Genomic DNA, 72,089 nt, shown 5'->3' on the forward strand with positions numbered 1-72,089 from the left:
ATGTGACCCTATGTAAAAAAAAGACAGGGTGCACATGTTCTACGCCATTTTAGAGTTGTTCGCAAAGGACCGAACAAGGGGCCCACTACCACATGCGTGGCCTCTTTAGTCACTGAGTTAGTTGTGCTCGAAGCACTGAGCGGGTGAAGAACCTGCGATGATGATGATGGGAGCACGAATATGTCGTTAGCCATAGATATATCAAGACTCTGCAGCATATATGAGACTTCTTTGTTGGAGATCGGAACTACCTCATGAAGAAGGTGTCTTTTCCACGAAAAGGTGAGCAGTGAGGCTTGAGTATGCATTGGAAGGAGTCAAAGGGTTGTAGCTGACTACATACAAAAATACGACTTAGTATTTTAGACGAACACACTGCTACATAATGTATTAATTTACACGTTTAATTTTTTTCCCCAATAGCAGTAACATTATTATAATCGCTGAAATATCCGGAATATATTCACTATACAAACAGTTCGTAGAAATCTGACAATCAAACGTCTATAAAAGCGCGATATTATCTAACTCCAAATTAATATAGCAAGAATTACCAATCATAACATCTTTATTTTAATATTTTTAGATGTACAGCTTCAGGATGGATTATGTAACACGGACAACAGCAATAGCACAAGGTGAGCAAACAAGGTTGTTTCTGAAACAACATCAAGCTATCTGTCAAAGGAGAGAATATGTAGTATGCAGCAAGCGCAAAAAAACCATTGGGCTAACGGAGCTTAAGCAAGGATGAGATAGCTTTCAAGGCCCACACACACTCACACCCGAGTACATGACAGGTCTTTTAAAGACATTTTGCTTGTTAATGAGGCTTTGGTAATCCCCCCCCGCTTACAGCCCCTGCAGCTCCACTCTTCTTTTTGCTTGAACTAAAGCCCCCACCCCAAATTTTTTCTAGTCCACCCATTCCCCTTATTTTTGACTAGTTGCGCCTCTTGCTTCACGTACCCCTCCGCTGTTGTTTTTGTCTCTCCCATGTTTTAATATCCTTTTTTTCCTTTCACTTTCTTACTCTCTGACATCATTTCTCTTTATTTTTTAAAGATTTGGACGCTGCTATCTACACTCTGCTGTATACAACCTTATCTGAATTGAAATGATTAACTCACTTGATTACAGTGAAGGCTTCTTCCACACGTAGAGCACCATGTTTCAATCACGCCAATGGCACTACTTGACAAACAATTTTGTTTCCGAAACAACAACAAATTATCTGTGAAAGGAGTAGGTGGGTAGTGTGCACCAGCTTCACTGTCTAAAAGGTTAAATTAGCTCCGAGCAGTGACAACACATAGGTTATAACAGTCTGACAAACAGATCTACAAGCTTATTACGCCACTTTTGTGCCACTTTTAACATAAGAAAAGTGACGCAAGGAGCTTGTAAATCTACGTCTGACTTTTCAAGAAAAAATCTCAACTCCAGACTCTGCGAGACAGTTTTAATGGTGTTTTCTCTCTCTTTCTTTCTCTCTCTCACTCTCTGTGACATCATTTCTCTTTCTCTTTTAAACTTATAGACACTGCTGTCTGCTTTGACGTCTAGAACAACAGTTGAACTCAAGTTGTGAACTCCGGTGGCCGCAGTGTTTATGCAACGGTAAGCGAATAGGCCTAGATATACAATGCCTTCATTATAATGCATTAGAAATAAATCGGCATGGGGGAGTCGCGCGAGCGCGTCGACAAGATGGCCGCCGCCACCGGAGCTCTGTAATTACTTCAGCCTAATGAGCTGATTATCGACGATTATTGCCACAAGGTTTGCTCAGTTTTTATAGCGCTTGCTTCCTCTGCCGGCCCCCTACCTTCGCTGTGATTTTTAAGCATTTTTAACGCACGAGGGTCCCTCAGTCTGCTTCCTGGCTCCTCTCCCCAGCCTCTGCTCAGGTTCTGCCGATTGCATCAACACAGGGGGCGGTGCACTTCTGAGGAAAGGGCCTGGCTTGGGCCTAGCCACTCCCACGGCTCAACTTAACCCTTCAGCTGCCTTTTCTTCTACAACTTTTTGAGCTTTTAATACCCTTTTCCCTCATATTTCTTAAAATTTTGAGGTGGATTTGTTTTTTACATTTTTCAGACACAAAAAGTTATTTTTTCTCCTCAAAATGGATAATAAAAATTTAGCTAACAACAAAAGGAAGCAGCAGGTGTCTCCTCCCCCAAACAAATCTAAGGTTGTGGAAACTTCTGAACCTTCACTTAACCTGATACTGGAAGAAATTAAAGCGCTGCGCATCAATACTGATACTATTGCAAACAAAGTGAAAAATGTTCGCAAAGATATGGCGTCTATGTCCATGAAAGTTTCTGATAATTCTATCAAAATTCAGGACAATAAAACCAAACTTGACGCTTTTACTCCTTTGATGGCTCAAATAGTGCCAATGCATAACCAGCTATTGGAATTGGAAAACCGTAATAGACAATATAATCTTCGCATTTTCAATTTGCCGGAGGAAGTTGAGGGCTCTGACTGTCGCCTGTACCTGGAGTCTTTGCTGCCTGGTCTTCTAAATATCAAATTTCCGGAAAAATTTGAGGTGGACAAAGCGCATAGAATTCCCTCACACAGGAATCCACGACATGCAAAACCCAGGCAAATGATTTTCAAGGTTTTGCGTCACCATCACTTGGTCCTCATAAGGAAAGCAGCTAGAGACATTCCTTCGCTTCTGGTAAATGGCTCCAAAATATTTATCCATCAAGACTTTGCAAAGGAAACGGTTGCTATTCGCAAGGAATTTTCATCTTTGCGTCCACAATTGAGAAGCCTTGGTTTTAAGTATGGTCTATTTGATCGGTCTACAATGCGAGTTTGGAAGGATACCTTCTCAAAATCTTTTCATCGTCCTGAAGACTTGAGTCTTTTTCTGGAACAACAAGCTTCGTCATCAATGGAGACACAAGCTCCTATTACCTGAACGCAATTAGTCTGAGCATTCCTGATGATTCTTCTTTCTTCATGGGCTCCAACGGTATCTGGCCATGCTTGTGAAACGGGTGTGCGTCTCTGTGTCCTTATTTATCTGTCCTGTTTGTAGCTTTTTCCTCCTTTTCTGTTTTCTCCTTTTGTGTCCTTCCTTGCCTTTTCTAGCCTTCTACGTAGAGTTACTTTTCCTCTATGACTGTTCACTCTCTTCTCTTCCTTTACCATCTCTTCTCGTTCTCTTTTTACTTCTTTATGGCTACTACACATGATATCAAAATTGTTTCTCTTAATGTAAAAGGTCTACGGCATCCAGTTAAAAGAACTAAAATTTTAGACTATTTGGGTGCATCTAAAGCTGACATATGTTTTATCCAAGAAACACATGTCGATGATACCATTTTGCACTATATGAAGAAAATGTGGGTGGACAATATTGTCTCATCGCCTGCCCTTGGTAAGAAAAATGGGGTTGCGATTTTCTTTGCTAAGAGATTACACTGTCAGATTATTAGTAAATTTACAGATACAAAAGGTAGATTTATTGTTGTTAAAGTTAAAATCCATGACTCGACCTTCTTTTTGCTTAATGTATATGGCCCCACGGCCGATGACCCATCGTTTTGGTCTAACTTATCTACTGAAGTTCTGAAGTTGGGACAAGTTCCTTTGATTGTTGGAGGGGATTTTAATGTGATCATTGATCCGCTACTTGATAGACTTTCTACTTCCAAGTTTAGGCCCCCTAAAGTTTTTCATGCTTTCAAAACTTTCCTTAGTACAACCAAATTGGCTGATGTATGGAGACTACACTTTCCCACTGAAAAATGGTTTTCTTTTTTCTCTAATCCTCATAATTCTCATTCAAGGATTGATTATTTTTTGATTTCACCATCCTTACTTCAGTCAGCTACAAATCCTGTTATAGGCACTATAGACATATCAGACCATGCTTTAATATCATTTGTCTTAAATATCTCCTCTACTTTTACTAAACAAAATAGGTGGCGTATGAACTCGAGTATTGTCCTTACTGATAAGCATAAACCTAAACTATTACAAGCTATACAAGACTATTTTTTGTTCAACCCTGAGGATTCCACGTCAATTGTCACCAGATGGGATGCATTTAAGGCTTACATCAGAGGTACCACTATTTCTATTATGGCTCATGAAAACAAACAATTTAACGCTAACATTAAACATTTGGAAAAGCAAATTGCTAAATTTGAGCGTTTGTTTATCTCTTCTAATGACCCCCAATACAAACTTACACTTCAAAAACTCCGCTATGAATATAATGCCATCCTTAGTCAAAGAGCAGGTGTTCAACTTTCAAAGTCCAATGCTAGATTTCGTTTTAACATCAATAGATCAGGAAAACTCCTTGCAAATTACTTACGAATTAAAAGAGATAAAACTCAGATTACCTCAATACGAGGTACACAAGGCAATGTAGCTATTTCTCATAATGATATTGTACAAGAATTTTTAAATTTTTATTCCACCCTTTATAGTAAACCTGACAACTGCTCTGAATCTTTAATTGATTCTTTTTTAAGTAACTGCAATTTACCCCATATTTCCTTATCAGATAGAACAGGTTTAGATTCCCCAATTACATCTGAAGAGATTTTGCTTGCCATTAAGTCACTTCCCAAGAATAAATCCCCAGGTCCGGATTTTACAAAGAATTCCAATCTCATCTCCTTCCTTATTTGAATGCCCTTTTCTCTCATTTTGGATCCTCTGGTACTATTTCAGGCTCTTTCACGGATGCCTTAATTATTGTTTTGCCCAAACCTGATAAAGATCCTACCTTAGTCTCTAATTATTGCCCCATCTCCCTAATTAACCAGGATTGTAAGCTTTATGCGAAAATTCTTGCCACTAGATTAGCTCCTGTACTACATTCCATTATTCATCCAGATCAATCTGGTTTCATGAAAAATAGATATTCTGCTAATAATACTAGAACTCTATTACACATTATTGAACAAAGTTCTCACCTGTCCTCTCCTGCGGGAGTGATGGCCTTAGATGCTGAGAAAGCATTTGATAAGATTCACTGGCAATTTTTATTTAAAACTTTATTGTCTTTTGATTTTGGTGCCCCTTTTATTCGCATGATTTCTGCTTTATATTTCGCCCCTACTGCTCGTCTGTTCATTAATGGTCAAATTTCTAGCCAGTTTCCTCTTTTTAGAGGAACTAGGCAAGGTTGTCCCCTTTCTCCACTGTTATTTCTTTTAGGCATTGAACCTTTTCTTAACTATATTCGTCTTTGTGATAACATTCAGGGTATTACGATCAATGATGTTACTGTTAAAACTTTAGCATATGCAGATGATGTTTTATTATTTATTAATAACCCTCTTTCTTCTGTTCCTTCCCTATTAGACATTATTGCTCAATACTCTGTGGTTTCAGGTTATAAATTAAATGTAAGCAAAACTGAATTTTTTCCTTTAAATGTGTTTTGTACCTCAGAGATGCTCCCAAACACAGATATTCTTTGGCAACCAACCAAACTTAAGTATTTGGGTATTCTATGTGCTTCATCGCTGCCAGCTACATTAAAACTTAATTCTGATTTCATAATTGACTACATTAAAAACAAAATGTCCAAATGGTCTGCCCTTCATCTCACTTGGTGGGGAAGAATGGAATCTATAAAAATGAATATAGCGCCTAAAGTTTTCTACTCTTTAGCAATGATCCCCACCCAATTTCCTCTTAGTTTTTATAAATCTATTGACACACTCTTATCTAAATTCCTGTGGTGTAACAAAGTCCCTCGTATTGCTTACAAAAAGTTAAAAATTCCTAAGGCTCAGGCTGGTTTTTCCCTGCTAGACTTTCATCTTTACCATAAAGCTTTTATTTTAAAGCAGAGTTCCCTTTGGTTTCACACTTCACATATGGTAAAGCCTCCAATTTGGTTGGATATTGAAGCCTCCATTGTACGACCCTTTTCTTTGCCTTCATTGATGTCAATGTCTTCCACAGCGAAGGTTGTTCATCTTTCCTCTATCATTAAGTCCTCCAGATTGATAATTAATGATTTAGATGCTAATTTTGAATTACCCCTACTTTCCACAATCCACTTGTCTTTATGGCACAGTGCACTACTTAAACTGAACAGAAACATTACCTTTTGGTCCTCTTGGATTTCAAAGGGAATTTTATATCTTAAGGATGTTTTTAATGGTAATGCTTTTATTCCCTTTGAGCAGATACAGTTAAAGTTTGGTCTTCCAGCTACTGACCTTTTAAAATATTAATTCTTATGTAACTCTATTTTGGATTCCTTTCCTAATGGTGTTCCCTCGGCCACCACAAATGACCTATTAATTTACCTTACAGCTGTAACATCGTCCCCTAAAGCTGTCTCTGTTTTTTATAAAAAAAATTCTACCTCACAGGGCTCCAATGTTCAGATTATTTCATCGTTCTGGAACAAGGAACTTTCTATCTCCCTGTCAGACGATTCATGGTCCTCTATATGGCTTGACAGTATCTCTGGCTGGCTCCCAGTGTCCCTTTATCAAACCAATGCCTATATATTATTTAACACTTTGTGGACTCCTTCATGTCTATTTCATGCTAAACTGTTACTTTCTGATGTTTGTTGGCACTGCAATGCTAGCCCAGGTTCACTTCGCCATATGTTATTTGACTGTCCAGTTATTATGAAATTTTGGTTGGAAGTTTGGAGTGTTATTTTAAAAATTTTACCTTTACAAGATGATATTTCCTTTAATTTATTAATATGCAAATCGATTGCCCTTACTTATCCCCTTTCTGAGTTAGAGGCAAAATTGTTTAATTTTCTGATAACAGCTGCCTTAAAATCCATCACCTTCTGTTGGAAAGATGCTTCTTCTCTTTCAGTCCATGCTTGGTGGTCGTGGATTACCTTTACGAGAAGAGGTGCACAGCTATCTCTTAAAGGCGTTACTCATAATTCACAATCATTTCAGTCGTTTTGGTCTCCTATTGATTCTTATGTTTTGCAATGATATTGTTAAATATTTTCTTATGTTCTATTTTTGCATTACAATTTAATTGTAACTCTGTAGTTTTTGACTTTATGACCCTATGACATGTGCTTTCCTTCCCCTCTCCCTCCCTTTCCTCCTTTCCCTTCCTCTTTAATTGCGATTCTATTTTACTATTATATATTTATATTGCGTATTTTGGTTTAATGCATTTCATATTGATTATTTGATTGCTTCCTCTTTTCTGTATTGTACTTGTTCTTTTCATTTTGTCTTAAAACTTAATAAAACCTTTCTGAACTCAAAAAAAGAAATAAATTGGCATATTTACAATACCGTTCTGCCACCTTTGGGTCAGTAACGCAGTAGGCACTTCCATATAGACACCACTTGATTGCGGCACTATAACAGAACTTAAATGTACTAGGCACACTACACACGAAAAACTGTAGTGTTACCTACATTTGTGAACGTAGACAGTGGGTAGTGTACAGCAGCTTCACTGTCTAAAATATATAATTACCTCTGAACAGTGACAACAGATAGGTTACAACAGTCTAACAAACAGATCTACAAGCTTATTACACCACTTTTGTGTCACTTTTAACATGGGAAAAGTGACGCAAGCAGCTTGTAAATCTATGTCTAACTTTTTTTAAAAATCTCAACTCCAGACTCTGCGAGACAGTTTTAATGTTGTTTTCTCTCTCTTTCTCTCTCTCACTCTCTGTGACATCATTTCTCTTTCTCTTTTATAGTTATAGAAAATGCTGTCTGCTTTCACATGTAAAAGCAAAGAAGTCTTCAAGTTTTGAATTCCACTGGCCAACAGTAGGCACAGAGGCCTAGATATACAATGCCTTCATTACAATGCATTAGAAATAAGTCGCCATATTTACAATCCTGTAGTGCCACTTTTGTGTCCGTGACGCAGTAGGCACTTCCATATAGACACCACTTGAACGCGGCACTATAACAGAATTAAAATGTACCAGGCAAACTGCACACGTAAAATCATACTGTTACCTTGACTTGTAATGCTTCATCTCATTTACTCACATCTATATATTTCTAAACTCTAATTTTCTTTTTTAATTTGCAGATTACCAATCCAACGTCCTTTGGAGTCCACTTCTCAATTTGTTTATAATATTTTTTTTTTAAGTTATTTTTCTAGTTCTTTATAATATAGTTATTATTAAGTTTCGTTTACAGTTATTCTTTTAATAAAAGTTAATAAAAAAACTACACACTTCTTTTTTTTGTGAGGGGGTTGACGATCCACAATAAAAATACTATTTATAATGTTCAAGTACTATAGTAAGATATTCAAGAGTAAGATTGAAAAGTACTAACTTATATTTTCTCTGGGTACACTACAACATGGTAAAGAAATCAAACTAATACGAAATAATGTGTACCACATTTACAAACCTCTTGCGACATTTTCCCATGCAAACCTAACCCCCTACAAAAATAAGTGTGGGCCTAAATGACGCCCCTCAAACCACGGAAACAATCAACCCACAAAAATTTCTATATTGTATGGGAGGGGCTGTGTGCCCTCCGCCTGGTGCCCTGGAGTCCACCACACCCAGACCCGGTTCTTACAGTGTTCTGGGGGGAAACAGCCATTACAACGTGGTCATAACCACGCGTGATCACAACAAAGCCATTAGCATGCATATTGCTTTACCACACATGCTTTTACAACTAGTATGCATTTACCACGCATGTTAAACGCATAATCTTAATAATATCTTTGTCTTGACGAACACGCGTTGTAATGGCTCAGGCTTACGTCCTTCAAATCAGTTTTTAGGTATACGTGTGGCCAAGTCATAAGATCAGAGGCCAAGGTGTCTGTGCCAGGAAATCTCATGGATCTTAGAGAAGATAAGCGGAGAGTAAAATAAAAGTAACAGGTATAATAAAAATTAACGCAAAAAAACTACTAAAATGGCGGTGGACGGAGTATGTAATCAACGTTTGGCGCCTCGACACTACATTTCAAATAAACATAGTTACAATATGTTTATTAATATATTACAAAAGTATAGCAGCGGATGACACACACGGCCGGGAAAAGAAAGCGGCAAATTTATTACCTGAAATGAGGAGAGGTTTGCTTGACGAACTTGAAAAAAAAGAAAAAAACGTGGGCTTGGAAACGAGGCTGCGCATGCGTAGATAATACAATTGGTGCACAAAAAACCCTGAAAGTTTTACATACTATCATAGAAATAGACCTCTTTTTTTGACCAGTAAAGTTAGGTCTTAAAAAAAACTTTAAAAAATGTTTTTAGCCCCTATGCCCCACGATCGCAGACGGGTTCCCGCGTCCTTCGTGAGCCTGCATTGCTTCATCAGAGACATCACCTTATATGCTGCTCTCTCTTTCGAAAAACAATCTGCTTTCTTGAAAGAGAGAACAGATTAACTTGCTCTCTTTTTCAAATAGGAAAGCGGTTTCCTGTGGAAAAGTAAAAGCAGCGACGGTACCGCCATACCATACCAAACAGCAGTGTCCCAGAAGTACGCACCCCGAGGCACTGCTATAACGGACCCTGGGAGATGGTGGACCCCAGGGCCACCTAGGGATCCAAAAGGGGAGTAGCGCTACACCCTCCCAACATTAAAAAACCCCGGGGAGTGCAGGTACCCGGCGTTGGAAGGTCATTTTACATATTACTGCCCCAGGAAGGTGGCGTCCTTCAAATCAGTTTTTAGGTATACGTGTGACTAAGTCATAAGATCGGAGGCCAAGGACAAATACTGTGGTGTCTGTGCTAGAAATTCTCAGCGGAGAGTAAAATGAAAGTAACAGGGATAATAAAAATAACGGAAAAAACTACTAAAATGGCGGTGGACGGAGAATGTAATCAAGGTTTGGCGCCTCAACACTACATTTCAAATAAACATAGATACAATATGTTTATTAATATATTAGTCAAGTCAAGTCAATAAATTTGTATAGCGCGCTACATACCCAAAGGGTCTCAAGGCGCTTGGGGAAGGGTGGGGAATTACTTGTCAAATATCCACGTTTTAAGTTGCTTTCTGAATGCTAGGTGGTTCTGAGTAAGGCGAAGATGAGTGGGAAGTGAGTTCCAGGTTTTAGCTGCCAGGTAGGAGAAGGATCTACCTCCCATGGTGGTTTTGTTGATGCGAGGTACAGTGGCAAGGGCTTGGTTGGAGGATCGTAGCTGGCGGGAGGGGGTGTAGAAGGACAGTCGTGTGTTGAGGCATTCGGGTCCGATTTCGTAAAGTGCTTTGTGTGCGTGGGTTAGGAGCCGGAAAGTAATCCTCTTATTGACGGGGAGCCAGTGGAGGTTTTTCAGGTGGCCAGAGATGTGTTCTTTACGCGGTATGTCTAATATGAGCCTGGCTGAAGCGTTCTGGATGCGTTGGAGTTTTTTCTGGATTTTTGCGGTGGTACCGGCGTAGAGGGTGTTTCCGTAGTCCAGTCGGCTCGTGACCAGAGCGTGAGTGACTGTTTTTCTAGTTTCGGTGGGGATCCAGCGAAATGTTTTTTTGAGCATGTGAAGAATGTTGAAGCAAGATGAAGAAACGGCGTTGACTTGTCTGTTCATCGAGAGTGAGGAATCCAGGATGACGCCCAAATTGCGTGCGTGGTCCGTCGGGATAGGTGCTTTTCCAAGGGCCTCTGGCCACCAAGAGTCATCCCAGGCGGAGGGGGAGGTGCCTAGGATGAGGACTTCTGTTTTGTCTGAGTTCAGTTTCAGACGGCTGTGCTTCATCCATTCGGCTACTTCTTTCATTCCTTCATGCAGGTTGGTTTTGGCCGTGTTCGGGTCTTTGGTGAGTGATAGGATCAGTTGAGTGTCGTCGGCGTAGGAGATGATGTTGAGGTTGTGTTGGTGTGCGATGGCCGCGAGGGGGCTCATGTATACGTTGAAGAGGGTGGGGCTGAGTGAGGACCCTTGGGGTACGCCGCAGATGACTTCAGTGGCCTCTGACTTGAATGGTGGGAGGCGGACTCTCTGGGTTCTTCCGGTGAGGAACGAGGTGATCCATTCCAGTGCTTTTCCATGGATTCCGACGTTTCTGAGGCGTTGTAAAAGGGTGCTATGACAGACCGTGTCGAAGGCTGCGGAGAGGTCGAGGAGGATGAGGGCGACTGTGTCTCCATTGTCCAGTAGAGTTCGAATGTCGTCTGTTGCTGCGATGAGGGCAGTTTCAGTGCTGTGCTTGGCTCGGAAGCCGGATTGTGAGGAGTCGAGGGATTTGTTGGTTTCGAGGAATGCGGCGAGCTGGTTGTTGACCACTTTCTCGATGACTTTGGCCGGGAATGGAAGGAGTGAGATAGGGCGGTAGTTTTTGAGTTCGGTGGGGTCAGCTGTGGGTTTCTTCAGGAGGGCGCTGAGTTTGGCATGTTTCCAGCTTTCCGGGAAGGTTGCGGAGTTGAGGGAGCAGTTGATGACGTTTCGGAGGTGCGGTGCTATAATGGAGTTTGCTTTGTTAAAGATGTGGTGAGGGCATGGGTCTGTGGGGGATCCTGAGTGGATAGAGTTCATCAGACGGATGGTGTCCTCGGTGGAGATTGGTTTCCAGTCATTGAGGATGCTCAGGGGGAGTGGGGGTCCTGCAGGGGGTTGGGTGGGTTGGTCTTCGGGTCGGTTGTCGAAGCTGTTGTACATGTCTGCAATTTTGTTGTGGAAGAATGAGGCTAGGGAGTCGCAGAGGGCTTGAGAGGGGGTGATGTCGTTGGAGTTGGCCGAGGGGTTGGTAAATTCCTTGACGATGTTGAATAATTCCTTGCTGTTGTGGGCGTTGTTATCTAGTCGGTCCTTGAAAGCGGCTTTCTTGGCATTCCGGATCAGTTGGTGGTGTATGCGGGTGGCGTTTTTGAAGGCGTCCTTGGTGCTGGTGGTTGGGTCTTTTTTCCAGGCCTTTTCAAGGGAGCGGCAGAGTTTCTTGGATTTCTTAAGATCGTTGTTGAACCAGGTGGCCTTCTTGCTGCGTAGTTTGATTTGTCGTTTTTTCAGTGGTGCTAAGATGTTGGCGCTGTTGTATAACCATTGGGTGAGGTTGGTGGCTGCTTGGTCTGGGTTTGAGGAGTGGGCTGGGGGGTTTTGAAGAAGCGATAAGGAGATCTGGTCGATGGTGATTTTGTTCCAGTTTCTTTGCAGAGTGGGTTGGGGGTGGTTGTTGGAAGTGGGCTTGTTGTAGGTGAAGTGAACGCAGCTGTGGTCAGTCCAAAGGAGAGCTGTGGTGTGGCTGAAGGAGACATGTTTGCTGGAGGTGAAGATAGGGTCGAGTGTGTGACCTGCGATGTGGGTGGAGGTGGTGACAAGTTGTTTAAGTCCGAGGTTGGCGAGGTTGTCCAAAAGGGTGGTGGTGTTGCGGTCGTTGTTCTTTTCAAGGTGAAAGTTGAGGTCTCCCAAAAGGATGTAATTCTTGGAGGGGAGCGCGTGTGGAGTGATGAAGTCCGTGATGACTTCACTAAACTGTGCGCGGGGTCCTGGTGGCCTGTAAAGGAGGGTGCCTCTTAGGGTGGTTTTGGGGTCGATGTGGATCTGGAAGTGAAGGTGTTCAGAGTTGGCAAGATTGACGTCTGAGCTGGTTGCGATACGGATGGATTTCTTATGGACGATAGCGATACCTCCTCCTGTGTGGCCGGTACGGTCCTTGCGTATGATCTTATAGTCTTCCGGGATGGCAATGGTGATGTCTGGGGCTGATGTGGCGTTCATCCATGTTTCTGTTAGGAAGGCGACGTCCGGAGAGATGGTGTCTAGTAGATTCCAGAGGTCAATGGCGTGCCTGTGGACCGATCGGGTGTTGAGCAGGATGCATTGTAGGTGGTTGGGGTCGGATATCTGTTGTGTGATCGTAGATGAGGAGTTGTTCTTGGTGCCGTCGAACTTGCAGGAGTTGCAGGAAAAGGGTCCATGGGTGTGTCCAGGGGCGGCTTGGACGCAGTTGAGGGAACGGCCGGAGTTGAGGGCTAGGAGGGTGGCGGCATCATAAGTAATGCGGGAGGGGTGGACATTACGAGGACCAGGGGCTCTGGTGCTGGGCGCGGGCCAGGCGCGGACGGGCGTAGACGTATAGCAGCAGATGACACACACGGCCCGGGAAAAGAAAGCGACAAATTTAATACCTGAAACGAGGAGAGGTTTGCTTGGCGAACTTGAAGAAAAAGAAAAAAACGTGGGCGTGGAAACGAGGCTGCGCATGCATAGAGAGTACAACTGGTGCACAAAAAAAACAGTGGATAGTTTTACATACTATAATAGAAATATAGCTCTGTTTTTGACCAGTAAAGTTAGTTCTTAAAAAGGACCCTTTTTTTTTTAGCCCCAATACCCCCACGATCGCAGACGGCTCCCCGCGTCCTTTGTGAGCCCGCATTGCTTTAGCAGAGACATCACATTATATGCTGCTCTCTCTTTCGAAAAACAATCTGCTTTCTTGAAAGAGAGAACAGATTAACTTGCTCTCTTTTTCAAATAGGAAAGCGGTTTCCTGTGGTAAAGTGAAAACGGCGACGGTACCGCCCTACCATACCAAACAGCAGTATCCCAGAAGTACGCACCCCGAGACACTGCAAGAACCGACCCTGGGAGATGGTGGACCCCTGGGCCACCAAGGGCTCCAGGAGAGGGGCAGCGCGACCCCCCTCCCAACATTAAAAAACCCCAGGGAGTGCAGGTACCCAGGGCTGGAAGTTCATTTTACATATTACAGCCCCAGGAAGGTGGCAGTCCCCGCGACATGTACGGGGAGAAAGAGTGGGTGAGCTGAAAACACACTTTTAAATTTTTTTTTTTTTTAAAAGCCTCGTCGGGGTGACGGTCCCCAAAACTGAGAGGAAGAGGATCGTACCCCCTCCACATACTTCGAAATAAAACCACAGAGGGGTGGCGTTCCCCGGTGCTCGGGGCACCTTACAAGCCTCCCACTATGAAAAACATTGCCCCCGAAATTTGCCCCCGGGACCTAATGAATAAAACTGACTTCTATTTTTTATTTCCCTTTTCCACCGCGTACGTATACCATACGCGTACCCCCGATCTTTTACTGTAAAAAAAATTGAAATTGAGCCTAAAGATCCATGTACGACTCCCTGAGCAAGCCTAGAGGGTCAGGATGTTTCTACCCTGCCCCCTTTACTTATTTCTCTACTTTGTTTTACTGTTTTCTTGTGAGTCGCTTCTAGCGATGAACAAGATGGCTTCCAACACTTCCTGGTTTGGAGTGTTCACGCACAGTCAATCAGCATGCAGCTCGTGTTCATAATTGTACGCATTTCCGTACGCATGCTGTACTCCGTCTATAGATATCGCTATGATTTTACTTGTAATTTTCTAAGGCACTACTGAACAGATTTACACCATTTAACAAAAAGCACAATCTGCTAACCGAACTCTACCTTTATACCAAATTTGGTGTAATTCCGTTCTGCCGTTCGGGCTGTAGCCCTGGCTAAAGGTCCCTATGGAAAATTGCATGGGGAAAACATGTTTTGGGACCCCCTTTTTTCTCGGCCTCCACTTGACGAATCACCCCCAATCTTTCAAGGAAGGAGCGGAACTGAGCAGGCCATTTTCTTGGAAAAATTTGTGAAGATTCGCCTACCAACGCCAAAGTTATTTCAAGTAGAATGTTGTGGATTTCCTATGGAAAGTAGGTCCTAACTATAACTACCTCCTGGCGACCACCAGTAGGTAATATTAATATATATATATATATATATATATATTTATGCTCCCAATTGCCCAATCGGCAGGTTCGCACATGAGCAGCAGCCACAGTTACAGCGGGTAAAGGACCTCCATGCGCACCGACAACTGTAGCTTCCCTATCATGGATAAAAGCCTGGCGAGTTTCTGAGCCATGTTGCTCGTCTTCAGAGGCTCGACCTGGGAAAGCGTTCTAGGGATACACCCACACTTTTATATACTTAATTAGAACATTGGAATGTTGCGAGCTCCATTGCAGACAATGAAGTGCTCCCTGCTTCTACGGGCCGGTAAAGGCTTGCAGAGCAACATTCCAATGTTCTACAAAGGCTTCTCGAAGCTCGAGGGGATTTATATCCCCTCGAGCTTCGAGAACCCTTTGTTTAATTTGTTAGAACATTCTGCCCTCTAGTGGCAGAATGTTCTAATAGCCTTATAGCCCTTCGTAGCAGGGCTAAACCGGCAATTAAAGTCCAGCTGTCTCGTTAAAGGCCCTCGCCTTCGGCTCGGGCCTTTAACGATTCAGCGGGCCTTTAATGGCCGGTATAGCCCGCTACAGCGGGCTATAAGGCTATATTAACTGCCCTCAGATGGGCGTACTCGAATGAGCATAAGGCTGATGACTTGTGGGTAATGTAGTTCGTATCCCTAATCCTTAGGGCACAGTTCCGTGTTTAAAGCCCACAGATGGGCCTCGGTGAACAGGAAGTCCATTAATCCCTTGCTTCTGCTTCACATAGTGGATTCTGTGTATCAAAACCCGTGACCCCCGTCTGACGGGTGATGCAAACCTCGCGGCTGGACTTCCGCGTGTAAATTTATGCTCCTAATTGCCCACTCGGCAGGTTCGCACACGAGTAGCAGCCACAGTTACAGCGGGTAAAGGACCTCCATGCGCACCGACAACTATCGCTTCCCTGTCATGGATAAAAGCCTGACGCGTTTCTGAGCCGTGTTTCTTGTCTTCAGACGCTCGACCTGGGAAAGCGTTCTAGGGATACACCTACACTTTTGTATACTTCATTAACTGCCCTCAGATGAGCGTACTCGATTGAGCATAACGCTGATGACTTGTGGGTAATGTAGTTTATACCCATAATCCTTAGGGCACAGTTCCGTGTTTAAAGTCCGCAGATGGGCCTCGGTGAACAGGAAGTCCATTAATCCCTTGCTCTGCTTCACATAGTGGATTCTGTATATCAAAGCCCGTGACCCCCGTCTGAGGGGTGGTGCAAACCTCACGGCTGGACTGCCCCGTGTAAATTTATGCTCCCAATTGCCCACTCTGCAGGTTCGCACACGAGCAGCAGCCACAGTTACAGCGGGTAAAGGACCTCCATGTGCACCGACAACTGTAGCTTCCCTGTCATGGATAAAAGCCTGACGCGTTTCTGAGCCGTGTTGCTCGTCTTCAGAGGCTCGACCTGGGAAAGCGTTCTAGGGATACACCCACACTTTTATATACTTAATTAACTGCCCTCAGATGGGCGTACTCGAATGATATCATATATATATATATATATATATATATATATATATATATATATATATATATATATACACGAGCAGCCCGTCCCAACGTTTTCCAGGTATGAATTGCTGCCGGCCAGTAGTATATTGTTTTGTAGGATTTCGTTTTGATAGCATTTCTTATCTGTGACAGGCCTGTGAAACGCTCCGATTCACAGTGCACTGCTGATGCACTTAAGAGTGCGCATTCAGAAGTGTGTGAACTCGAGTTTTCCTACTTTATTTTTCCTTGCAATATTATATAGCGTGAACTCGGCAACAAGGCATGAGCACAATTTACATTACAGAAGGACATATTCATTTGTGGTAGGCACGGGGAGCCAAAGCGATTTGCCTGGAATCACAGGATGTTGAGCTGATGCAGAGATTCGAATGTAGTTCCCCAGCTCTAAAGTTCGCAATTCTAGAACTTGTGGCGGGAGGTGTGTCTAAAAGTGTATGTCGGTGCTGGCCATCAATGAGAGAGACCTGTGCATTTTTCAAATCGGTGGTGAAAAAATATGAGTATGATGCTGGAGATGTGGCCCGCGGTGCCACCAATGTACTTACCGGGGAAGGGTAAACACCCATTATTCTGCATCTTTCTTTCCGCATACCATCACTCCGCATACTTTCATTACAAAAGTACCATGACTCCACAAAGCCATTATAACGCATGGCATTACATTTTATATGCTTTTACCACGCATGCATTTACAACGAAATTCGTTGTAAATGCATGAATGGTAAAAGCATGTGTTTTTTTTAAATGTTTGGATAAGATAAGTATGGGTATAGGTGTATATGTTTTGGGGTACTGAGGTATATGTTTTGGGGTGTTTGGGTATTTTAAGGGTTCAGATATAGTTTTGGGTTATGAGGACAGGGGTAGTTTTAGGGTTTAGGGATAGGTATGGGTTTGGGAGTACAGGGGTATTTTTAGGGTTCAGGGCTAGTTTGGGGTTTTGGGGTACAGGGGTATTTTAGGGTTAAGGGGTAGGTTTGGGTTTTGGGGTACAGGGTTATTTTTATGGTTTAGGGCTAGGTTTGGGTTTTGAGGTTCAGGGGTATTTTTAGGGTTCAGGGGTAGGTTTGGGTTTTAGGGTACAGGGGTATTTTAAGGGTTCAGGGCTAGGTTTGGGTTTTGGGGTACAGGGGTATTTAAGGGTTCAGGGGTAGGTTTGGGTTTGGGGTACAGGGCTATTTTTAGGGTTCAGGGCTAGGTTTGGGTGTTGGGGTACAGGGGTATTTTTAGGGGTTAGTGGTAGGTTTGGGTTTTGAGGTACAGGGGTATTTATAGGGTTCAGGGCTAGGTTTGGGGTACAGGGTACAGGGTATATTTATAGGATTAAGATGGGTTAGTGTTTAAGGGCATTGGGGTATTTTAGGGAGTAAGGGTGGGTTATGATTATGGGGTGAAGGGGTATTTAAAGGGAGCAGGGTGTACAGGGTGGAATGTACAGAACCAGGGAAGAAAAAACAATAAAATATTGGGCACAACGCTCGCTTGTTTTTTCCGCAATCCCGTGCCCCGCACCCGCCCACGCCCCAGAGCACGAGATGAGACATGGCATGAAGGGCGGAACATACCACTCGCCCCCAGCATTTGTCATGCCCCCAGCACAGGCCCACAGCACAACGCAGACACGCTCACAAGGGACTACTTTGCTGGCACGGTTCTTTTACATTTTAAATGTATATGGTGGGCGTCTGCATAGCCTATGTCCTTCTGCTGCAACTGCCCTTTCCAACGCTGTATTGGGTGTTGTGATTGGTGCTGTGGTTCCTGAGATTACCCGCCTCAAAGGTTTGGACTCTCCCTTTTTTATATTAGTATAGATATATATATATTCAATACCGCGTCTAACAGCAGATAATGACTGCCGTAAAGACACCTCGGACATGGACCATCCAGTTAATGCATTTTTTTTTTTAATTGTAGCAGATATATGCCGCATGACGTTTCGGCTCCGTGAAGCCTTGCTCACATGACAACGTCCATCGGTCAAACGCTCATTTTTAAAGTGACAGTGCCAGTTTGAACTTCACCACGTATGGTTACAACACCTACTGCATAGATTACTGTTTTCTTATCAATTTTGAGGGAGTTATAATAGCGGGAAGATAACTCTAGCGGTTAACACAGTTCTGGGAGAGTTCTGTATTTTCTCTAGCCAAAGCTTTGACTCATAAAGTAGCAAAGAGGGTTCATGTTCCAGCTGCAAACAACACTCTGTGACATGCAGATCACAGATTTGTATTTTATTTAGATAGGTAAATGGTCTATTGCTTTTGACACTGAGATCATTTTGTTAATTCCAGTTCATAAGTTGCAAGTGTACTAATGTAGTACAGATATCGATTTATGGCATCAAGGTGCTGCAGGCAAACTGTAAGTCATGGGTTTAGATCCTTTTTGTCTATTTTCTCATTTTGTTGTTATTCTAAGATTGCAAAGAAATCATCTTTTAGAAGAAAAAAATATTGTTAGTACAGACAACTACAATCAGTGGGTTATGTTTTATATCCTGACTTGGTGTTTCTTGCATCCATTCACTCTTAACATACATTGTCTACAAGTATGGACAGTATGGGATTCTTAGACATTATAACCCTCATTGTCTTATGTATTATTTCCTGTCCATTGATTTTTACACTTGCGTGATTTGTTGTGCTTCTGTGTGTTGTGAAGTGCTCTGAGACCCTATACTGGAATGAGTAGCACTAAAAAAAATTAAATAGATAAAATATAGGGCGCCATTTAAATCATTATTAGTGTAATTACTAAGCCACAGATAAATATCACGTTCTTACAGTGTAAGTACATCTCTTATAAAGGGAGTTGAACAAAGTTAAAAACATACCTCCAAATCATAGTTTCTCTTAAGTACTTGTGAAGTGATAACAAGTTGTACGCTTTTGTTTCCTTCCATAGCATTCGCATCTAGTGTTAGGTTCAAGATGGCTAAGCCATGATGAAACCTAAACGATGGCCCTTTAAATCAGGCCTTTGTTATGGCCCAGCCTAATGTTAAAATAAGAAAGCCCCCTCTCTGCCAACAGGTTTCTGCCCTAAACAAAATGCAGACAACCTGGGGGGGCTGCTGAATTATGTCTCAATGTCGTAAAATGACATCAGGAAAAATTCTGTATGTTTCAATGGAAAATTGCTGCAGAACCGGGATCCGGCACGTTCCCTTGCTTAGCGACAATGCATGCTCACACAGAAAATGTCCCACCAAGACACATTTTTTGCTCCAGCCAGTCTCCTGCTGGTAGCTTGCAAGAGTTTTTTAGTGCGTGCTCATGTAAAATAAGTTTTGTGTGATATCAAACCACATTTCACTGTAAATGTGTAATCACGCAAAATTTAGATGGGACTTTCTGAAATTTCACAGGAAAAATTCATGCAATTTCACTCATCATTACTTTTGTAGATTTCATGTCCAATGTTCTTCAGATGGTTCCTTACACAGCAACAAAGCTTCCCAAAAGTGTGTATGATATACAAGCCATAGGCATAAAGGAGCATATTTATCAATATGTCACGCAGCGCGGAAAGTCATCTTGCTGCACTGCGTGACAGTGAAAGGGCAGGAATGCAATGTATTTAACATAATACGGCACATTCCTGCCTTTTCCCAGCGCTGGTGCACGGTGTGCTGCCTAGCGCCAATGCTGGCAATCTTGCACCATAGTGAGTGTGCCTGAATTGTCAGGAGGATTGTTTTTGAGCAGCAAGAGGCACCTTCCTAATCAAAAAAGATTATCTGAGGCTTTTTCCTCTTTCTATGTGTGCTGCAAAATACAGCACACACTGAAAGAGTGAAAGAATTAGGAGCAATAAGGATACTTCTCATCGTTACACCTAACCTGGGGAGGCATAGCAGTTTAGATGCATTCACAGGTGCACCACTTATGGTAAATCTGGGAATGCATCAAATCCATGTTTTTTGTGTGGGAACACCGACGCACCACCCAAGGAACGCCTCCCTGGAGCAGAGCTATGCAAGGCGTTACTCTGGATGTATCAAGCCACTCAGGACCATACAAGATGGCCTTGCGTGGCTTGATAAATTTTATCTTAGGGGTTGTGTTTCTTTTGCACCCCGCTGTGGTACAAAAGCGACACAACCCTTTGATATATATGGCTGATAGTGCATATGGTATACAAGTTATAAGGTGTATAGGGTATAAGCCCAGAGAGATGCATTTTAGAGCAGTGCTTTAAATGGGCCGGTACTCACTGGTACTGAGTACCGGCACTTCTTCATTCTCTCCCCTTGAGTACCGGCACTTTTTTGTAGAAGAAAGAGAGTACCGGTACTCATGGGGATCTGACTTTAACCGAGGCAGCGTGCTAACTTTATCCCTCAAGTTATACTACGACAGCACCTTTCAAGCACTGCATGGAATCAATCAATGGAGCTCGTCACCAGGACCCAGCATGAGCTGCTTTGTAAATCAGAGCAGGGGTGTGTCTGCTGAGCCATTTGCTTATCCAAAGATCTTTCACAGTGGGCGCTAAGAGGGGGCTGTAAAATCTAATGGGTGGCGGTGGGAGGCACTATTCAGGACATAACAAAAGAACATATGGGAAGGCTTTTACAGTCGCCACGCATCTGAATTGCTTTCTTGCACACTTCCACTTCCACACTCGCTGATTCCTATTACATCGACATTGGACAGACCTTAAGACCAATCAAAATGTGGAGATTGGCACCTGGTTCCCCAGTACAGACGTTGTCAACTCTGGCCCTAACTCCGGTTCACAAATGTTCCAGCAGAGACTTGTTTATTTATTTTATGCGTTTTTATATAGCGCGGACTATACCCGAAGGTGTCAGAGCGCTTCACAATAGGAACAGTAATGATACATGAAGAGAAAATTACAAGTGAACAAATTACAAATGCAAGCGTTAAGTTACATGAGGCAAAAGTGACAATTGTGAGCAAACAAAATACAAGAGGTAGCAAACGATACATTACAGGAGGAAAAAAGTGACGTGTGCAGGTTACAAAAGCATACAAAGTACAAGTAGAGGTATAGTACTGCAATAAATGGCAGACACTCCAGCACAAGAACAAACGTTACATGAGGCAATGGTGGCACTTGCGCAAGTATCTAAAGCAAACAAAATGTAAGAGGTAGCAAACAGTGTGTTACAAGAGAAAAGTGAGGTGTGCATGTTGCAAAAGAGTACCAGTACTGGACAGATGGCTCAGTGGGCTGTAGGCCACCGGTTCGATTTAAGGCAGGCCCGAAGCAGCATGTAAGCGGTTGATAAAATGCATGCAGATTTCGTGCATACAACCTTGGCATGGTCAAAAAGCTAACCCCGCCCCTTGTTCTCCCAAGCCCCACCCTAAACTCCGCCCACTGCTTCTTTTGATGATTACCTGTACTTATTTTTTTCCATTTAAAGCACTGTTTTAGAGTGAGATTCATACAATAAATCTGAAAACCTCACCCCACTGGCAGTGTCTCACCTTTGAGGAGAATCCGTCATGGCGATGCAACTTCGCATCGAGGCTCGGGTCCCTTTCTTGGCGGCTGTCTCGCTTTCTTGGTCAAGACCCAGCAATGTGCGTCGACTTCGAGCGCTACAGCAGCAAAATTAATATCACTAGGAAAACAATGGCTGGAAGCCGGGCTTCGCCGCCGCGGGGGCCCACACGTCAGTTTTATCAGCCCCCGGACTTTCACACTTCAGTCATGGGGGCGAGAAAGAACACAGTCTGGTTCGACTCAGGAGACATGGCAGCGGGCCCTGGAACGGAGGAAACTGGCAGGCAGGTCGGGCAGATAGAAGGAACGAGCTTGGCATGCATGGGGACTTCTTCCATATTGCCAATCTAGCACTTGACAAATCACGAAGCCTCTTCCATAAACACAAGACTGGCATCTGAATAAATGATGTGACTGCACTAGCGCGAGCAATTTTACTAGATGATTTCACCTAAATTTCGAAACTAGAGGTCAATCGTTGATCGCTGTTCTTGCACCCAAGGATAAACTTTTGACTTCCGTGGACCACTACTGAGTTATTATTGGAAACTAGGGACCCCCCACTGAGCCATTACTGGAAGCCAGGTAACCAGGCCTAAGCATTTTCGATGATTTAACCTGCAAAACAATAAAAGAAAAATACAGAATCAAGCATTCGTCAAAAAAATACACACAGTTTCAAAGATTTTATTTCACAAATATAAAAAAATCTAAAGTTTAAAGACGGTGGAGCTTTTCGAAATTCGATTGAGGTCATTCATCACTAAAAGTACGTTCTGTTTATTGCACTTGCATTGCTCTCACAAATCAATCTGCGGGTACTAGCTTAATTTTTAGCCTCCAATTTCAAATCTCTTCACATTTACTGAAAGTTTTTGAAATTTCCAACTTTAAATTGTGCTTCTTTATTTATATACATTTTTATAAATCTATTAATTTAATTTTATAAGCAGTCATAGTAGGCTTCTCAGTCACAGATCACAGGTTAGGAACCACTGGTCTACTGTTTTCCCTGTGGGTCCAGTGGGTGTGGTAGTCGAAGAGCACAGAATAGTCACTAGGGTTGTGCAAAGTTTGCATAGTTTGCTTCCACTAATTAAGCAAAATTTCGCGAAAATCACACAAAAACAAGCATAATTATGCAAAATGTGAACACCATTTTGTGCTATATTTTAGTGCAAAATGTGGATGCAAAACAATGTACAGCAAACAACAATGCTTGTGTTTTGTGTGTTTGCATTTTTATGAGCTTCTGCACCATCATTTTGTCATGAATACGGCGTTACAAAGCAATGTGGTGCAATAGAGTAATTTCAAGAATTTTTCTTAACAAGTGTAATACAAAATTCCTGAAATTACGAAATTAGAGTAATTTAAGTTTTGGCCAGGCTCAGTGGTTACTTACACAGCCTTATTGCCACCATTTGGGTCGATGTATGGGAACGTTTCTCATATTAGCCAAGGGGCCATGTCCCAGACTGCAGCCATGCATGTTGGTTTTAGGGTGTCCGCAACACACAATGGCAGTCCATCCATCCAGCACATAACCTCCCTTACTCAATAGAGTTGAGCAGGTTATGTGACAAGAAGTCAGTTGGTGGGCCTTTAAAACAGTGGGCCTTATTACGATGGCGATCGAACAAGCATCCGACCACTATCGCAGAGCAAGTGGGATCGCCCGACAAGTAATCAGAGATCCCACCGCCCAGATCAGGATGTGACCATCATGTTGGCGATTGGAAACAGCCCGTATTCTACTGCGGCTTGTGCTGCGGCCCAGAACAGGGCTGCAACACAAGCCGCAATAGAAAAAGGGATGTTTTGAAACATCCATGGACCGTGTACCAGGCACCATATGGTGGCTGGCACCAATTCAAGGATGTTAGGGGGGTTCCACATGTTCACCCCCATGCCACATAGCGGAGGCCCACAGGAGACAGGGCCCTGCTTGGGGCCCTAAAGTCCCTTTTTGACAGCTTTCCCATAGCGGTGGGACCACCATGGAGCGGCTGTGGGAAATGGACATCATAATCCTACGGCAGCGCCTGCTGAGGCACCGCCTTCATTGAAGAGATTGCAGTCCGACCAATGCCCCTACGGGCTCCTTGAGCCTGTCGGAGGTGTCAGTCTGTCCCTCCGACTGCTGCGGTCTGACCGAACATATCGTAATGCGGCTGTCGGACCACTATCCTTGATGTCGGTTGGACCGCCACCGAAGGCCTGCCGGTGGCAGTCCCACTGAGATCATACTAAGGCCAAGTATCAGGAGGGCTATCGTAGTTCAGATGGCAGAGTCCTAGTGGTGAGTGGAGGGTGCTTACTTGTGCCTCAGGTGGTATGGGGACACTGATTGGCTCACGCTCCTCCATGTGATCCAAGAGGGACTGAGAATCCCATGAGGGATGATAACTACCTCTCTAATTTGGGCTTTCTTCTCTGGGGGTATGAAGGGAGTGGGCTGTGGGGGGTGCAGAAGTGGGCACTTCAAGTTTGAGAAAGCAGTCCATGGTCCTTTATTAGCTTCGCCTCCCAGGGTTCTGTGTCCTCAGCGCTGGCAATTGTTTTAATGAGGACACCTTTCTGTTTATGCTGTATGCTTGCCATTGAGCTTCCAAGGTGCCCTTTGCTTTAGCGACAACAGTCAACAGGTTTAAAAATGTGTACAAAACTTGCCCTCGTGATGACAGTGTGAGAATGGGACCAATAATCACTCAATGGCCAGACATACCTTGGCCACTTTCCCCTTGCTTATATGGTCATTCACCTGGCATCTTCAGGTTCGGCCTACTCAGGCTGAAGATCACCTCCTAGGTGGGTGAGTCTGAAATTACCAATTAAACAAGAGGACATGGCTACTTTAGTGGTCATAAGAGGAGTATCTTGGGTTCTTCTTTTACCACTTTGCACTTGCAAAACTTACCGGTTCCTTATTTTTCTTCGTTTTTCTTCTTTCTTCTTACTTTGGTGGTAGTAACTGAACTATTCTACTGCCTTTGTTTGCATTTGAATATTTGCTGTCACTCTTTTGTTGATTTGTATTTAGTAATTTAAAGGGGTACAAGAGTGGCTTTCTGACCCTTTCTCTCCTGTTGTTTATATGAATTTGGCAGTGTGCAGCTGCGAGAGTATAATTTCAATCTGTTGAAAAGTGTTCCGTTTACACCTTCATGATGGAAGATTCGGGCCTATCTTACTCTAGAGAGGAGGCAGACGCTATTTTTAATGATCCCTCCCTTATTGCCGACCTCTTAGTCGCCCAGGCAATATCACAAACTTCTGACTGGGATAAGTTGGGCGAGCAGAAGAGGAGTCGCATTAGAGCCATTTTACATGGCACGATGATGAAAGACTACCTAACCAACAAAATGGCCCCCAAGGGCCTATTAGTGACCAATGCACCACACATTTTTGTGGATGATAGTGTGTTTAGAAAGGAATGGGCTCAGATTGCCTGGCATTGCACACATGATTGGGCTATTCTGATTATAAAAACTGCCATTTGTTTGTCGGAAGTCTTACTTATAGAGATACATGCCACTGAAACTCATATAAAAACAACAATAACTGGTTTCAAAAAGAAACTTGATGAGTTTAATAAGTAGATAAACGAATATAAAGAAAATTTAGCCCAAACAAAGGTCGTTAAATTTCAGAAGGATTTAAAAAAGTGGTCATATGATAAAATCTACCCATATGTCAGCTCAGAATCTACTCCACCTGAACAGACCAATTACAACTCTGACACATCTGTTGACACTGATTCCAGTGGTTCCAGCACTGGAAGTAAAGGAAACAAACAGCGTGGTAGGGGTCGAGGTAGGAGAAATCAAAATGCCCCACAGTGGTTCCCATATCAACAACCAGGGAACGGGGGTTTCCATTCCAACCTTTATAACCAACCACCCTATCCACCTCATTTGGGTTAGAACCCCCTTTTTGCTCCACCACCACAACATTACCAACAAAATATGTACCCCCAACCTTTTTTAGGGTTTGGCCAGAGGGGCAGGGGCAGGAGGAGAGGAGCGAACCAAGTGCACTGGGGACCAACAGACTCCGTGGGCGACAACATACGGAGCAAAACCCAGGAACAGAGGGCGGGGCCCAGCAATGCCAAACCTTAATTACGAACCTATCTAAACACATCTTGAATCCTGATGAAACTGCTGTTCTAGAGAAAGGGCTCGGCTTTATACCCACGCCATGCCTTGACCGCTTTAAATTGCAATGCGAACTCAGTGAGTTCTTTAGAAAACTTAGGTTGAAAACCTTTTTTGAACACCAAAACCCAATGGAGAGTCAGGCTGTAACCAGTGACACAAACTTTAAGAAAAAGTCCTCCTTTACTCCACCGCCGCATTTAATACCTGCTGATATAATTGCCTTTGAGCAGGCGGTGTTCCATGAAGTGGAGTCACTGGTAGAACCGAATCCTTTTAAGAACTTGACAGCTGGTGAATATAAAGCTATTCAATCTCTTAAAAAAAACAGAGAAATCGTCATCAAGAGTGCCGATAAGGGGGGTGGCATTGTCATCCAGGATGCAACTGCCTATGACCAAGAATGCAGACGCCTCCTGGGTGACATTAAAAACTATTCGGTTCTTCCTCAGGATCCCTCCCCCTTCCTGAAAGATGAAATAATGGAATTGGTCATGACAGCAGAAAGAGACGGTTACATCAACAAACATGAAGTAGATTTTCTAACCAACTCAGTAGGCAAAATCCCGTATTTTTATACTCTCCCAAAAACTCATAAAAATCGCTCCCCTGCCCCAGGAAGACCGATAGTTTCGGGCATTGGTTCTTTATTAGAACCTCTTTCCAAGTACTGTGATGTTTTCTTCAAACCCTTGGTACAGTCTACTAGTACCTATATAAAAGACACCAAAAGCCTGCTATCTATGCTACTAACCGTCCAGATGCCTGATGAGCCTTGCTTTCTTGTCTCATTGGACATTGAAAGCTTGTATATCTGCATCCCGCAGGATGCAGCTATAAAAGTCCTGGCAGACGTCTTAGAACAGACCCCTTGGGATTATACCACCTCCCGGACTTTTGTAATTGAATGTGCTACACTAGCTCTCAAGCGCAACTTCTTCCAATATGAGAATACCATCTATTTACAGAAAACAGATACTTCGATGGGGAGTACTTTTGCTCCGAGCATTGCAGGATTGTATGTGTACAATTTTGAAAGGCAACATTTTAGCTACCACCAATCCTTACACTCTCAATGTTATCCTGTGCCAGAGGTACATTGATGATGTGCTTTTAATTTGGCAAGGCTCTGAAGAGAGCCTTTTGTCTTTTTTCGATTGGGTGAACACATGCGACCCTCACCTTAGATTCACCCATCAGCATGACCCAAGTTCCATTGTCTTTCTGGATGTTATAATAACAAGGGAAGGTAACCACCTAACCACTAAAACTTATCACAAACCGATCAGCAACTTGCTTCACTATTCGAGCTTCCACCCACCCCCCTTACGGGAAAACTTACCCTTTGGACAATATCTATGCATTCGTAGAAATTGAAGTAACCTGAGTGATTTTAACACACAAGCAGAAGATCTCACCAACAAGTTACTGAAAAGAGGTTACCCAGAAAAAATCCTCCAAAAAGGCTGTAAGAGTGCAAAAAACCAAAACAGGGAAGCCCTATTGGAAGACTACACGAAGGACAGCGAAGCCAAGCCGCCTTTGACTTGTGTGACGACCTACAGCAGTATATCAAATGCTGTGAGTCGCTGCATAAATAAACATTGGCAAATTTTAAATAGCACGGGGCTGAATTGGCAAATACCGCTGTTCTCCTACAAACGCGAAAGGAACCTACAAGATGCTCTGGTCCATACCCGTCCTAGAACTGATCACACTCAGGACAATAATGTACTCACTACATGGGGTTTATCCCCCGTGAATGGCCACTTCCCATGTGGAGGGTGCAGTGTTTGCCACCTCACTACAGTAACTAAGACACTTAATTTGGAAGAGGGCAAACTCTGGCATGTCAGAGGACACACGAATTGCAATTCAAGCAATGTTATTTATCTTGTTACCTGTCCCTACAACTTAAAATATGTGGGGATGACCACGAGAAAAATAAAAGTACGTATTGGAGAACATCGAAGTAATGTGAGGTGCCGGAAGAGCACTACTAAACTAACTGCTCATTTCCTGGAACGAGGTCACTGTCTTAATGACATTAGATGGACAATAATAGAGCAACTGAATCAAACCAGCGAAAACTCCATCTTTGAGAAGGAACAAAGATGGATCTACCGCCTTTCTACGCATACACATGGATTAAATGATGACATACCCTGGGGGTCAGTTATGCGGCGGTGATCCACCCGTTGACACCTTTGAGGACATTATTTGGTTCCAAAATGCATTGACTATTGGATTCCTGTTCCTATTATCCGCCCTTAGTCATTGTGCCAAATTTCTCCAGACTAGTGTTTATATAACAATGACCTTCCTTTTGCTGAACGTTGAAGTAACCAATAGATTTGGTCTATCCCTAGATTTCTAAAAGAGAGGTTCTTTTGTGTTGTATGGCTCATTACACAGGTGCCAGACATAGACCCTTACACATGCATATTCAGGCAAATGGGGTGCCTTTATTTGCCTATATTATTGCTGGCCCTTAGTGTTATATGTCTTATTGCACAGGTGTCAGATGTGGACACTTACACGTGCATATTCAGGCATAGTAAGGTGTCTTCATCTGCTTACATTATTGCTGGCCCTTTTGCATTTACGTTCTCAACCGACAGTCAGTGTAGACAGCAAACTTCGGTGTCATCTATCGATCTTTCACTCGTTAGAGCTATCACCCATAGGCTGTTTATTTTTAGTATTGCATAGTAATTCCTGTGTGCTGAGATATGAAAGGCAGTGTTGTATTAATTCTTCTCCTTTGAGAAGGATATTTTTGTGCCTTTTGCGCCAGTCCATCGTACTAATAAAGTTTTTCAACCAGAGACGGACGCTACATACATCTAGCAAGTTAGGCTTGTAAACAAGTCGGCCCCTTTAAAAACCTTAAGATGGGACGAACACGTGATCGGAACCTACTTGGAGCACGTATTCTTTTAAATCAGCGTTCTTCCCCGGTCTCCGGTGTATTCGGGCCGTGGATTTGGACGCTGTAGGTTTCCTGGAGGGTAGTCGCCTGGTAGAAAGTAAGTGTTTGCGGCGATATGCTCCTTTTTTTCCCGCTCCACTGGCAACCGTGAGCTCTGACTTAACTTATTTATCTTTGAAAGAGCTCATAAAAGAACATGTCATGCTGTTAAATTACGGTGGTCAGCTGACCCGGTTTGTATTGTTTACATGACCCGGGCATGAAGAATTCCCCCTGCCACGCGCCCATGGAGTTCCACTCCGGAGCCATATGAGTGAGTGTTATGCCTTAGACTTCTCATTACCGAACTTCCTATCTGAAGGTGTATTTTAAATGTATTTATTTAATTCATAAACGGACACTTGATCAAATCATTTCTTAAGGAATCCCTCTTGGCCCATGTATCATAATAGATCATGAGTGCTGATAAGAGGTTGATATCCCAAAGGTGAGATTTCGCCAGTAAAGCTGCATAGTTGTATGCACAGGAATTTCTGATTGCTATTGTGCAAAATCAGCTATTACCATTAGTTGGGATATAGTGAGTACCACTATGTTACCAAAAACTCTTTTGACCTTTTCAGTGGCTCTTACTTACAATATTTTCTTGGCAGTAATTGTGTTTTGAAAATTACAGTTAAAAATGGGGAAATGCATTGCAGTTTACCTTTTGTTTTCTTTTTTGTGTCTATTGATATATTACAGAAACTTAATCTCTCACGCTTTGGGGAGGACGCACGAGGAAGTTCCTGTACATTGGTTGAATTCAAGTTTGTAATCTGTGTGTGTTTTTTGTCCCGCCACACTTGGTATTGGTGCCTTAGAGTACACCAGCCACTAGGCGAGGTTTCCCCTTTTTGGTCCTGATGAATGCTGAGCTTACTAGTAGCTCCTTATAGCAGAAACATGTCATGTCGACCTTCGTTGTCTTTTTATGTATAGGACTTCTTGGTTTAAATTAACACGACCAAATGTATGTCCGCTCTCACTAATGTTTTTAATGGAGTTAGAACTACCCCTTCATTAAAATAATCTTCTGATTTGGGGAGTAGTCCACACTCCTTTTAAATTCACTTTTTCAGCACTCGTAGTTACTAAATCACGTTTTCCATAAGAACCCAATGAAGACAACTGGCATCCGACCTTCAGTTGGTGCCTGAGGGTTCTTCTTTTACCACTTTGCACTTGCAAAACTTACCGGTTCCTTGTTTTTCTTCGTTTTTCTTCTTTCTTCTTACTTTGGTGGTAGTAACTGAACTATTCTACTGCCTTTGTTTGCATTTGAATATTTGCTGTCACTCTTTTGTTGATTTGTATTCATTATGCTGTATGCTTGCCATTGAGCTTCCAAGGTGCCCTTTGCTTTAGCGACAACAGTCGACAGGTTTAAAAATGTGTACAAAACTTGCCCTCGTGATGACAGTGTGAGAATGGGACCAATAATCCCTCAATGGCCAGACATACCTTGGCCACTTTCCCCTTGCTTATATGGTCATTCACCTGGCATCTTCAGGTTCGGCCTACTCAGGCTGAACATCACCTCCTAGGTGGGTGAGTCTGAAATTACCAATTAAACAAGAGGACATGGCTACTTTAGTGGTTATAAGAGGAGTATCTTGGTATTCCTCCAGGAACTCGTAGACTATTAACTCAACATCCTGACTACATTGAGAGGCTCTTCTGAGAACCACAAGGCACACAAAAGCAATTGACTTGGTGACAGTGGGGCATGATGGTCCTATGCCAGCGTCTTCATTTATTTAAGCATTGGAACTTTGTAATGGAGGTCTGTATTTGGTTTTGAGCTTGAAAGGCAGTCGATTGTGGGTAGAATTTTTCTGAGTAAGAGTGTAACTATGTCAGTGGCCGTGGTGCTTAGTAATTCAACTTAGAAGAATTTGGATATTTCATCCTTTATCACTAGCAGTGGCATTTCTGTATCTGTGGTCAGGCAGACATTTTCATCGATGAGGTCACATGGTACTCAGTTTAGCGTATTGACTGTCATTGGCACTGAGCGATGCATGCCACTCATGGATAGGAGCATCATACAATTTCAGATCTCTTTCTCCACCATTTGGTCCAGTCCAGAACACCATATATGTTCTCTCATCCTTGCCCTGCTCTTGTCTCTTCTTGGTGAAAATTGTTGGCCAGTTGGATGTTGTGTTCCTCAGGGATTTGTCAGCATGTCATGCATTTAGAATAGCTGACAGCTGCTGTCGCAGAACAGGGGTGTGATGCTTGTTTCCTTTGAGAAGTTTTTTCTATGTGTTCTCCTGATAGGGTGGGGTTACCTGCTGAAGGTCCTGATCTAGGGATGTATCAGTAATGACTTCATCCATATTCACTGCCACTAGCAGTAAGGTGTCCGCTACAATCCCTGGTCTGGTCTTTTGCTTGACCCCACTGAGTAGTTAGCTGATGGGCCCACAATAGGTAGTTGGATGGGTTTCAGTCTCTGGACAGTATTTAACAGTGAAATGATAATCTTGGAGTTGCCGAATCCATATGCTTCTGACCCTTGCAATTGTAGTATGTGCAGCTTGTAGTTTGTTACCAATCAGAAGGGGTAACACTAAAAGTGGCAGTGGCTTTGGTCTAAATGTATCGCAATTGGCCCCTTTCTCGATTTGCGAATACTTCTGTTCAATTCCAGTGAACACTTGCTGGCACATGCAACTGGGAATGAAACCTGCACCAAGAGTCCAAACGGAAGCTATTTTATGACCTTGGGTGGCATCCTCGACGTCTTTGACCCACGTAGGCACTTGGCTAAAGAGGAGTCATATGAAGACAAGTCTCCATGCGCAACTGTTAGGAAGTATCCAGCTGCAGATGTCAAAGGTAATATAATATTCTGAATTCGTTTTTTCTGAAAATTAGAGGCTAATCTTGAGATTTATTTTCCCTTTTGAACTGGATCTAGTGGTCCTTGCTTAGCGGTTCTTTGTACATTCATCTGTGCTGCTTATTTAATTGTGCTTATACATCACTTTCATAAGAAAATCTTGACCAAGGCCTCCCACTAAACAAAGAGAAGAATGTTAGACTGACACAGCATGTTTTATGGGTGCGTTGGCCTTGTTTTGACAAAGCCCTGACCTCGCATTCAGTGATTCATTGGAGAAAGATCAAAACATGCAGATACCCTAAGTCCCAACTCTTAAGCCATATACAAGGTATGTGTACATCCAGCAAACACAAGTTACATGGTACGTAAGTGTGCTGCTCTCACATGGTTACCCACCTTAATGAATATGGAAGAGCTGGTGCAATTCTATCTTCTGAATAGTTTTGGTCTGATGTTGTTCCTCCTCTGCCTATTTTCAAAATCCTCCATCTTCCAGCGCATATCCTCAGCCACGTTAGACTGCTGGGTGTGGCTGAAGGGTCAGAAGGGCAGGACGCTAGACAGTTTGTGATAAATCTCTTGAAGGGGGCCTTTCCAGAATCCCAGTGGCAGTGGGAAACAGAAATACAGAGGGCGCATAGGTTCCCATTTACAATGAAGAAAGCCCGGGCCACAGGAGGAGCAGGGAGCGATGGCCAGGGAAACCATCCGAGGGCGATACTAGTGAACGTTGGGAACTTCTTGCTCAGAGAAGAGATTATGAGCAAGGCAAGGCCAGACAGCAGGAGGACTTTCGAAGGCACCACTTTCTTTGCCAGGCCTGATTTCTGTCACGTTACCGTAGAGAGGAGATGGAAGTTAAGGCAGATGATTGCTCCATTCCAGGCACTAGGCTTGGAAGCATATTTATTGTACCCTGCTAGGCTTAAAGTAGTTGTGAGGGGGAAAATCTGGATGTTTACTTCTGAGATTAAAGCCGAGTTATTCTTGGAAGAAATGAGGAAGCAGAAGGGGGGTTAAGAGCCATGGGTATTTGTGCACACAATACTGTCACCTGAATACGGATAAAGGGGCTAGGGGTAAAGGGTAGCACAGCATAGTTATTGCACTTGGCGGGAGAGGGATGCGGCTAGAACAATCTAAGGCGGGCACACATAGGTCTGCTGACCTATTTGCCTGTAAAGGGGAGGGGGGGCAGTGCAGGGGAGGAGGGGGAGGGGTTGGGCTCAGGGGTGGGGGGGGGAAACAGCAACAGTTTTTCTTCTTGCACTATAAGATTTGGCACATTGTTACTTACTTAGGACATAACGGATGTACACAAACTGGTTTGATGATATTAAATAATGTTTATCTCTGGTTATATCTACCAATGCTAGCGATATGGCGTGCAGGATAGCATCAATTAATGTATGTGGTCTCAATGAGATGAGTAAGAGGATGAGAGTTGCAGCGTATCTAAAAACTATGCGTCTGGATTTGATATGTCTTCAAGAGACCCATATAGAATCGAGTAAAATATATCTCTTGGAGCAACTAGGGTTCAACGTGTTAGCAAGCACTAAACAGGGGACTAGGACTAGAGGGGTAGCAGTCTTGGGCAGGCGAAGCGATGTGACTGTAGGGAAGAAGAAGGAAGATCAATGGGGTAGGTGGGTCATTCTGGAACTGTATTTTAGGGGCCAGAAATTAACCCTTGTTACAATCTATGGGTCCACGGAAGACGATCCAGATGTATTTCAGTTCCTTGATACAGAGCTAGCTCAGTGGCCTGAGCCCATAGTGTGCTGTGGGGATTTTAACATACATGATCTAGAGAGCTCATTTGCACATCCAGGTGGGATATACCGGGGTAGGAAGAGGAAAGTATATAGGGCATTAGCTGCTATGGTATCACACAATGCCCTGGTGGATCCGTGGGTAAAGCTACATCCCCATCTAGATGGAAGCACATTCTTCTCCGCCCCACATAAAGTAATGGTTAGACTTGATTACTTTTTGATCTCTAACTCTTTACTTCCTGGGTCTCAAGTGGAGAAGCTCCCTAGGGTGATATCAGATCACAGCCCGGTGATTCTCACTCTTAAAATTAACCAAACACCAAGAATACCCTCACAATGGACTTTCGAGAGAGGCTTGTTAAAGGATTCTACATACAGGGAGCATATGATAGCCTGGATCAAATGTTTCTGGGACATCAATAGGGGGACAGCAGATCCAGGAGTGGTTTGGGACACTTTCAAGGCCGGAGTACGGGGAGAAACAATGAGTTTCGTCTTGGGAAGGCAAAAGAGAGAAAGAGATAAGAGAGAGCTGGTTGGGCAGAGACTATTAAGAGAGGAAGGAAATCTAAGTAGGGCTATAACACGAAATTTACCTCTAGAAGAACACCTGCTTAAAATCATAGCTTTGAAAGCTGAAGCGGTGGAAGGACTGGCTAGGCAAGCCGCAGATAATTTCCTAACAAAGAAGGAAAAGACGTATGAACTCAGCGAGAGAGTAGGGCGAGTTCTGGCAATTAGAACTAGGCAGAGAGCGGCCGCAGCTGGAATAAAAGAAATTAGGGATGCACAAGGGAATTTGGTTGTGGATCCTAATCTAATAAGGGAAGTTTTTAGAAAGTTTTACTCAGATTTGTATACCCCAGAGGATCCAGTGAGCTTGCTAGAGGTTGAAAAATATTTAAGGAATATCTCTCCACCGATAATGTCCGAAGAAGATAGGGAGATATTAGACGGACCCTTACAGTTGGAAGAACTTATGGGGGCCCTCGGTAGCTTACCAGTAGGTAAAGCAGCAGGGCCATATCAAATCCCGCTTGAATTTTATCAAGTATTTAAAAACGTGCTTTTGGCAGATATGTTCTTAATAATGCAACAAGCGCAATTAGGGGAATCCAGCCCGGACTCATGGGGAGGGGCTGATATAATTGTAATTTTAAAAAAGGGGAAGCCGCCAGAAGCACCAGGGTCTTATAGACAAATTACATTAATGACTTCTGATGTCAAAATTGACTCTAAAATTTTAGCAAAGAGACTGGCAGGGATCATCGAGCAGTTGGTAACCCCCATACAGCATGGATTTATACCTGGAAAAGGGACAACGCAGCATGTTAGGACCGTTGTTACTATGTTCGACTCTGCAGGGGTCCTACGGGATCCTGTCGCAGCACTCTTCTTAGACGCTGAGAAGGCCTTCGACAGGGTCTCCTGGGACTACCTCTGGCAGGTTATGAGGTGGTGTGGGATGGGGGAGCCTTTTATAAAAGCCATACAGGCTCTCTACAGTACCCCAACTGCGAGAATTAGAGTGAATGGAGGGCTGTCAGCTGCAGTAAAAATTGCTAGGGGGACTAGGCAGGGATGCCCTTCGTCTCCCCCTCCTTTTGCGCTATATCTTGAACCGCTACTTCGGCGATTCGAAGCTAATCCAGAGATACCACCAATGAGGGTAAACAGCTGCATGGTGAAGACCTTAGCTTATGCAGACAATGTAGCTATACTAACCCCGAACCCCACTCTAGCTATAAAGGAGGTAGAAGCAGAGGCCCAGGTGTTTGGACAGATATCGGGGTACAGTCTAAACAGATCTAAAACGCAGATCATAAAAAATATATATGCTATATGCGATGATAATAGGGTAGTTAACTCTGCAGAGTATTTAGGGGTCTCACTAACGGCAGACCTGGATATGGTCGTAGAAAGGAATTTGACTCCACTGATCGCTAAGGTTAAGGGAGACCTGGAGAGGATGAACAATCTCCATCTCTCACTTATGGGGTGCACTAATGTGATTAAAATGTTGATCTTGCCCAAATTCCTATATTGTTTTCGTGCTATCCCCTTGGTTTTTGAAGTTAAGTGGTTTAATTTGTTAGAGAAGGTACTGAACAGGTTTATTTGGGCACATGGGAAGACCAGGCGGGCCTACAGATATATGTCTCTCCCAAGAGAGAGAGGGGGATGGGGGGCCCCTGACTTTAGGCTGTACCAAATGGCTGCAGCATTACAGTATATGCAGGGGTTAATTGGGGGTGGGGGACTCGACACAAGGGTTACGACCATGTCCACGGAAGTCTACTCTGTAGCAATGGGGGTAGAGGCAGAAAACAATTTCTTAAATAGAGTTGAGTTTGGATATCACAAAAGGACCAGATTCAAGACTGTAGTGGCAGCACTCAGGATCTGGAATGCCTTTCTAAAAAAGGCGGGGTTGGGAAGATATCATAGGTATGTCAGGCTTTATAAGAATAAATCCTTCCCTATGGAAGTATTTGCTGATTCGACAATGGCGGGATGGGCACAAAAAGGGATAATACAGATTGGAGATTTAATGGATGAGGAGGGAATAGCCCAGTTTGTAGACCTCACCCTCAAGTATGGTATTGAAAGAAAGGATTTTTTTAAATACCTGCAGGTAAGGAGCTTTCTTTGTCGTAAGCAGGGTGGTAGCATGGGGTTTAACAGCAATGAAATTCTGGAGAAAGTAAAACTAGGAGGGGACTGTACAATTAGATCTTTCTATGCATGTCTTGCAAAAGGGAAGATCGATGATATGGATAAAGTTAGTAATAAGTGGGTTGAAAAACTGGGGGGGGAGCCTGGAAGCTTCTAGGAATCCTTGGACATGGGTCGTACTATCTTGTGTTCGGGTCCCCTGCAATCTCAGCACTACAAGACTTTATTCTCACTGTATCACACCCCCGCTAGAATAGCTAAATGGGGAGGCTCCACTGGTATCACCTGCCCTCGATGTAATGCAGTGGATGCAGATATAATTCATATGTTTGCTACCTGCTCCCAGTTATACACTTTGATTAAAAACGTAGAAGATTTTCTTGGTAGCACACTTGGAATACGAATACAATTGACACCTATGTGGCTTCTGTTCGGGAGAGACATGCAAGATGGACCTGTCTACAAGGAATTTATGTTTATGGCCGCTGCAGTGCTGAGGTTGACAATGGCAAGAGCATGGTAAGATAAGATTCCCCCGGGATTGCAAACTCGGCTGGCAAACCTATTAGCTAGCTACAACCTTGAGAAAGCAATATATGCACGCAAGGGGAAAAGGGGTAGAAGGCTAGGGTTAAAAATCTGGGAACCAATAGCGAAATGGAAAGAGAACATGGCACTGCAGGACAATGTAACATAACATGAAATATAGGCTCTATCAAATTTTTCTTTTCTTTGTATTTAACCTATGCTTTATTCTTTACTGTTTAATTGCAAACCAGATAATGTAAATTATGAATGTAAAGTTGTTTGGGCACTGTACAATGTATAATATGTAATACAATGTGTATACTGAGAAAAAATTAAAATAAAAAAAAAGGGGGGAAAAAAAATGAATAGTTTTGGTCTGCATGTGGAAATCATGGCCTACTGCAGAAATAGGGCCACAGTGCTCTTCAGTCTATAAAAAGGCCCCAATAATAATAAGGTGTCTTTCCTCCTCGGCTCCAGGGCCACAAGCAGCCGCAGAGATGTTGATGACCAAGAAGAACCGGATCTCTATCTATGAGCTCCTGATCAAGGAGGGAGTGATGGTGGCTAAGAAATATGTCCATATGGCCAAGTATCTGAAGCTGTCTGTCAAAGAATTCCCGTCGGGAAGGAGTAATCCGGCACCTGGAAAATCGGACTACGAATCCCAGGATGCTTAGCGAGTAGATGTTATGTAAACAAACGACCCGTTACATAACTCCTGGAAACACGCCCTATAAAAGGAGGAACCCAGAGGGAGAACACTGTCGGATATTGTGTTTCCACCGACGTACCTGCTTCATGAAGAGCAGCGTTCCGAAGAGGTAATCCCGTCAGGCAAGAACGGAGGTAGGTCGAGTCGTTACTCCCTGGGCCGTGTCTTGCCAAGCTTAACCTGTTATTGACCCGGAAGCTCTACCGGACAACCATTGAGCCTTACCTTGACTCGGCTGAGTCTAGGCGTCTTGGTTCGTGTGCTGGTAGGAGCCGTAGCTCCCAGCCCGACCAGAGATACAGGGACTACCAGCTGTAACGCACACCAGGAGGTGTTTTCCGCGTTACAGGCTAGGAAGTCCACAGGATCGATCGAGCGGCTGCTCTCGATTCCTGTACACATATTCTGATTTGGGCATCGGTGACGCAGCACCCGGAGGTGTCTCAGCGTCCCGGTGTAGTACGAGGAAGAGGTCGAGCGGCTGCTCCCTTCAGGTAGAGACCCCGGCTGGGTGTCTCCCTGTCTCCTCTGTTCTCCCCATCACTCTGCGTACCCCTCACAGCATACCGACTGGCATTGTCGGCCATTGTTTATCTGCCCTCTGTTGGCATACGCCGGGACCGGCGTATTTGCAGAGGACGGTTAGGACCATCCGTGCTGTGGGTTGGTACCGTGGATAGACTGGAGGATTCCAGTGACTATAACATTTGTTTCCGTATTGTATTATTTTTGCCTTTATTAAAATAACTAAAACGTACACAAGTGGTTGCGTCCTCATTACGTGTCTGTTTACGATCCTGAGACGATCAGGACGTTACAAAATATCCGACCTTATAAACATTAACTGTCTCCTGGTCGGTAAACAGACATGGCAACACTTGATGACGTCCTGGCAGCTTTAGCTGCCGTGCAAATTGAATTGGCAGCCTCCAGGCAAGAGACTGCCGATGTAAAGGCCAGGTTGGATGCTATACAGTTGGACCCGCTCACACCCAGCGCATCCCTCACGAACCAAAACCCTGCGGTAGTCGTGGAGATGCCGGTTGCCATACCCTTGGCAACACCTGAGAGATACAGTGGGGACCCCAACACGGTACAGGTATTCCTCACACAAGTGGCGCTACATCTGTCGTGCAAACCCAAGGCGTTCCCCAATAGTCAGGCCCGGGTGGCTTTCCTTATTTCCTATTTGGCTGGAAATGCGGCACAGTGGGCCGTACCTCTGGTGAGCAGAGATGACCCCATCTTATGTGACTGGGGTGCTTTCCGCGAAGAATTCCTGAAGGTATTCGACCGAAGGGCTGACTCGTACACGGCGGACCGTGAAATGCTCGAGTTGAGACAGGGATCCAACGACCTGGTACAGTATCTCAACGCATTCCGTAGGTTGATTGCGGAAACCAAGTGGCCTCTTGCTAAACAAACGGCGCTCTTTCATCAAGGGCTGTGCGATGAGCTCAAAGACGCTGTGGCTCATATTGACCCTCAACCCAAGACATGCGAAGGACTTATCAACCTAGTCTTACGGTTGGAACATAGGCTAAATGAGAGAAAAGGGGATCATGGGAGAAAGGGAAAAGCCCTTCCATCATATGTGACAGTGGGAAGCCCAGAACCCTCCTCCGCATCCAAGGGAGAACCCATGGACATTAGTGCGATACGAGCCAGTCTCACAGCCACGGAGAAAGAGTCACGCCGCAAACAAGGATTGTGCCTATATTGTGGCAAAAAAGGCCACTACGTACGTGAATGCCCTGCCAAACCGAAGAACTCACGTTATAGGACCAACCGGTCTGTAACAGCCGTGGTGGATGTACCGGCGGAAAACTAGAGGACTCCCAGACCAACGAAGGGGCATCTCGGAGTCACGCATCCATCCCTTCACTATCCAACTCTGTCACGAAAGGACAGCGACATCTATTCCTCACGGTGCACGTAGGAGTGCACGACCAGTGGATACCCGTTGTGGCCATGGTGAATTCAGGGGCCACAGGCATGTTTATGGACTACAATGAGGCTGCCGGCTAGGGCTAGTGCTAATTCCCAAGGACGTACCCGAAGACGTCTATGCTGTAGACGGAAGGCGATTGGTGACGGGGCCCATTGGGCAACACACGGGGGTCATTCCGGTGAGATATGGAAGGGACCATTTGGAACAAATCGACTTTAACATCATCAGAGCCCCCCAATATGGTGTTATATTGGGATTGCCGTGGCTACAGAAGCACAACCCCTCGGTGGATTGGCCAACACATCGCATAGAAATGACGTCAACATATTGCATCCTGCATTGTGGAATGCGACCTGAATCCCCTGACGTAGAAGAAAACGGGAGACAGACGGTGGCTACAGCGGCTGAGAAAGATGTGGCACTCCCTCTGCACTATCACAGCTTCGAGGACGTCTTCGATGAAGTCAAGGCCGAGGTACTCCCGCCGCATAGACTGTCAGATCGACCTGGTGCCCGGAGCGAGCGTTCCCAGTGGCAGGCTGTATGCCCTGACGGAACCAGAAAACGTGCATCTCAGGGGGTACCTAGATAAACTCCTCAAGCTACGATACATCCGTCCATCCAAGTCCCCGGCCGCCTCGCCACTCTTCTTCATCCCAAAGACCAACGGAGAGCTGAGAGCCTGCGTGGAGTTTAGGGCGTTAAACGCAATCACCATAAAAAACCGGTACCCTTTGCCACTCATCAGTGTTCTTTTGGAGCAGGTCAAGAAAGCTCGTATCTACACTAAATTAGATCTAAAGGGGGCATACCATCTTGTGTGCATGTGAGACGGATATGAGTGGAAGACCGCCTTTAAGACCAGGTTCGGCCTTTTCGAGTACCTCGTCATGCCGTTCGGCCTGTGCAACGCCCCTGCAGCCTTTCAGTACTTTCTGAATGAGGTGTTTCGAGAGATATTTGATGTATACGTGGTAGTCTATATCGACGACATCCTCATCTATTCATCCAATGAGGAGGAGCACATTCACCACGTCACGACTGTACTCCAGAAGCTGAGGGAGAATATGCTGTTTTGCAAACTCAGTAAGTGTGATTTCCACGTCACATCGGTGGAATTCCTCGGGGTAATGCTGAGTCCGGACGGCCAGGAGATGGCAGAACGCAAAATCAAGGCGGTGAAAGAGTGGCCGGTGCCTCAAGGAGTAAAAGACGTCCAAAGTTTCATTGGCTTCGCCAACTTTTACAGGCGGTTCATAGATGGCTTTTCAGGGTTGGTGGCCCCGATCACGCAGCTGCTGAGGAAGCCCAAGGAGTTCGTCTGGTCCCCAGAAGCGAACGAAGCCTTTGAGGCCCTGAAGAACGCCTTTGGTAGGGCACCGGTGTTGGCTCACCCTGATCCGGATCTCCCCTACGTGGTGGAGGCAGACGCATCGGATGTGGCGCTGGGGGCCATCTTGTCCCAACGGAATCAGGACACTGGGGTGCTTCATCCAGTGGCGTACATGTCACGCAAGCTCACCGACGCCGAACGCAACTACCATATAGCGGAGAAAGAGCTTCTCGCTATTAAGGACGCCTTCACCGAATGGAGACATTGGTTGATGGGTGCAAGGCATGTGGTTGCGGTGTATACGGACCATCAGAACCTGCAGTTCATGACGGCCGCAAGACACCTTTCACCCAGGCAGTTGAGGTGGATGATATTCTTTGCAGGGTTCAACTTCCACATCACGTATCGGCCTGGGACTGAAAACCGGAAGGCAGACGCCCTGTCGCGCCAATCTGCTGTTAAAGAACCGATGCCTGTTTCCGAACATTCCATCATTCCCCCTCAGATGGTGTTGGGAGTTATCCAGCCGGATACATTCCTGAGGGGAATCCAGAGAGGGATCCGGTAATTCGCTTGGCAAAGGTGGCTCCTCAGTCACAAGGAATGGCAGGTGAAGGATGGGATACCCCTGAAAGGCAGGTGCCTGCTGATACCCACGCCTAGATTACGGAAAAAAGCATGTGTCTGGTGCCATGACTCTCCATGTGCTGGACATTTGGGGTTCGAAAAAACGATGGCTAGCATGGGACGGCATTTCTGGTGGCCCACCATGAGAGTGGATGTCAGGAGGTGGGGACAGGCGTGTCCTACGTGTGCTACCATGAAGACCGATCACGGCCGACCCAAGGGGCTCCTCCATCCACTTCCGACCCCGGATAGGCCATGGGATAACATATCACTGGACTTCGTGGTGGGGCTACCTATAGACCAAGGGATGACAGCGATCCTGGTGGTGGTGGACTATCTGACGAAGATGGGACATTTCATCCAGTGCAGAAGAGTCCCTACAGCAGGCGAATTGGCGTCACTCCTCCTGAAAAATGTGGTACGACTACATGGATTGTCAGGGGTGATAGTGTCAGACCGGGGGTCGCAATTCACGGCGCAGTTCTGGAAAACATGGTGCACAGCGCTGCACGTTAAAACCGCCCTGTCCACCAGCTACCACCCTCAAACCGATGGACAAACCGAGCGTCTGAATCAAACGCTCAAACAGTATCTGCGATGTTTTGTGGACCAGGGTAAGGAGGAATGGGTAGACCTGCTATGGGTAGCGGAGATAGCATACAACAATGCCACTCACAGCTCCACCCAGTCATCACCGTTCTATAGCAACTATGGCCAGCATCCCAGGTTCTTGCCTTTTCTCCATCCACTCAAAGAAAACAGGATTCCCGCCACGGCGGACAGGGTAGCACGCATTAAGGACGCATTGATGCGCTCAAAGGATGTCCTGACTGAGGCCAAGAAAAGGTACAAGGCCACGGCTGACAGGAAAAGAAGGCCTGGGCCACTGTACCGTACTGGAGACTTCGTCTGGATATCCACAAGGAACATGCGATTTCGAAAGAACAGTGTGTTCCATCCCAAGTTCATGGGCCCCTATCGGATTTCCAAATGTATCGGTCCAGTGAATGTGAAGGTGTGTTTGCCCCAGTCATTGCGGATACACCCTGTCTTTCACGTATCTTTAATTAAACCAGCAACCTCCAAGCAGTCTGAGACACTTAGGCCGATATGTGTGGAATCGGAGGTGGAGTATGAAGTATCGGGCATACTAGCGTCCAAATGGCGTAGGGGCAAGCTGTGGTACCTGGTGGCTTGGAAAGGCTATGGTCCGGAGGAACAGTCATGCGAGCCGGCTGAAGGAGTCCATGCCCCGCGCTTGGTCTCGTTGTTTCATTGTAGGTTTCCTTCCAGCGCTGGCCCCGTGGGGAGCCGCTGAGAGAGGGAGGATGTACTGTCAAAGAATTCCCGTCGGGAAGGAGTAATCCGGCACCTGGAAAATCGGACTACGAATCCCAGGATGCTTAGCGAGTAGATGTTATGTAAACAAACGACCCATTACATTACTCCTGGAAACACGCCCTATAAAAGGAGGAACCCAGAGGGAGAACACTGTCGGATATTGTGTTTCCACCGACGTACCTGCTTCGTGAAGAGCAGCGTTCCGAAGAGGTAATCCCGTCAGGCAAGAACGGAGGTAGGTCGAGTCGTTACTCCCTGGGCCGTGTCTTGCCAAGCTTAACCTGTTATTGACCCAGAAGCTCTACCGGACAACCATTGAGCCTTACCTTGACTCGGCTGAGTCTAAGCGTCTTGGTTCGTGTGCTGGTAGGAGCCGTAGCTCCCAGCCCGACCAGAGATACAGGGACTACCAGCTGTAACGCACACCAGGAGGTATTTTCCGCGTTACAGGCTAGGAAGTCCACAGGATCGATCGAGCGGCTGCTCTCGATTCCTGTACACATATTCTGATTTGGGCATCGGTGACGCAGCACCCGGAGGTGTCTCAGCGTCCCGGTGTAGTACGAGGAAGAGGTCGAGCGGCTGCTCCCTTCAGGTAGAGACCCCGGCTGGGTGTCTCCCTGTCTCCTCTGTTCTCCCCATCACTCTGCGTACCCCTCACAGCATACCGACTGGCATTGTCGGCCATTGTTTATCTGCCCTCTGTTGGCATACGCCGGGACCGGCGTATTTGCAGAGGACGGTTAGGACCATCCGTGCTGTGGGTTGGTACCGTGGATAGACTGGAGGATTCCAGTGACTATAACATTTGTTTCCGTATTGTATTATTTTTGCCTTTATTAAAATAACTAAAACGTACACAAGTGGTTGCGTCCTCATTACGTGTCTGTTTACGATCCTGAGACGATCAGGACGTTACACTGTCTGACAAAAATGTCCCCAACCTTCATGTCCTGAAGGCCATGCAGTCTCTAAAATCACGTGGTTACGTGAAGGAGCAGTTTGCCTGGAGGCATTTCCACTGGTAATTGACCAATGCGGGCATCCAGTACCTAAGAGACTTCCTGCATCTGCCCACTGAAGTTGTACCAGAAACCCTGAGTAGAAGCCGTCCAGAGACTGGCAGACCAAGGCCAAAAGCGCTCGAAGGTGAGCGCCCTGCACGTCCCAACTGTGGTAAGGCTGATAGGGATACTTACAGACGCAGTGCTGCTCCTCTGGGTACTGACAAAAAGGCAGAAGATGGTGCTGGAGCTGCTACAGAGTTCCAATTTTGTGGTGGATTTGGTCATGGACGTAGCCATCCTATTCAATAAATTCTCTTTTGGATTTGTGTAATACGTTGTCTACCGTAGATCAACCTCAAGGTTTTACAGAATGTGCCAGTATTAGGTACTACAATGGTTTTCAAGGCAAAATGTGGATCACCTGCCTGAGCTTGCTTTTTACTGCCACAGTAGAGACTAATGGTGTGGTGAGAGACTGCTATGGAAGAAAGTTCTTAAAGTCTTCCCCACTCTCCCGAATATGTGTCAATGATGATCACAAAGAAGCCATTGATGAACTGAGCACATTCCTCACTTCAAAAGTTAGTCCTGACTATGAGTTGTTTCATCTGTGGATTGCATGGTAAGAAGCTGGTGAGCCCCAAGACGTCGCCCATGAACAAGGAGGAAATGAGAGCTCAATTGGCATTTTCTGATTCTACAAGTCAAGAAAAAAGTTCCCAAAGGAACCCAGGATCATACTTCATGCAATGCACTGCCTGAGACACCCAAGAAACATGTGCCAAGCCAGAGACATCTATGTCAAAGCCTTGTTTGCATTTATTGCCATCAAAGGAGAAAAGCGAGACTGGGCGGACGTAATCACCCATACAGACAACCCACATAAACTGGCACCATAACCAGCTACTAGAATGGGTAGCAGACATGCAACAAGGTTGAGTAGCTCTTCGGCATCTGGAAGGATGCTGGCTAAAAAAAAATGGTGGTGGAAGAGTAGAACAAATTATCATTTAGAGTGAATTTTGATTAAGAGGAAGACAAAGAAGTCCACAGAATGCCCATGGTCTAAATATAAGTGTACACACACCAAATGTAAGGTGTACATTCAAAGGTTAACCACATGTAGCCTGGATTGAAATCAAAATGACCTGGCACTAAACCAATACAGATAGGTGACACCTAGTCCACATCTGATGATCACCCTCTCCAGGCTCACCCTCTATGTAGGGCCAACAGCACTACCACTGAAGCAGTGCCTGCAATGTTTCAAATGCACCATATACATAAGACAAAGAGATCCTAAACCACCACGATTCAGCTAGCTATCTTGCAAGACTGTCAGGTGCCTTTCAACATCGACCATCAGGATAGAGCTGGAGAAATGAGAAAATGTGAGTGTCACTTAGAGTGCAGATGGTGTGCAAGAAAACAGCAACTGGATAGCCACCTTGAATCACACAAACAAATGTTTTCATACATGTAAGGTTTAGAAGGTACCACATTCCTCAGTTTCAGTTTAATATCGGTGTCTATGGTATTTCAGTTGCCCATTAGGGAGCTGTTGGTAGGAATCCCCAATGGCAAACTCAATGTGAGGAATGACATTCTAATTCATGCCAGCATCCACCAGGAACAAGACCAGTGACCAAGGTATCCCTCCTAAGGTTGAAATGACTCTGCCTGACATTCTTTAGGAACAAATGTGAATTTCAAATGCCACAAATAGAACTCTCCATATGCTTTTGTCTAGCTTTCTCTAGCTCTAAGCAATACTTATAGGTAAGTCTACATGCAGTAAGGTTCCACTTTTTATGGCGAGTAGAGTCCATTATTCCAAAAAAGTTGGACTTTAGTCTGGGAGCATTGTCATGGGGTGTTCACAAAGACATCAGCATCAGCTGTTGTCTCAGATAAGTGATGCAATTGACTGGTGGGTGGAATGCAAGAATGCTCTATTAGGTGTTCATATAGGTCCTCTGTGACCTATACTCATTGCAACAGCCTGGTGATTTTGGGCGGCTCTCGGGATTCAAACAATTCAAGCACTGTGGTCACAGGAAGAAGCTTGTCAATCCTCCAACTGAAGAGAATTGATGGCAATGTGGAAGCCCTTTAGGGGGCTGCTCCTGGGATCACCAGTCCCAAATTCCTGTAAAGGGGCAGAAGTAATTCCTATTTACAAGAAAGGGTCCAGATGGGACCCTGCCAACTATCGTCCAATAAGTCTTATAGATGCTGGTCAGAAGGTAGTTGGCAGGGTCCTCCTGGAGAGGATCCTCTCCTGGGCTGAGGAGAATAATATTATTTCGCAATTCCAGGCAGGCTTTAGGGCATGCACAAGTACTATAGACCAGGCCTTCAGGCTGGCACTTCTGCACTGGAAGGTGGTAACCATAGGCAAGGGCGGTCTTTATCTAGCATTTATTGACCTGAAGACCGCCCTTGACCTGGTTCCCTGAGACCGCCTTTGGCTGGTCTTGCAGAAGATGGGGTTCCCCCCTTCCATCTTGAACCTCCTGGCCCGTATGCATGATGGAAACTATGCCCGTATTAGATGGGGTACGCAGGAACAAAAAACAGGTAAAATTCCTGTGAATAGAGGTGTCCGCCAGGGACGCGTGTTGGCTCCCACCCTATTCAGGCTATTTGTGAACGGGGTTGTCTGCTTTCTCCTAGAAATTAATGCCGATGCTCCTGTTTTGGCGGGGGATAAAGTCCCCGCCTTACTTTTTGCAGATGAAAAACTGCTAGTATCGAAAACCCCTGCAATATTACAGAAGTTGTTAGTTCGGTTTTGCCTCTTTTGTAAAATGAGGGGCTTAGTAATTAATACTTCTAAAACTAAGCTCCTTTATTTTAACCCTAGTAGATCGGCCAAATCCACCCTCGTTCTTGATGGGGTACCCCTATAGCGTGTCAAAGTCTTTGACTATTTGGGGATTAAAATCTCCGACAAATTTAAATGGCAGCCACACATTGACAAAATGGCCTTAAGCTATAAGCGGGTAGTGGGGGTGATAGGGAGGGAACATCGTGCCTCAACCTCAAGGCCCATTGCCCCTGCCCTGGAGAACTACGCTGCAAAGGCCGTAGGCTGTGCATTATATGGAGCCGAACTTTGGGGCTTCGGTAGGATAGACGTGCTAGTTACTGCAGAAAACAAGTTTTGTAGAGAGTTTGCCTTGCTCCCCAGGGGAACCCCAATTAAGCCACTTCTGAGTGATTTGGGTCGTCGCTCAATTAAGTACTTAATCACCTTGCGCCCCCTTCTCTACTGGGCTCGGCTATGGCGTACCCCCGAGCTATCTAGATATGCCGATGGCCTAAGAGAAGTAATGAACCTCCAGGGATCCCATAAGATTGGCTGGCTAGTAAACGTAAAAAAGCTCTTCTTGGTTACTGGCCTCAAAACTGCATGGGAGTCAGGAGTTTCGTAGTCCAAGGCTGAAACAAAGAGAGCATTCTGGGCATGGATTGATAATCAGGAACATAGAGATCCCAATCGGGGCAGGCTGACTGATGAGTTTCGCCAGCACAAGCAAGTGCCTCGTCTGGAGCCCTATCTAGATTTTACTCAGAAACCGAGAGATAGGGCTCTTTTTATTCAGTTTAGAATGGGCACCCTTCCTCTTTATGAACGCACAAGCAAATGGAAGCCACCTCACCAAACATTTCCTGATTGCCCACATTGTGTAGGTGTTATTGAAAATATTCCACACCTTTTCTTTGTATGTCCGGCTTATACCAAACCTAGACTGAAGTGGCCAAAACCAGTATGCCTACAGCTTGAGACTAGGAATCATTCTGTTGCTCTCAGAATCCTCCAAGCAGATGCAAATACAACCTTAGCCTGTGGGGTGGCAAAATTCCTAAGCTGGGCTTGGCTGATAAGATCGAAAGCTATATGATGAATTAGTATGATTATTAATTTCAAATTTTGTATCAAAGCTGTTATAGTTTAATACATTTTTACTATTTTATTGCAAAAATGATTATTAATGTCAAAGTCAAAAACAAGCTTTATTCGATTGTTAAAATCAAAAGCACAATCAGACAATAAAAATACAGTATCACAATTCATTAATTCAATAGTACAGTAAACTTTAGTGATAATATCAATGCATGTAAAAATCATTTCAAGTTGAAAAAAAATGGACATGTGAAAGAGACAATTTTAAAAACAGACAATTTTAAAAACAGTAAAAAAGAAACTCAGTTTGTTTGTTCAGCCCGCCTGGTTATTCGGGGATAGCTTCCTGGACTTAATACGAATAGCAGCTACCAGGAAGCTAGCAACCCCGAAAATTACCCTTGTGGTTCCTAAAAGTTGCAGGTACAAGAGAGCTGGGCGAACCTGGAGAAAACCTGTGTCTCTTAAAATTGGGGCTAAAAACCGTCTTCTAATCTCCTTAAAGTGATCACAGAACATAACAAAATGCATGAGAGACTGTTCTGAGAAGTTGTCACAACTGCATGGGTTTAGAGTGTCAGGTACCCCCCACACAGGGAAATTTCCTAGGGAGTATTGTTTAATATTAAACCTGAACCTGATAAGGAGGTGTCGATGAAATGGATTGCTGACAATTTTTAGATAGGGTTCTAGGGAAGGGGTAGTTAGTAGCAGGAAATTCGCTCTTACTTTGGGCTTCATTAGTTCCTCTTCTTCCCTAGCTTGGTTAGCCCTATGCAGGAAATTTTCCTTTATCCAGTTTACGTCACCTTTGACTATGGTGTTCGGATTGTTGTAGAGATCTGGCCTACCCAATTTATTCACCGTGTTCTTAATATATGCAAGCCAGGAGATGTTAGTTACCTTATCTAACTCCATGCAGTCTTTAAGGATGCAGTGGTTCAGGGGTATATCCTTATTTAGCCAAGCTTTTGCCCAGTAAACAAGAGGGGCCAATTGGAGCTCGTCGGTGACATAGCCTAAGCCTAGCTCAGTTTGCAGGGAGAAAACTGGTGTTGATTGCGGGACTCCTAGCAATGTTCTAAGAAAGTTGTTTTCCGCAATTTGTATTTTCCCCTGAGGCGAAAATCCCCACAAGGGGGCACCATACTTGGCTATAGACAGGCATTTTGACTTGTATACTTTCAGGAGGGCATCCATTGGACGCAAGCCCAGCCGCTTTGCAAAGCTCATTAGAGCTGAAGTAGATCTCTTAACTGCAAGGCTTTTTGCATTTACTTGGGCGGTCCAGGAGCTCCCTTCTTCAAAAATAACGCCCAGATAAGTAAAAACAGGTACCCTAGTCACACCCTCACCAGTGCAGGTAAACGTCTTTAGCTTTTGTGTTTTCTTGCGTTTACCTGCCACCATAATGTGGGATTTTTTATTATAAATTGCTAGGTCAAGTGATGTCATGAACTCTCCAAATGTGTCAAGGAGTTTTTGTAGTCCTACCCCTGTGCGGGCTAAAAGCACCGCGTCGTCCGCGTATAGTAATACGGGCACCAGGGAGTCCCCTACTCGTGGGATGTCAGGTGTTGATACCTCTAGAACTTTGCCCAGTGAGTTGATATAAAGGGTGAATAGGAGGGGGGCCAGGATACAGCCCTGCCTGACACCCCTTCTAGAATGGAAAGGCCGAGTACAACTGCCCTCCCGATCAGTTCTTACAGAGGCTGACAAATCAGTGTGGGGTGACGCAAAATTTTTTTACCGGCGATGGGTCGATACCCAAGTTGGCCAGTATAGCCCAGAGCTTGGATCGATTGACCAAGTCGAAGGCCGAGGAGAGGTCCATAAAAGCCATGTATAAATTTCCCTCTTTGGCCTTAGTGTATTTACCTACAAGCATGAGGAGATTTAGGCACTGGTCCATAATTCCTCTCCCGGCCCTGAAACCATACTGCAGGTCTGAAAGGACCCCCTTCTCCTTTATGTAGTCCCCCAGTCTGTGAAGAATGACTCTGCCCAAGATCTTCACGGCAGAGTCAATCAATGATATCGGGCTGTAACAGGCCGGGTCAGTTCGAGAGCCTTTCTTAAAAATGGGAATGATATTTGAGGAGGACCATGATTTAGGAAACCCAGCTGTACATGTGAAATTAAAAACATTTGTGAGTATTTTAGTCCACATATTTAGGGGTGACCTATAAAGATCTGCCGGGACACCATCTGGGCCCGGAGCCTTGGATTTTGTCATCTCCATAATGGCCCTAGTAACCTCATGCTCGTTAAATTGCAGGGGAACATCAAAGGCCAAGTGTTGGTATGGGCTATCTTGGTCACTATTATAAATTTTACTAAAATGGGCAACCCAGTCTTCCTCTGGGATCACACAGTCCATAATAGAGTTTTCCTCCTCCGCGAAGTATGCGTGATTGATCACTGCCCAAACTTTGGAACTATCTTTCAAGATGTTAATTGATGTAAGATTGTCCCAGGGCTCATTTTTTATGGCTTTTTTACGATTATTAATAGTTGACCTATAAAGTTTCCTGCATTCGGCCACCCGCTCACTGTTTCTTGGCTGCTGTTTAAGAGCCACCATGAGCCCCTTATGAGCCTTTGAACATTCCCTATCAAACCATCTAGGACGGTTATCACCAATTTGCTTCTTTTTTCGAGTTAGGTTGCGGTTTACTTGTATGCAGATGTTAGTGAAAGAATTTATGGTGTCAGTATCATTTGCAGAGCTATCTGTACATATTAGCAAATCTGCACAAGCATTTACTTTAAGTTGTTCAATGAATGTGTCCGGAACCACCTTGGACCATTTTAGCCTTCTTCCACCATCCTTCGGGACAATGGAAACACAGCAACCTCCCAGACGCTCAACCTGAGTTGCGCTGTTAGTCCCATTATTTAAAGTCAGAATCAGTGGGTTATGGTCACTAAAGGTGGAAACCTTTACTTCCTGGGAGAATACCATAGCAACCAGCCCCGCAGAAATAAAGATGTAATCAATCACCGTGTTGGCATCTCTTCCTATAAATGTCGGTGCCCTGTGTACCCCCTCGGGCCCAACTACTTCAAAAAGGTTTACATCGGTAAGTAATTCTTCCAACTCCATCCCCTGGGGTGTGTGTTCACGATGGGGGCTTATGCGCCAGGAGGCGCCAGTTGTTGTTTGGCAAAACAATCCCAACCACAGGGGTGTATATTAAAATCTCCCATAAGCAGGATTTCGAATAAAGCTGTTTGATTAGACTTGTAATGAGAAAGAAATAAAGCTAAGGACCTAAGATGTGTATCATACGGGGCCTTATCCGGGGCATTATAAAAATTTACTATTAAAATTTTTGGGAGATTTGGCCTAACCCATTCTACACATAAGATGTTGTCTGCTGATGATTCTATTTTTTTCATAGAGCCTGACACTTTGAGGGAAATAATTGTGTATAAGCCTCTTTTGGGTCTCTCTCCCAGTCCCGTAGTCGCTTTAACGTGGAAGCTGGAGTAGCCATTTAGAAGGAAGTTCCCGTTTGTATCCCAGGTCTCCTGGAAACACATGATGGCATGTTGGGATACAAAATCCACCCATCTTTCATCCAGGGCTTTCTTCTTTATTAATGTAATTCTTTCTTTTAACCCTATTTATTATGAAATGTGTTTTAATTGTAAAAATGCTTTTAAGATATCTCATATCGAAAGAAAGCTTTGTTGACCTGACTTGACTAAAAGCATTTCAAACCACATGTCAGACATATGATCACCCAGTTATAAATCTATTTGCCTGGAAAAAAAACACCTTATTTTTGTTTATGGCACCAAGGGGAAGGGGCAATGAACACTCTATCAAGTGGACAGAGACCTGTTGTATGTATTTCCTCCATTTCCCCTCCTTGTGAAGTCACTGAGGAAGATTCAGGGTAGCCTTTGTTCCTTCTTCTTCTGAGAATGGTGTGTGACTTTCTCCCGGATAGGGCCACCAAACTCAACCTACGGCGAACCCACAATTGGCTCCAGGAGGTCTGTGACAGGAATGAACCCCACTGGTTCCTCTCCCTGGACGCGGAGAAAGCGTTCGACGCGGTACATTGGCCCTTCTTGATGGGCACGCTCGAACGCTTTGGGTTAGGGCCTAAGTTCTTAGGATGGGTGAAGCTGCTCTATTCGAACCCCAGAGCGAAGGTGAGGGTCAACGGAAGGCTATCCAGAGAGTTTGCGATAGAGCGGGGGACACGACAGGGGTGCCCGCTATCCCCACTGCTTTTCACCCTCACGATTGAAATCCTGGCGATTCGCATTCGGCGTAACCGGGACGTGAGGGGGTTTCACTGGGGGGAGTCGGATGCGGACCAGGAGAAAATCTCCCTCTACGCTGACGACGTTTTATTGTACATCACGGAGCCGACTAGGACTATCCCTGCCCTATTTAAGGAGCTGGGAGACTTCGGGGCAGTGGCCGGCCATACCATTAACTGGCACAAATCGGTCATATACGACCCGCAGGGGGCCCCTAGAGGGGAGTGCCTGCCCGAACAGCTCCTGCACACCACAGAGGGCTTCCGATATCTGGGGGTCTTCATCACCCGAGACGCCCGTCGTTCCTATACTGCTAACATTGACAGGATCCTGGTGGCCGCGAAGGCGGAAATGGATCGATGGAGACAACTCCCACTCACCATCCTGGGCAGGGCCGCCCTGTATAAAATGATCCTTTTACCGAAATTCCTATACGCCCTCCAAAACGAATACTACCCGCTGCCAGCTGCAACTACACCGAAAATACACGCTGACCTCCGCTCCTTCCTGTGGCTGGGGAAACAACCGAGAGTGGCACTAACGACTTTGCAGCGGCACCAATACAGCGGGGGCATCTCGCTACCCAACTTAGAGGCATACTACTGGGCTGAACACCTGGCCCCAGTCAACGAGTGGATACATGCCCCCGCAGATCACCCGACCTATGCGCTAGAAAAATCCAAATGGGGCGCAAAGACGGTGCTACACTTCCTCTACGGGGGTAAGGGGGGACGTAGGCTTCTCCCGGCAACTAGAATCACCCTAACGGCGTGGCGTAGAGCTACGGTGAAAATGGGATGGCAAAATAGACCCACCCGGCAAACCCCCCTGTGGTCTTGCAGCTGGCTGACCGAACTTCACAAACTGAGGGGATTCAAACAGTGGGATGACATTGGCATCTCCACGATCGGGGATGTCGTGGCGAGAGGGGAGCTGAAAACCTTCCAGGCACTGCAACAGGACTTTGGTCTTCATAACACACAATACTTCCGATACCTGCAATTGCGACATGCGTGGGGGGCACAGAACATCTCCCTTACTGACATTCCCCAGTATGCACCACTTGAGGGACGCCTGCTCCAGGAGCGGATACACAGAGGGGCGGTATCCATGATCTACAAAACACTGACAAACAATATGCTAGGTGACCTACAGGCTTTGAGGGAGAGATGGGAGGGTGATGTGGGCACGTTTGAAAACCTGGATTGGGAACTCATCCTCATGCACCCTAGGGTGGTGGCCATCAAATCACGGCTTCGCCTCATCCAGTTCAAGGTTCTCCACAGGGCCTACTTTGATAGGACACGACTCTTCCGGATGGGGAGGGCCGCTGATGCCTCCTGCCTGAGGTGCCAACATCCTCAGGGTGATTTTTACCATATTATTTGGGGTTGTTCCGTGATTCAGGGGTACTGGAATGAGGTCTTCACAGAATTATCAGCAGTTCTGGAGGTTGGCGTCCCCAGGGACCCTAGGCTGGCACTCCTGGGCATGTCAACTGAGGTGGATGTCACACGATACTCACTTATCTTTCTGTTGTTGGCGCTGGTAGTCGCCAAGAGAGATATAGCTAGAATGTGGGGGGCACCAGGACGGCCGAATCTGGATGACTGGAGGCGAGGCTTAGACATGTACATGGCAGCTGAGAGGGTTACGTATAAAGCGAGGGGGTGCCCGAGGAAATTTCGAAAAATATGGGCCAAGTGGAGGCACTATCACGGACTCGAATAGGGGGGTGCACTGTGGAGGGGGGGGGGGGGGAGTGAGGGTTACGATACGACCCACGGAGGTGGTCTCATGTACGAATGATTTGCACCTGTTGAACCTGGAGGACCTGGAGGATGAGTCGAACTAATGTTTGCGGCTTCTGCCATGTGGGGTGTGGAAGACACTGAGATCCGGGGGGTGGGGTGAGGTATGGGGGACGAACTGTTTGGGGGGGGGGGGGAGGTGAAGGGCGGGAAGGGGGACCTCGGATAGAGGCCTCTCAGTTGCCCGGGGATGTTCAGTGTGGAAGTTGGAAGGGGGGATTTGGGGTGTAAAGATGGAACACGAAATGATCTTATCATGATAAACAACGTATGCTACTGTGTTCGAAAGTTGCGTATAACCGGGGGTTGCGGAATGTTGACGCCCCCCCCGGGATGCCACACTGCTTTTCTTGATGATCCGTATGATGCAACAATAAAAAGAAATTTACAAAAAAAAAAAAAGAGAATGGTGTGTGACTATCCATTGTTCTACACAGGGGACCTGCCTCCTTTATTGAGCCCGATGATTAAAGTATAATTTCGGTAAGACTGCAACCTTTAGGTTCCTGTGGTTGCTGAGGATTTCCAAGCATCTAGAAAGGTATCAACCCAATATAAATAAAGGAGGCATTGGACACATTTTAGTGAGTGGTGTTTAAAACATGGTTGATCACTTTCACCTTGTGATCGTTACTTGACTTTCTTAATAGATGGTTTCCATAAACATTAGATTAATAGTGGACAGCAGAGGGGATGGAACTCTGTGGGGTTTACTCAATAAATTAAGACCCTCAGTAACTAGGGACCAGATTTTCAAATGTAGGTTTGCATGTGTAGATCTACTCACATGTGTAAACTTCAGACTTCTTCTTTTCAACATTTCTGAGTTGAGATTTGCATATAGATGTAGACTTAAGAGTCTTCTCGCTCCAGTGGGACCCAAAGCTTTCCGATTGCCAATCCAGCATTGGTACTGCCATGACAAAGATGACAGTCTTCCTAACTCTAAAAAGAGTGGGTGGACCAAGGGTTGACAGACTGGATACCCACCACATTTGTAATGGAGTACCCTGTCGTCTACCAAACTTCAAGTGGGACTCAATATTCCTGGTTTGGGGACAAAAGTTTTTAGCTAGCCTCAAGGTCAGTTTTAAACACCTGTAAGAAAATGGGTTATCAGTTGGGAAAGATCCAAGTCCTATCCAAGTAATAATCTTGCAGGATAAACACAGTTTCATTAGTTGAAACATAGTCTCATACCCTAGTAGATATGCAACAGAGAAGACAGGCTTGACTCAGGAAAATGTGTAAAGTATTGAACAATATCAAAACAGTTACAAAGTCAAAACACAATACAATGAAACTCCCACAAATAATATATAAAGAGCAAGAAACATTGTATAAGAGAAATTATACCAAAATGAATAAGGACAGATATACAAACTTGTTTTCGTTCAGAAAAGTCCGATTCACCGAATCAGGCAATTTGCAAATGAAAGAAGGCATTTTTCAATGTACAAAGGCTCAATTTGCATATTTGGTAACCTGTTACCAAATCGCAAATTGGGTTTGCGATGCGGTATTAGGAAGGGGCATGTTTAAGGCATCCCTTCCTAATACCTAATCGCACTGGTATGTGTGAATGGGTGAATGTTTTGCAACTGAAATGCGGTCACAAAACATTTTCATTTTACAGCCTACTTCAAGCAGGGGTAACCATTCCAAAATGGTAAGGGGTCCCGAAGGGACCCTATCCCCTTTGTATATGTTTGTAAAAACATTTTTTAAGAGCAGGCAGTGGCCCCACAGATCACCCCATACTCTTAAAAAATGAAAAGAAAACTTTTCATTTTTCTTTTTGAAATGCATCCCGTTTTCAGAAAATAGACTGCATTAAAAAAAAACATTGCTTTATTGAAAAGCAATCACAGACATGGTGGTCAGCTGACCCCAGCAGGCCACCATTCTTGCTATTTTTGCGATGCCTAAATGGATCACAAATCGAGACTTAAGTCATGAATATAATAAAGTAGATCTATTTTGGACCCACTGGGAATCGTGAAATGTGTCAAAGACACATTTGTACATTGGTGTTTGCGATTATCAAGTAGCGAATCACAAACATTCACTATTTGGTGATCGCAAAAAATTACCCACATTAATCTGGCCCTAAAATCCAAATGAGCTCAGGAGAGAAGAGTTTAAATATTCTTTAGGTTACCAGGTGCTAAGAAACAGAATAGTGCCTATATGCTAAGTAGACCAGGACCGACACACAAGTTGAGATTGACCATGATGTCCCTGTAGTTGGCTAAGTGCCCGATTTTGACTTTGGTGGTCCAACCGCCTGACCACCTTTGCGCTGGTCAAAAGAATACTAACAGGCCGGTGGCATTCCAACTGCCGCATTACGAGTTCACCGTCAGACTGGCGGCATTGCAGCACCACTTGGGTGCTCTATGTGCCATTCACCATGTCGTGCATGGCACACAATGTGTGCACAACAGTGCAAATGTAGGGAGGCACAGCATGTGCCCCATGCACAATCTAAAATGAGCAAAATCATCCTTGGGGCCTATTTGGGGCCTCTTCCCCACCTTTCCGCCGACCTTTTCATGGCAGAGTACCTGCCATGAAACAGTCAGAAGAAAGGTACGTTGTAATCAGCATGACATTACCAGCTTCAGCATCTCCGCCATTCAGCCCCGCTTTCCCCACTGCCGCCCCGTCAGGATCCAGGATCCTGGCGGTGATGATGGTCTTGTATCAGGCTTGTGGTAGTCCGACCACCAACCTCGTAATTGGGCAGTCAGACCACCGAGGAGGCGGTGGTCGGACCGCCACCATGAGATCAACATTCTTAGGACCACCATACTTGGAATCAGGCCATAAGTCTAGTTCAAGGACCTGAACACAAACTAACCTTTGGACTTACTCTACTTTTTGGAAGCAGAAATCCTCCAGCGGGGCAAGGTAGAAGGCTGTATCTGATAAAGTCCTCTTGAAGTCTCCAATACATTGGTTGAGATCCCACTGACGCTGTTAGTATTGGAGGGAAAACCTCTGAGTGTGAAAATTCAAATTTCACACCCAGCAAAGTTCCCTCATTGACTGGTTTTCATTTAGCCACACAGGAGATCAGTCAACTTCGTAATCCTGGGTACAAATGGAAGTAGGTACTGTCTTTTAAATATCCACACCAGTCATAGATAGCAGGTCCAGTCCTCTTCTGTTCTTCCGTAGGTCAAGATGTTCTGAGGGGCTGAGAGCAAAGTGCCACTTTTGTGCAATGGACTAGCCAATGGGTGGGGATGACTCACTGACCAATTGATAAAATATTCCTGCGGGCAAACCATCCCCATTTTCAGCACATCCTGTTTGCAACACTACAACGTAAACCACACTGCACCATTCTAAGGGTAATCAATATGGCAGAAACATTCTCCCCTTCAAAGAAGCTTGTGGTCCACTCAAGTGTTTAACTAGGGAAACAAGAAGTCCCCTTTCACTTAACCATTCCAAACTGGTTCTCAGGCCAGCTCACTGCCCCACCGAGCACGGAGCCTCTGATCAAACAGCCCTCTTCTCCAGGCCTCCCTTATCACAAAGCTATAAAAGAACTGCTCTCCCACTGTTCTTTTCAAGTATGTGAAGTTCCTAGAATCTATTCCACTGACATTCTTACGGTAAGTTGGGCCACATACCTCACCCAGGCCATCCTGCCAGGCCCAAACCACGGTCTCCACTCTTGGAGCAGCATTTCACACCTCATCAAAGGGAAGCTCTGACAGTGGCATTTGCAGGCAGGCTAGTGCTAATTAAACTACTAGAGCTTCGGTCAGGCAAAGTATATCTTTCTAAAAGTTACTGTTTCTGCATTCCTATCGAAAGTCCAACTACATCATTGAATTGGATTTTTAATAAATATTAAAATTAGTGGTTGAAAGGACTTTCTAAGCAAAAGATACAAAAAGTATTATTGTTATACTTTAACTTTTGCTATGGGTGAAGCCACAGCCTTGTCCAGTAAAAATAGCTTTTGGGGGCTAATTACTTTATGAACAAGCCAACAGTACTTTAAAACCTGTTTTACTTTTCAAACGCTGTTTAGGAGTAGGGTTCCCTCCTGTCAAAAAGGGTTATTTTGATATGTCTGGCAAGTTTAAAAGCTGCAGTGGTAAGGCTACACATGTCGGCCTGAAGAAATGTTTTCCCTGTCAGTCTAGTGGATGGCACAATATGTGTTGCAGTCAACACAGGCGACATTTAACTTCTATGCCCTTGGTCTATTTATTGCACTGTTTACCAGGGCCGTATGGAAAGTTAATTCTGCAAAATGGGGATTAGCCAATTTGATCATGTTTCAGGAGTCAGTGCACATGCACTGGGACTGACCAGCAGTGTCCCAGTGTGAGGAGTTAAAAAAATTAGCAACATCAATCCACACAAAATTGGTGTGACCATCGCAACAAAAGGTCTTTTTGTATGTCACCTCAACATTAATATCCTCTCTGAAGCAGGCCATGGCACCAGTTACCCCCTGAGAAAGGCGATTCACGTGGAAAGAAGTGGAAACTATTTAAACTGACAAAGGTGAAGACATAACAACAGCAGGTGAAGTGGGTTGCTTAGGCAGATGAAACATAATGCCTGCAATCAAAAAGGTCAGCAGGGTGGGCGTGGCTTGGACGCCGAACAAGATGATCGCAATCCCTGAAGCTCCGCATCTAGGCTGAGACCCGTTATGCTACAGAGCTGCTGCAGCACTTCTTTATTTGTATGGACTGACGCCCTTTGTTGCACCAGCCCAGGAGAGCAGGTAGCTGTCTATTTTTCTACATTTATTTCCATTGTCAGGGTGTTTTGTGGTACCTTGACATTCTTGTCATTCCTAGCAATTTTTTCTACGAAATCACACTGGAGTAGTAAATATACACTCCTTGAAAATGGCATTTTTGGCACCTTACTCTGTTTAATGCCAACTTTCTGTTCTGGAAAAGTCATGAGGTGTATTGTTTACTCTTAAGTCTTATATCTTCATTATCAATATAGGAGGGGGATATAAAGGATAATTAACAGCTTTTATGTGCCTTCCTCTGGGATCTAATTTGCTGCTTATAACAATGGAAGATCTTATGGAAGAGCTGAAAAATGGTAAGCCTTTTGTAGTAGAGACCAATGCCACCCTTCTGAGACTAGAGGAGAAATGATCTAATTTGGAGTCAAGAGTAACAGTGATGGAGCAGAGGGTTAGCGATGCTCAGGATGTGATCCCTTTGGTGGAAGCCATGTCTAAAGAAATAGCTCTTCTTCAACAGCAAACCGAGGACCTGAAAACCGCAATAGGTGCAACAACCTCAGGCTTTATGGCATTACTGAGTGAGAGGAGGGCTCGGACATGATCGCTTTTCTTAAAAACCATATTCCTAAGTTAGTTGCCCTAAAGGAAGATGTTATTCTCAACCTACAACGTGCGCATTGTATTGGTCCTAAAATCGGGTGCTCCTCCTCCTCAGTCAGCCGTCCCAGAGGGATTATTGTTCTTTTCCTCGAATATACAGAATTGGTGATTGTCTTGTCTGCAGCAAAACAGAGAAAGCAGATTCTATGGGCTGGTCACAGAGTTTTTTCTCTCACAGAATGTGGCTCGTGCCACTGTCACTCATTGTAAGGAATTCCTTTCCTTTCACCCTGTTCTCCGCTCCATGAATGCCAGATATGGCCTTCATCCCTGTTTTTTTAAGGTTACTTATGAGGAACAGACCCATTCTTTTGATTATCCTGAGGATTTAAGACAGTTTATTTCTTGCCACAAGAGAGAAGAAATGGACCTTGGGAAAACCTGAATACTGACTCTCCTAATATGCTTTTGTTACTAATTTTGCTTAACTATTTTCAATCTACAGGTTCAGCCGTTTTCTTATGTATTTTTTCACTTGTTTACTCTTTCCATGATATATGATAGTTCTCATGTGATATCATCCTCTAAAATGTTTATGTTTTTTTCGCAGATTCGTCTTGTCTAGTACGGATTCCCCTCCTTGCTGTTTCCTCCTCACTGTGCTTCCCCTCCTACTCTTATTGTGTATAGTACTTCATGTATTGGTAAGTGTTCCTCCTATCTCAATATTTATGAGTGTATTATATTTGTTCTTGATGTATTTCTTTCTCTGAGTTATTCTACTTACCTTGTATCCCTGGCTGCCGCTCTATATTTAACTGTTCCTTTTCCTTGTTGTTTATTTCTAATTTCGTGGGTCCTTGTCTGTCTTGTCTTTGCGGTTCCCCGCCTTCTCATGTCAATTCTTTTAATTCTCTCTGGCAATAAGTTCTGGTCATTTTGACTGGAGTCTTCCGACTTCTTGCCAATTTTTTTTCTCCATCACCTCTCTTTTTTGTGTTTTTTTATTCTCCACTCATTCATCATCCTTCTCTTTTTTTGTCTTTCTTTTTATTTTTTACTTTCTGAATCAATCTAATTACTCATCTTTGATTTTTTTCATGTTCTTTTTTCTCTTCTCCTGTTCTTTACTCTTTTACTGTTTATTTTTCGATCTATTGTAGAATATCCTACTTGTTGGTTCCAAAGATTTTCAATTGTTCACTTTTCAATTTGATAAAATTTACATTGCTCATGGTGTTACTTAATGTTTTTCCTTAATCACTATGACTGATAATGTGCGTATAATATCCTGGATGTCAAGGGCTAGCATAACCCTGTCAAGAAACTAGGGGGCATATCAGCAACAGCCAGCGATAATTATCGCTAAGCACACTTAGTGCGAGCATAATTATCGCTGGCTATCGCTGGTTCATATCGCAGAGATAGAGCGCTATCAACAATGCTTATCTCCAATGCAATATAAATTCAAGCGATAGCGGCAAAATGTGCGATTATTGCTGGAAATCCAGCTATAATCGCACAGCGATAGGCAAAACCTTGTTGATAAGGCAGGGTGGTCTCAGCCTTATAATCCACATGCTATTATTGTTTGGTCAGTTTAAAAGCAGGTGTAATGAAACCTGCGATAGGCGCGGTTAGCACTACTTTTAAAGTCGCTATGCAGGTAAGCGTGCAGCTTGATGATTGGAGAACTGTCTGTTAGCGACACTTCCCACATTATTTTACTCAGTTACGCCCACTTTGCATGTCATTAACATTGCAAAGCTGGGCATTGTGGAAACAGGTGCAGAGTCATAGGAACACGCTCTAACGTGTCATTGCTGATAGTGCGATAAAAAATAATGCCGCTTTTCGCCTGATAACCTACGCTAAAGTGGCGATATTTTTATCGCGGGTCTTGATGATTTGCCCCAAAGGGTTCTTACCCATTTGTCCATATTACACTGCAAAATTGCGGTGCTTCAAGAGTCTCATCTTACAGAGAAGTATATTAGCTCTCTTAACCCCTTCCATGCTCATGACGATCTCAGCTCGTCATGAAGCACGGTTGAGCTGTGCTGATGACGAGCTGAGCTCGTCATGAACAATGGGGCTCATAAATAGTCAGCACAGGAGGGGAAAAGCCATAGCAGCCAAGGTGTTAAAAAACAATGGGTTGGGCATGTATATTGCCCCCGGCTAAAGACCGAAATAATGGTGTGGTGATACTTTTTCATAAATCTCTCTCTCTGAAAAGGAGAAGGATACCGATGGCAGATGGCTTCTTTTGTAACTCACTATTAATGGTTCTCCCATTTCTCTTCTTAACATATATGGTCCTACTGGTGTTGACTCACAGTTTTGGTTGTCCATGTCCCACACTCTGCAATCCTATTATGGTTCCAACCTCCTGGTGGGAGGCAATTGCAATCAGGTCATGGATCCCTGAATTGACAGGAAATCCACTGCAAAATACATTCCCAATAAAATGGAAAAAACTTTTACTTACTATACTATTACTATACTATTCAATCCAGTGGTTTGGTAAATGCCTGGCGAATTTATATTCCGGATACTTTCGAATTTACTTTTTACTCTCCCACTCACAACTCTACCTCCAGATTTGATTATATTTTCGTAAGTCCTCATCTGATTCCTAATTTAATTCATGCTGAAATTGGATCCATACTAATTTCTGATCATGCCCCTGTTTTCATCAATTTGGATCTCCCTTCGGTGCCCTCTAAATCCCGCAGATGGCGCTTTAATAACTACTTACTGAAAGATCCCACCTTTATTGGGCGCTTTAAAGAGTTCTTGCCTGAATTTTTCCTTCTCAATGCCAATCCCGATATTCCCTTCCACACCATCTGGGACGCTTTCAAGGTCATCTTCCTTACTATCCTCCATTAAGCACCTTTAGCACTCCTACTTTTCCTCTAAAAACGATGATACTCTCAAGAAATTAGTCCAAGCTAAATTGAATTTTAACAGAAAAATGTCGGAAGAGGCCTCTGAGGTGTTGCTTAAAATTAATTCTAAATTCTATGGTGGCCGAAATAGTGCTGGCAAGCTGCTTGCTATCTATTTGAAGGTAAAGTCTCAAGATCTAAAATAATTAATATTATCTATAAAAGAGGAGTAAATAATTTTAAAGACGAGGAGATATTAAACTGTTTCACAGATTTTTATAAGACCCTATATACCCCTGAATCTTCTCCTACAGACACTCAATTGGAGGCATATTTTGGATCACTACCACCTCGCCACTCTTCTTCTCCTTATTGCTCTTTATTAGAGAAAGATTTGTCCCTTTCCGAACTGAAGTCTGCCCTAGCTCTGCTACCTAAGGATAAGGCCCCTTGCCCAGATGGGTTTACTGCTGAATTTTATTCCTGCTTCTCACAGACCCTTCTTTCTTACCTTCTGTCTCTTTTTCAACATTTTATCTCACATAAAGAGGCTTGTGGTTCATTTCTTGAAGCCATGATTTGTTTAATTCCAAAGAAGGCTAAAGATCCCTCTTCCTAAACTAATTATCGTCCTATTTTTTTAACTAACTTGGATTGCAAGATTTTCGCTAAAGTGCGGGCACCCCGTATTATTCAGGTTATCCCTGATTTGATTGGATATGAACAAACCAGTTTTTTAAAAGGCAGAATGCTAGCAGACAATTCAAGAACCTTTTTAAATATCATACATCTTTCTTCTGAGAGCTCCTCCCCTGTTGCTGCCATCGCGTTGGACGCTGAGAAAGCTTTTGATCACATTCACTGAGTTTTTATGATGCATGCATTGAAATTGCATGGTTTTGGCCCCGTCATTTTATCTTTTATTAATCTGCTTTATTCCTCACCTACTACCTCTGTTTTTATTAATGGGTCCCAATTTTCTTACTTTACCCTTCAACATGGCACTTGTCAAGGCTGCTCTCTTTCACCTTTGCTTTTTATGTTCTCTCTCATACCTTTCCTTTACTCTCTAAGGCATTCTTCTGTATTTCGCAGTTTGACACACAAGTTCTTTGAAAATAAATTCACTGCATATGCTGATACTATTGTATTATTTCTCTCTGACCCTTCTGTCTCTTTGCCTGCTTTCACATGTCTTTTATCTTCCTATGCTGCTCTGTCTGGTTATAAATTAAAGTTTTCTAAATCAGAAGTGCTCTCTTCAAATAAATATTGTTTAAAAAGTAGGTTTCAAAGGACTGATTTTAAATGGAACTCTAATTACATTACATGTGTAGGAGTAAAATATGCCTCTTCTGTCACTCGAACGGTCCAGCTTAATTTGGAGGAGGTCATACTAAGAATATCTGGCATGGCAGGGAAATTGTCCCCCTATTTTTGTCCTGGTGGGGCAGGTTGGAGACTTCCAAAATTATGATGCTCCTTGTTATCAACTTTTATTTGTCCTTGTTACCAGTGAAGCTTCCCTTGAAATTCTTTAAATCTCTTAATTGTATTTTAAGCAGATTTCTCTGGAATGGCCAGAAAGCTTGTATATCCCTGTCTTCCTTATCTGCTCCTAAGGACTTTCGTCAATATCACTCTTCCTTCTTAATCCATCAGGTTTTACCCTATCTATCTTCGTCTGATGAATCCTCTGTACTGGTTGGATATAGATTGGAAGAATCCCTGGTTCACTCGTTTCCCTTTTCCTCGTTAGTCAATTTTACCCATTTTCCCCGTCCTTTTAAGTCCCCTACTATTTCACAATTTATATCAACCTTTAACCCGGTCCTTAAAAAATCCCTTTCTCCTTTGCAAGTATTCTTAGATTCTTCCTAAGGGCACAACAAGTCTATTAAACTTTCCAATTGCACCTTGTTTTGGAGGATTTGGGTTAATAAAGGGATTATCCAAGTTAAATGCTTACTATAGTATAAGATCTTTCTGTCCCCTCAGGAAGTTCAAACTAAATTCTGTTTACCTACCACTTCCCTTCACTATTATGATTCTTTAAGACTGCTATTAAATCAACAGCTCTCTCGTCACTCAGGAAAACTCCCCCCCCCTCCCATCTGATCATATATTTGAACCCTTACCTACTTCTCTCTCTGTTCTGGCCTCTCACATCTATAAACATCTCCATTTCTCTCTACCCTCCCGCCCCAAGAGTAAAATTGAAATGTTATGGGAATCTGATTTGCAACACATTATCCCTATACCCTCTTGGAATTTGATTTGGTCACGAAAACATCACACTTCCTGTAATGCCAGTACCTCTCAAACACTTTAATATTTTTATCAAAGGTTGTTTTTAACCCCATTGTCTATCTCCTAGCTCGGTTCTGACCTCTCCCCTAACTGCTTGACTTGTAAAAATAACCCAGGCACATATTTACACTCTATTTTCTTTTTCCCTAACATTTCTCTTTTCTGGACAAAGATATGTGGTCTAATCACCTCTATTTGCTCTTTTAGCTTTCCGTTTGATATATACTCCTTATTTTTGAGTAGTAATTCCACACACTGGTTTGGTGCTCATAGGATGGGCTCTTTTGTAGATCTGCTATTTGCCATCGCATTTGTCTGGTGGAATCTTCTTTGTTCACATCATAAGCTTGATAGAACTTCTGCTACCACCTCTCAGCAACTTCTCCGAAAAGAAGCCTTCTGGTCTCTTACCAAATATTTATCTTCTTCTGCATTACGCAATAAGGACAATACCTTTGTTTTTCAACCACCATGAGTATAATGTTAGTCATCTGTTCACAATGTTCTTATTTGATTGCTATTACATTATTATTTGACATTGTAGAATGTTTAATATTGGATCTTTTTATATACTATACTAGGTTAGGATGTTCATTTCTGTTTTTTTACCCTCTTATTTTTCTTTTTTCTCTCTCTCTTTTCTTTCTTTTTTATAAAACAAAAACCTAAAATGCGTATTTGTCATGGTACACAATTCTTTAATTGCTCTTAACGTTGGTTTATATTTTACTATATAGCGTTGGTTTATATTTTACTATATAGCGGTGCAGCTATGTGCAAGCAAATGCAGGGGGGTACCATAGGTACCCTCCATGTGCACTCCCACCCCCCCTTCACCCTGGGGGCCAGCAACGGGCCCCCATAGAAAAGACCGTATGCCTTTTCGTGGCGGCATTGCCGCCGCGGAAAGGCATGTCCAAAGGCTAATCTAATATGGCTGGCGGTGTCTGACAGACCGTCCCGCGGCGAAAAAGCTGCGGACGGTTTTCCCGACCGCCTTGCCATCCTAATCTGGCGGGGGGTCTTTTCTGACACGGCAGCGCTGAATTCGCATCCTCCGGGCGGGCGGTGGCTTCCGCCGGCCTGGAGGATGCGGATTCACCTCAATCCTAATCGGCCCTTAGTTTTTACTATGGTGCAAGAATGCTTGCGTTGGCGCTAGGCTGCTAATTTAGTGCCAGTGAAGGGGGCAACACAGGGCTGCACCATATTGTTGAAAATATGGTACAGCTCTGTGTTTTTGGAGTGGCGGAATGCAGCGTTAAGCTAGGAAGGCTAACGCTGCATTCCATCACTTCAAAAGTGTCCCTAATTATTCTACAGAATCACTTGGAGTCTCTGTCCAATAAACCCAAGCTGCTTCTTGCAGGGATTTTAATACTACTTGTGAGCCATTGGGTATTATTACGTTAGTCACCGAACCTGAAGATGAAGCTCTGGCCATTCCGGAATTAAATGCTCCCCCTTTGAAATCCTGCTCCGCTGTGGCCACACAACTAGCTCTGCTTACTATCACTCACAGGGTGTAGGCTTGTAATGGTAGGGCTTTCTCTGATACGGGCAGGGCTTACAAGTTTCGCAGAGGTACACTGAGAAATAGAATTGATTATATAATGTTGTCACTTAACCTGTGGGTTGGCTGGAGAACTTTGGTATAACCGATAGAGTAGAGAGGGACCACAATCCTCGATCTCGGTTGGAAAGCACTCCGACCGAGCCGGATCCGGGGTGACTCCCATAGAAGTCAATGGGAGCAGATGGTACAACTCATACATTGGCTCCCATTTACTGAATGGGTACGTTGCGGATAAGTGTCCCCCCCTTCAGTAAGTACGCGTTGGTGCTATCCGCACCATACATGCATGTGTTGGGGAGACCCATGGGTCTCCCCCTGTGTCCGAGTCGTAAGGCTGCTGGTAACAGGGGGTCCGATACGGACCCCCAAAGCCCAACTCCAGGAGCTATTGTGAGCCGGAAGCTCCGACTCAATCCGGCTGTCCGAATCGAGCATCGTACTGGCTCGGTCGGAATTCGCCTCCATTGCACGTCACGGTTAGCTTACAGCCGAGACGTATGGAGCAGTTCAGACCCGGAAATGATTCAGACAGAACTTTTGTGCTTGTTCGCATCGTACTTCGACGTCCGGAACCGTGTACGAACCGCACGGAAATTCAGTCTCCGAATCCGATCCACTGAAACCGAACCCGATTCGGTGCCCTTCCGACCGAGATCAGAATCGGCACCTTAAAGTGGGGTTTTTTGACTCTACTGAACAGAACGGAGCATACAAGAATGTTACTGTTGGGAACTCTAGAAGGGAAGTTAAGTGGTCAAAAATGCATTCTGGCCCTACGTGGCTTGCTACAATTTATGATCTTTTTGCCTCAATTCTCACACAATATGAGGATGTTGATTCATATGTTATTCTTATTGCTATTATTTAAGATCAATTTTTGGCTCCTTCTGTCATCTTTTTGAAGGTGAGGTGGGTACCGGCAATCAGAAAAGAGCTGCCAATGAGTCGGCCCCTTGGTTTTCTTAGGATTGCAGACAGGCTATAGCCTGACTGGAAATTGCTACAAAATCTCAAAGCCCTCCACTGATTCGTGATGACAGACGACATTATAAAGATGTACTAGAGGTTAGCAAGCAGTGCATGTATGATCAAAACTGGCCTATTAGGATGCTTCTTCCTTTTGGCATATAATTGCCCATGTCAGTCTAGATGTTCATCATATTCAACAACAGGTATTGGTCCAGCATTTCGCTAAACTAGATTTTTCCTCCTCCCTGACCGTAGTATTGAGTCATGAACATTGGTTAATAGTAATTCCATGGCACTTGGTGTAGACTTTTTCCCAGGTTGGCACCAAAAAGCCCATAGTTTCCCTGAAGTCTGGGAAAGCTCCTGGTTTTGATTTAATTCCAGGTGACCCGAGATTGAGATTTGGGCCCTATATATAAACATCCTGTCTAATGCCATTCTTGACTCTTAGGTGGGAGCTGTAATTATATCAATCTTCAAGAAGGTTGCCAGATCAGATCCTGGCAATTATAGGCCTATTAGCTAAATCAGTATCCGCCAAAAGGTATTTTGCTGCCAGGTCTTAGCTAAACTTCAGCAGTTGATTCTTGATGACCATATTCTATCTTCCTTCCAGGCCAGATTCAGATCCAGGGTTGGAACAGTGGCCAAGTTTTCAGGTTTAAGTTGGTTCTATGGAAATTTATTAGCAGGAGGAGCGTCGCCCCACTGCCTGTCTGAAAGCCAGCAAATGTCAAATAAAACAATGTTCTTGCATCATTTAAGGGAGGGGTGGGGCCTAGGCATGGGAGGGGGTAGGAGGAGAGTAGTGCACTCCACTCACTAAGTGCTCATGTGTGTTTGGCTGGCTGACTCAGGCCGACCAAAACACACAAGCGCACTTAGGTTTTTTCCAGCTGAACTGCATTGTGCAGCCTGGCTGGCGAAAGCCCCACAGACTCCTTGGTCGGAGCAGGGTGTCTTTTCAGCCCGCTCAGGCCAATCCCCATGCCGCTCTGCAGCAAGGGGATTGGATGAGAGTCTGTCCCAGGGGCTGCTGGGACTCAGGAAGAGGAGGCCAGCAACTACAGGAAAGTTTTTTTCAATCTATTATTTCTACCCCACCCCGTTAGCCCCCTCTCCTGCCCCATCACCCTTTATTTGTGGCAGCAGCCACTGGGCAGTAGGGTCCTGAGTCAAGCCTGCCTCCCTGCTTTCATTAGCAGGTGTGTTCTATGTGTGGGGAAGCTTATTATGATATGTTTTTTAGGAAAAATGTCTACGTTAAAAAAAGTTTAAGTATTTTTAAGTTAAACACTTTGCATCAGACCTAACTTTTTAAAACAAAATTTAAATCCTTAATGCATATTTTTATATTTTTATTCTCTAAAGTTGTTGCTGCCTCCATTGATTTCTATGAGAGAGTGTTGAAGTACCTGTGTTTGGCTATGTGTAGTGCTTGACTTACTCCAATGTGTTGCTTGTGGGCATTTGAGTTTGTTTTGTCACAATTAAAGCTATAGTAGAATTAGAAGTGTGTTTTGTAAATAGCAATGATCATACTCTTTTGTGGGTGTGGGTTTTGTATAAGCATGTCCCTCTCTAAATGCCTCCTTCAATTTCCCTTAACGCCACCCTTTCTGTAGCAATTATGCTCACATTTTTCAGCTGCTTTCCCTTGTTCCTCCTATGTTTACTACTAATTTCCATACCTAAATGTGTGGCAATATCTGCACATGAGGTGGAGATCTCCGTACAGAAAAAACAGGTGAGGTGGAAATGTCCGACCGTACGCTTGTGAATTCCACTTTGTGGCACATTAATAGTAACCCTGAGTAGAGCTGGCGGAGTGCAACTACGTGGAGGTCCACAGAGGTAGGGGAGAACTCAGTGGAACTCCGCTCCACCACCTGCCTCCACCCCCTAATATAATAATAGTGATAACTTAATTAAAAAAAAATAAAGTCACCTACCTGTATTGCGGCGTCCCCGGGCTGCCCTCCTCCTCTTCGCCAGATATCTTGCATAAACATTGCATTATTATGGGGGTCGGGGGGCAATTTAGTGGGGCTAGCTAACTCTGCTGCGGAGTCTGAGATTTTTTTCCCCTACCCCGCGTTCTCAGCGGAGCGTGGAGTAGGGAAATCTTTGCACACTCCACAGGCGGAGCGGAGGTCTCCGCCGGAGGAGCTGAAGTCTCCCCCTGCACCTAATTAATAGTACTACTGGAGTTCTACTTCATTTACTCTGAAATTAAATGTGTGAATCGGGCCCTAGATTACTAATAGGTTGTGAGAATCATAGACCCGACCCTTGCGTGGTCCTACCTTACCATCCTGAGACCAACCGTCCTGAGATCTTCGCCTTGTATTGAAGTAATTGAAAAACAACCTCTATTTGAGCCTTTGCTGAGATCACGCTTTCAGTTCTGACCAATCAAGGGGCTTTCTTGGTGGCTATCACGTCAGCTACAAGATTTGGGGCCAGATGTAGGAAGTGAAATACCGACCGCAAATGCAGAAATGTGCAGAATTTCTACGTTTGCGATCGCAAAAGAGCCCTGTGAAATGTAGAGAGGGAAAAAGGCAAGCGCAAATTAAGGAATTGTTAAAAAAAGAGAATTCAGTTAGCAATTACTTATCTTGCGAATTTGTCACACCGGATCCCAAATAGCGCCTCACAATTTGCGAAATCGCCAAAGAAATTGCAGACCAATGTCAGAAAAGCCGCAAAAAGCAATTTGTCGCAAAATCGCTATTTGCGAGCTGCTAATTACCACCAACTCAAAGCAGGTGGTAAGTAGGTGCACTGCATATAAACAGCCCCAGAATGCATCCGTTTCAACACAATGGCAGTCCTCTATGTCATTACAAGGCGGATGCGGATGCAAGCAGCAGCACAGAGGATGAGGAGGCAACAGGAACTCATGTACAGAGTGTGCATCACCCTTTTCCAACTCACAGAAGAAGAAATACATGAGAGGCACAGGCTTCACCCCACTACAATCCTAGACCTGATACGTGGCCTGCACCCAATCCTGGAACAGCAGACACGCAGGGAGCACGCAATTCCACCACATGTGCAGGTCCTTTGTTCCCTGCACCTACTGGCATCAGGTAGTTACCAGGGGTGATAGCTGTGGCTGGAGGTGTCTCACAAAGTTGCCTGTCACGCTTCTTCAACACCTTCCTGGATGCCATGCTTCAAAGAAAGCACCATTATATCTGGTTTCCCACAACGCAAATGGAACTGAATAAGACCAAAATGGTTTCTATCTGAAGGCCCAGTACCCACATGTCATAGGGTGCATCGATGGGACACATATTGCAATCTGCCCCCCCTCTGCTACTGAGTACATATATCGGAACAGGAATTCATATCATTCGATCAACGTGCAGGTCATTTGTGAAGCATCTCACATCATAACTGATATAGTAACGTAATTCCCAGGGAGCACGCATGACTACCTCAACCAGCAGCGAATGTCAGTAGCAGCATAGACTCATTTCCTGTGGCCACGCACAGCAGTGCCTCGCTCAGTGTGCACACTACCCTCCCTTGATGACTGTTCTGCTACTGGCCCTTGCCTTGCAATATGCCGTCTGGGCTCAGCAACGGGTGGAGTTATGCTGCTGCGGCTGGTGACATCCTCACTGTCGCCACCATCCTCAGACCCTGTGGCAGCTATGTTGGCTGTCTGGAGCAGTTCTACAGCAGTGGTGACCTGCACCAACCCCCTAGCAACATCCTGGCTGCAGTGGGCCATTTCCAACTGCATGGCCACTGTGCGTCTGCTAAGGACAGATGTGGCATTGCATAGGCGGTTGACCGCCTTTGTGTATCCCTCCATGCACTGTTTTTCCATGCGCCATGTTCACTGTCCAATTTGCTGCACAACTGCCTTACTGCCTCAGTCATGTCCTGCATGCCCTCAGCAACAGTGTTGTTCAGTCCACTGATGCCCTCCTTAATGTCCCTAAGGTTCTTGTTCATGGACACCATCTGACGTTGCATTGATCGTATTGTCTTCCCTTGCAGCCGCTGCACCTTCACCATGGTGCCCTCAAGACCTGCGAAGACACTGGATTCATTACACTTCACTCATACGGACTGTGTGCCCTTGGTCTGCATCGGAGACCACTGGTGTGGCTACGCTGCCTGGGTGACTGTGTTTCAGGAGACTGTGCTGGCTCTTCGGGCATGGTCTGTGGAGCTCCTGTGCTCTCCTTCTCTGCCCCTTCTATCTCCTGTATGCTTCCCACTGTGTACCTCCTAGGTCTGGGTGGTGGTGTTGGTGTGACATCTGTGGGTGTCTGGGACTCTTCCTCCTGAATATGGTGTTGTCCAGGTGCCTCTTGTGTTTCCCTCTCTTCTGTCTGGGGCACAGGTTCTCTGTGGATACAGAATGTCCATTTACTGACTTGCCTTGCAGCATTTGTGTTACATTAAATTACATGAGTTAATATTCACACTAACAGTCCTCCTCTTGGTTATTAACTGATGTGAGGCCCCTGCAATTGTGTTCAGAAAACTCACTGATATGCTATATGGGTTTTGGGACCACATCTCCCCTGATGCATTGCTGGTTGTTTGCAAAATATGGAGTGGAGTTCTGACTTGCTCATGGGGGATTTGGGATTGGGGATGGGGGGGAGGGATTAAGGCCATGCTGTGCATGAATCTTACCTTGTCTCTTGTTGTATCAGGCTGAGCTGTCCACGTCTCCTATGCCACTGCTGGTCTCAGGCTGGAGGGTGGACTCCACCAAATCATCCAGGGGTGTGGTTCCAGGCACTGTGAATGGTCCGCCATCTGTCTTCTTTGGATGTTTCAGCCTGTCAGCTACCCTCTCCTTGCCCTGGAGCACAGGTCATACCAGAGCTTCTTCAGGTCGTCGCTGGAGCACTGGTTGACACCAATGGCATTAATCTTGCCTTGTATTTCCAGCCAGATCTTTCTCTTCTGGGATTCAGGGACCTGCAGTGATTTCTTTCCAAATAACTGGTCATGAGTCTTCACCACCTTTTCAATTAGGACCTCAAACTCCTTCTCACTAAATTGCTCCTTCCTTTTCCTCTCAGCAGGCTCCTTTCCCTTCTCCTGTGTGTCCATCCTGGGAGTTGGTGTCTGCCTGTTAACTCCTGTGCAGCTCCTGGGTGTGTGTTTCTGCTCTCTGTCTCTCCCACAGCCCCAGGCACTCAGTAACAGTATGGGTGTGGCCACTTCCCATGTTTGATGTCATCAGGGTACACCTGAATGGCAGATTTGCTAATTTGCGATTTTTTTAAATTGTGCTTTAGGTAATTCCGAATCGGGAATACCGATTCAGTATGGGGGTTTGCGAGATTTACAGAATCCCAATTTATTTGCGATTTTTTTTATCTACATAGCGGTTTG

At 44.6% G+C, this 72,089-nt stretch overlaps 1 long non-coding RNA gene and 1 pseudogene across 1 annotated transcript; both read left to right on the plus strand.

Moving 5' to 3' along the window:
- Window positions 1-28,993: 28,993 nt before the first annotated feature.
- Window positions 28,994-59,662, plus strand: LOC147733414 (uncharacterized). Its single transcript, XR_015308726.1, has 3 exons — window positions 28,994-29,082; window positions 31,468-31,655; window positions 59,575-59,662. It is a non-coding gene; the product is annotated as an uncharacterized LOC147733414 (long non-coding RNA).
- LOC147733415 (small ribosomal subunit protein eS10-like) lies at window positions 37,145-43,927 on the plus strand (annotated as a pseudogene).
- Window positions 59,663-72,089: the final 12,427 nt, after the last annotated feature.

The sequence above is a fragment of the Lissotriton vulgaris genome, chromosome 2_1, assembly GCF_964263255.1.
Source record: "Lissotriton vulgaris chromosome 2_1, aLisVul1.2, whole genome shotgun sequence".
Classification (NCBI taxonomy): Eukaryota; Metazoa; Chordata; class Amphibia; order Caudata; family Salamandridae; genus Lissotriton; species Lissotriton vulgaris.